Source organism: Saccostrea echinata, unplaced genomic scaffold (genome assembly GCF_033153115.1).
Source record: "Saccostrea echinata isolate AGI-Se365-2 ecotype Australia unplaced genomic scaffold, CSIRO_AGI_Sech_v1 ptg000036l, whole genome shotgun sequence".
In the NCBI taxonomy this organism is placed as follows: domain Eukaryota; kingdom Metazoa; phylum Mollusca; class Bivalvia; order Ostreida; family Ostreidae; genus Saccostrea; species Saccostrea echinata.
The window spans coordinates 853,974-926,062 of NW_026889785.1; the positions used below are offsets into that span (position 1 = coordinate 853,974).

Here is a 72,089-nt window from a genome sequence, read left to right on the forward strand (position 1 = left end):
TAAATACCTTTTAATAGCACAAGAGAACGTATTATCAAAGACTGTTTATATCCCTCAAATTTCTAAAAGAGAGTAAATGAAACCTGCAACTTCTGACCACGCTGATTATCGTACAATATGGCGACTGTATGCAAATTTTTGTGAACATCGAACCCGACTAAATTTCATTTATCGTTAAATTTTAAAGGTTTCACGACAATTGGATTCATAATTGAAAAAAATTTAGAGATACGTAATATTTCAACTTATTATATTTTGTTTACTTATGTTAGAAGTCTTATTCAAATCAGATCAGACCTTTAAGAGAAGTAGCACTTTAAACAAATTTCACACTTATAATAATACTTTTGTTAGTAGGACACCACCATTTATCGAAATAAAAATTGAAAAGTAGCATTAAGTTCATTTCCTTGTGTATAAATTTTTAATAAAATCATATAATTACTGTGGGAGGAGAAGGGTTTTAAAAGTATTTCACATAATTTTTTATTTTTTGTAACCATGGCAACACCATTCATCAAAATCAGAATCAAATGCACTAAATCATGTATCTTAGTGTAGTCTACTTGTGCGCCAAGTTATATTGAAATCAGACCAAAACTGTAGGAGGAGTAGCATTTTAAAGGAATTTCACAGAAAATTCTATTTTTAGTAACCATGGCAACACCGTTCATCAAAATCTAAAACCGATGCACTAAATTATGCATCCTAGTGTAGTCTACTTGTGTGCCAAGTTATAATGAAATCAGACCAAAACTGAAGGAGGAGTAGCATTTTAAAGGAATTACACAGAAAATTCTATTTTTAGTAACCATGGCAACACCGTTCAAAAAAATCAAAAACCGATGCACTAAATTATGTATCCTAGTGCAGTCTACTCGTGTGCCAAGTTATATTGAAATCAGACCAAAACTGTAGGAGGAGTAGCATTTTAAAGGAATTACACAGAAAATTCTATTTTTAGTAACCATGGCAACACCGTTAATCAAAATCAAAAACCGATGCACTAAATTATGTATCCTAGTGCAGTCTACTTGTGTGCCAAGTTATATTGAAATCAGACCAAAACTGTAGGAGGAGTAGCGTTTTAAAGGAATTTCACAGAAAATTTTATTTTTAGTAACCATGGCAACACCGTTCATCAAAATCAAAAACCGATGCACTAATTTATGTATCCTAGTGTAGTCTACTTGTGTGCCAAGTTATATTGAAATCAGACCAAAACTGAAGGAGGAGTAGCGTTTTAAAGGAATTTCACAGAAAATTCTATTTTTAGTAACCATGGCAACACCGTTCATCAAAATCAAAAACCGATGCACTAAATTATGTATCCTAGTGCAGTCTACTTGTGTGCCAAGTTATATCAAAATCAGACCAAAACTGTAGGAGGAGTAGCATTTTGAAAAAATTGTTTACAGACAGACGGACAGACAGACAGACAGACAGAAAGACGGACGGACGACGGACACCTTACTATCGCATAAGCTCTTCTGGTCTCTGACCAGTAGAGCTAAAAATAACTTCTCATTTTCCCATGTACCTTTCCACCACAAATAGACCGGCCGCTGCTGCGAAAAGAATTTCAGCCGTTTGGTAACTGTTGAACTCTTTTATTTAACACATCAATTGGCGAATCGCTTGATTTAACATTAAATTAGCTAATCTTTTAGCTAATCTTGCGAACTTTCTAACAGCAATTCGTCTGAAGATTTGAATACCGAAATATGCACACAGGCCCATAGGAAGCAATTTCACTTGGGGGGGGGGGGGCATTATCAACTTGTAAAACTTCCTTGACAAGCAAAAACAAGAGGCCCAAGGGCCTTAACGGTCACCTGAGTACAACAATTTAGAGGATCTATAAACTGAAAAAATGAAGCTTTTTTTTCAAAAGCAAGAAAAATAGTACGATTAAGATCAACAAAATAATTGGTCTAGTATCTATCTATCTGTCCCCCATTTATCACTATTACCATGCAGACTTTTTTTAACCCCATATTATAACCTCTCAAACTGGCCTCACTTGGCCTTTGAAGAACATTTAAAAAGATAAGTTATTTTTGTTTCATTTTTATTCATCTATTATTTCCAAGTCTACCTGATCATTAAAACTAGGAAAGTATTTTTTGTATTATACAATCAATGTTCTTGCATAATTCTCTTATTCTATCAACCTTTCAAATACATTATCTACAGTGATTAATTATCAAAGGTGAATGGCAAAGGGGAATAACTTCACTCAGTAGAATACAAATTAATAGAGCCCTGACCAGGACCAGAACACTTGACCAAATGGTCCAGATGTTTAAAATTCTGGTAAAAATACCCTTGCTTATTAAAACTTTTACTCTGTTTGCCTCCAATATGCCCAGGAGTAGAGAAGATTTTCAAAGAAATAATGCATTTTTACTATTTAACACAGCCCTAGAACGCATGACCCAGGGTCATGAAATTTACAAATTTAGAAGAGGTACCCTCATCATCATAACTATGCAATTAGTTGAAGATTTTCAAAGAATTCACGCATTTTCACTATATAATCAATAGAGCCCCCCCCCCTCCCTCAGAGAAACAACAGAACCCCTGGGACCACAAGTTTTAAAAATTTTATAAAAGCATCCTTGCTCATCATAATTATACACTTGTTTCTTTGCTTTATAACCAGGAGTAGAAAAAATATTTTGAAAGAAATTATGAATTTTCACTATATAATCAGTAGAGCCCCCCCCCTTTCACAAGAACCCCTGACCCTGGGGCCATCAACCTGACCCTGGGGCCATGAATTTCACAAATTTGGAAGAGGCATTTTTGCTTATCATAACCATGCACCTCCTTTGTTTAAACAATACCCAGGAGCAGAGAAGATTTTCAAAGAATTGATGCATTTTCACTAAATAATCAATAGAGCCCCGCCCTAACACCAGAACCCCTGACCCTGGGGCCATGAAATTCACAATTTTGGAAGAGGCACTCTTGCTCATCATAACTATGTACTTAGTTACTTTATTTGATACCCAAGAGCAAAGAAGATTTTCAAAGAAATAATGCATTTTCACTATATAATCAATAGAGTCCCCCCCCCACCTTTCACCAGAACCCCTAACCCAGGGGCCATGAAATTCACAATTTTGGAAGAGGCATTCTTGCTTATCATAACTATGTACTTAGTTAGTTTATTTCATACACAGGAGCAGAGAAGAAGATTTTCAAAGAAATAATGCACTTTTACTATATGATCTATATAGCCCCACCCTAGCCCCAGAACCCTAACCCTGAGGCCATGAATTTCACAATTTTGGTAGAGGGCTCAATGCTTATTACAATCATGCCAACAGTTTGACTGCTTGATGTCCAGGAGTAAAGAAGAAGATTTTTAAAGATTGCATTAATTTTAGTGGTTTTTGCCCCACCCCTCAGGCCCCGGGGAGGCAGGGACCCTGAAATTCACAAATTTTATCCCCCTTCACCCATAGCACCCATAGATGCTATATGCCAAATTTGGTTGAAATTGGTTGAGCGGTTTCAGAGAAGCTGAAAATGTTCAAAAGTTAACGCACGACGGCGGACAAAAATGGATAGCAATAGGTCACCTGAGTGACTCAGGTGACCTAAAAAAGTCATTAGACGTTATTTTTGAGGGGGCACAATCATATAGTACCTATCCTTTCTATAGTATTCTATATATTGGCAAAATTATTTGGGGGGGGGGGGGGCACGCCATCGTGCCCCCCGGTTCCTACAGCCATGAAATGAAATAATGAAATAAGGGTATTCCGAAATCTCCTTTGAAGTCAACACTTCGCAAATGCCATGGTCAATACTATGACCTTATATTCAAATACAATCTGTCAAGTTGGGTCGAATGTTGACTGACGTCTTTCATGCGAAATTTTCATCTTGAATTGACTATGGATTTTTCCCTTTATACGATCACGACCAACAGCACAAGGCGGGTGTGACCGGTCGATGGGGGGGGGGGGGGGGCTTATCCCTCCATGGCTGCTGATTTCATAGGTTCGTGTTTGCTCTGCTCAAAATTTATATTTTATCAATCGCCTTTTGAGCTTGATTACTGTACTATATCTTCATATTTCATTGAAAATACTTGTTTAAATTTTCAAATTACAAAGTTTTTCTCCTTTTATTTCATTTCTTGTTGCAGAAATAATCTAATTCTTGCATAATTTTAATTAAGATTTCATAGCCTTTTTTCAGTACAGAATGTAGTAAAAATTTCAAGCAATTTAGACAATAAATAAATCGTGCAAAATTTATACCTGTTAAATGTCACTTCTACAAGTAATCCCATGCAAGAAAAAAATTGTCTTTTCCGAATAAGACTAATCGTTTGAACTTCTGGTTTCATCATCAAGAAAAGAAACATTATACTTGGAATTACCTGTAGAAATGACATCTAACAGATTGTTTACGATTTATATAAATCGGTTCCATCAGAATAAAGTATACATGTAATGAGTTTTTTTCACTTGTCACAACGGGCCTCCATACCCGTTACCATGCAGACACAAATCATCCTTTCTTCTGTAAATTGGACAAACCTCTTTCAATGCTGCTTGAAAGTTATTACAAGCATTGATTTGTGCAAATGTGTGAGAGAAATTGAGATTCAGTCTTTCTTGAATACTACTGAATCACTGTTTGCTATGTTAAAAATGTAACTTCCGTTTTAAAAAGTGTGTTCGCATTATTAAACGCATCGGCAGAAAATTAAATAAAATTCATAAAATGTAAGGGTGCCAATTAGTGTCCATTTTTATACCCACTATGACTTGCGCTTTAAACAGCAAGCATGTTATTTGATGAAATCGAGGGTCAATAGGTCTGAAAATATAGCGGAATTTCACTATAATAGTGATATACCACTATTATAGCGGAAATTTACGTTTCCCCCCAACCTGTTTAAGCTGCTTTACAAGCAAGAGTCCATTTCTGAGCCTTCTTTTCTCATTTAATTAATTAATTTTAATGTCAGTCAAAGGGAAGACCAATGTATGTTAACTGATTCATAAAATATTCAGTTTATTGTGAAATCATAAATAGAAATGAAAATCATTGAGCAATGAAATGCCAGTTATAGTAATAACACAAACACACACACACACACACGACCAACGGGATGTACACCCTCGCACACATGCATTCATTAATATGATTAATATACACAAGTACACAAACATTATAATGATCGAGTAACTAAAGGATCTCCCATGATTTGTGGTGGAATATGATTTTTATCCGACGAGTTTTTTTTTTTATTCCTGAGCCTAGGCGAGAGGATCAAAACCCAAAACGAGTTGGATAAAAATCATATCCAACCACAAATCATGGGATATTCTTTTTATCACATGTTTTATACATCACTATCAATGTTTTACACAGTTTTTATAAATGAATTCACATTATTTTACTTTATCACTTTCTTGCCAAAACCATTGTGACATCATAGCAGTGATATATGAAAAAAATATCCAACGACTGATATCCATAGCATATAAAGATGTGATAAAATGCATGTTGTGAATTAGTGATCGATAATCATCTATGTATGATACAATGTACAATTTTATGATAAATATATTGAACATCAGCAAATGTCATTTAAAAACAAACAACAAATATTTAATACAACATACAGATTTAAAAGACAGATGCTTTTGTTGAGGAGTTTCATTATTTATGTACTTACATATTCTCCCATTCAGTGCGGCATTCATACAAAATACCTTATAATTCACCGAGTGCCACTTATGAAGTGACCGAAATCAAGTGGATATTATCACCATAAAATCTTCAAATTCTGTTCAATTATGGAATGTTAGAATCTGATAATACACATCTTGCACACATTGATCCTAAAGAGCGTAAGTATTTACATCACAATGTCTGAAAACTTTACAAGCTCTACAATAAATAAAGTGTATTCAAAAATCATAATCATGACTTCTGGTATCTGTAAGCAATAAATATACACCAACAATATTTTTCATAATTCATGACCATCAATAACTTCAACAATCACACATACAAAATTCCGTTAATCATCCTTGAGAAATAAGACAATAAAACATACAATTAGCTGTCTCGGTAATTATTACAGATAATTAGCTGTCTAAGTAATTCAGAAAATATCAATGTTTCAAACTATATACAGTGAAAACTGTTTAATCCAACACTTGTAGAATCCATTTAACTGTGAATCCGGACCCTTATTTAAATTCCCATTTCTGCGTTCTTTATTCTGTGCAATCCTGTCTATTCCAACAAAAAATTTGTCTCCCAGTGCATGTCGGATTAGACAGGTTTTATTGTAAAATGTGATGATCAAACAGCAACCAAGCTTTTTATAAGTATTTCAAAAATTATGAAAAATGATCAGCTTATGAAAAATTACAGAAAAAAAGCTATACTTTGCAACAGGTTTAATTTACATATGATATGTTGGATTAAGGCTTAGTATATTGCACAAGAAACATTCACAAGAAAAAGAAGGTTGCAAAACTCTCAAATAATTTTCACACATGATAATGACTTACAGTACATGTATATGGAATTCATAGAAAGTTAAATCATGCATGTATATTTAAATAATTTCATGTTTTTTGGATGACTATTAGTTGGACTGACAAAAGAAGTATTTTAATTACGATAAGCAATCTAATACACAAGTATTTCAGTTTTCACCAAATCAAACCACTCTCATTCCCTTTTTCGATGACTTATGATCATAACAAATGTATGAAATATATGGAGATAACGAACAGTTACCGGATGATATGCATAACCCTTAATTACCAATATCTTAATTAACAATATCTTAACTCTCAATACCTTAATTATTGATATCTTCATTGCACTATACCCAAGTCTTGCATCTTTTAGAACTCGCCATTAAAAATTAAACATTATTTTCATCTTTCGTTCTTGAGTACAAACTTCTACATCCATTCTGATACACGTGAATCAGCAGCATTTCCTTAAGACCTTTAAGGAGGGTTTCACACCTCAGACAGTTAGTTCAATATAAATCTTTAAAGAAGATTCACATTCTACACAGTTTACTTCATTAGAGGTTTTAATTTTTATCACAAAATATGATCACCATGGGGTCTTGCATTATCCAGGAAGTATTAGATCCATCACCACTTGACCTTGAAACTGTAGATTTCCATTGGGTCCAAGGTCAGGTCACTGTCCAGTGATGTGGGACCTTTATCATGGAGCAATGTCAAGGACATCCGCCGGATCTCTCTAACTCCCAAAGCATCACTGAACAATTCTCGTAAACGGACCTAAAAGGAAATGTATCAAAGTACTGAGTGTACTCAAAAGGAAAATTATTAGCACTAAGAGTACAAAGAGGAATTCTCTTCTTAGATGAGGATAGAATCTAAAGCAAGCCTTCACATTCAATCTTTTTTTCTGCTTTAATCACTTTAATAATAATATACAAACTAAGTGTTGCATTGTATTGCATTAGAAGGTCTTTAAAACAGATATTATTTTGTCCATCTTCCAAATCATAGGACACTCATTTCACTAATGCAACTAAATGATTGAGTTTACTTTGGAAGAAATTGCTTGATTTCAATAAGGATCAGACAAAGAGTAAAAAAGTCCTAATTTTATCTCACACAGCTAACTGAACCTTGGATCCTAAGCTACCCCAGATATGAAAACATTGTATTCATAAGATACTGCCCCTGGTCAACATATAATAGAATTGAAGACCTGATTTACTTACCCTGCCCTGTGTATAGGAACACTGTAAATCTGTGTTAGGTATCCCACAATCCCCTCCTACTCTGTGTTAGGTATCCCACAATCCCCTCCTACACTGTCTTACTTACCTTGCCCTGTGTATAGAACACTGTAAATCTGTGGTAGGTATCCCACAATCCCCTCCTACTCTGTGTTAGGTATCCCACAATCCCCTCCTACTCTGTGTTAGGTATCCCACAATCCCCTCTACTCTGTGTTAGGTATCCCACAATCCCCTCCAAATCTGTGTTAGGTATCCCACAATCCCCTCTTACTCTGTGTTACTTATCCTGCCCTGTGTATAGGAACACTGTAAATCTGTGTTAGGTATCCCACAATCCACTCCTACTCTGTGTTAGGTATCCCACAATCCCCTCCAAATCTGTGTTAGGTATCCCACAATCCCCTCTTACTCTGTGTTACTTATCCTGCCCTGTGTATAGGAATACTGTAAATCTGTGTTAGGTATCCCACAATCCCCTCCTACTCTCTGTCAGGTATCCCACAATCCCCTCTACTCTGTGTTAGGTATCCCACAATCCCCTCCTACTCTGTGTTAGGTATCCCACAATCCACTCCTACTCTGTGTCAGGTATCCCACAATCCCCTCCTACTCTCTTTTACTTACCCTGCCCTGTGTATAGGACACTATAAATCTGTGTTAGGTATCCCACAATCCCCTCCTACTCTGTTTTAGGTATCCCACAATCCCCTCTACTCTGTGTTAGGTATCCCACAATCCCCTACTACTCTCTGTTACCCTGCCCTGTGTATAGAAACACTGTAAATCTGTGTTAGGTATCCCACAATCCCCTCCTACTCTGTGTTAGGTATCCCACAATCCCCTCCTACTCTGTGTTAGGTATCCCACAATCCCCTCCTACTCTGTGTTAGGTATCCCACAATCCCCTCTACTCTGTGTTAGGTATCCCACAATCCCCTTTACTCTGTGTTAGGTATCCCACAATCCCCTCTACTCTGTGTTAGGTATCCCACAATCCCCTCCTACTCTCTTTTACTTACCCTGCCCTGTGTATAGGTACACTGTAAATCTGTGTTAGGTATCCCACAATCCACTCCTACTCTGTTTTAGGTATCCCACAATCCCCTCCTACTCTGTGTTAATTACCCTGCCCTGTGTATAGGTACACTGTAAATCTGTGTTAGGTATCCCACAATCCCCTCCTACTCTGTTTTAGGTATCCCACAATCCCCTCCTACTCTGTGTTACTTACCCTGCCCTGTGTATAGGACACTGTAAATCTGTGTTAGGTATCCCACAATCCACTCCTACTCTTTGTCAGGTATCCCACAATCCCCTCCTACTCTGTGTTACTTACCCTGCCCTGTGTATAGGTACACTGTAAATCTGTGTTAGGTATCCCACAATCCACTCCTACTCTGTGTAGCAGCAGGGCTGAGTCATCGCCTCGTGTGATTGGTCCATCGTAACTCTTCTGTAGTGAGCGTAGGTTTAGTAAGTGTACGTCACAAGGTAAAGGCACGGATAGGAAGGAATGCTGGGATAGCAATGGCGGCATGCTCACTGAGGACTTCTGGGGAAGTATGTTGATTTTGTGGACTAGTTGTAGATAACTCAGGTGAGCTTCTAAAGATGGAAATCCTGTTAGTTTATCTTTCACCTGTTACAAAACAAAACAGTTCAATATATAGACATCAACAATGCTGGACTGCACCATCACATTTACACACGGAATTGTCAACGGATTTTTCCGTTACATGTATTTCCCGATTATGACAAGGAGCACACGGCAGGTGTGACCGGTCGGCAGGGGATGCTCACTCCTCCATGGCACCTGATCCCACCTCTGATGTTTTGGAGGTCCGTGTTTGCTCTGCTCCTATTTTGTATTGTTTAATGGTCTTTTGAGCTTGAATATTGTTCATTATCTCCACATATTTCATTATCTGTGTATACATGTAGTTCTTACCATAACGTTGTAAAGTAAAGCTTGTAAAATCCAGTTATCACTGGTTACATAAACATTCCAAATTATACAGCATTCAGAACAATTGAAAATACAGAGGAGGACTATAAATAGTCAACATAATAAGCAATATAGCAGATTGTTATATTCAGTACAGAATAGGCTCTTTATTTACTTACAGGAGGGGAGCTTCGTTGCTCAATCAAGATTCTAAATCTGTTGGGGGTTGGTTTATTGTCCCTGACCCCCTGTCCCATACCCCTCATGTCATCCTGGTTCAGCGTCCGGTCCAACATCACCTGGATCTCACCTGCAATAAATAAAGAACTCATGTTTACATTACACAACTGTTTTCTTCTGAGGAAATCCAGGACAAATGTTTGTAGCCTGTCTGTACACAATGATTGTACCATATTCAGTGTAAAAAATCCATGTTAATACAAGCTTTTGGTACAGTCAAACATCCTAATCTCAAACTTGATGGGACGATGAAAAAAACTTCAACACATCCTAAGATTCAAGGTAAATAAATAATAAATAAAGTGTAACTTCATGTAGCATCGACATTCAACATACTTATGTCTGAGATGATAAAGTTCAACTTTATATTTGTTTGAAATTTTTTATAAAGACTGAATGGACACTTATGACAAACAATAATTGTGTATAACATTATTTCTGTCAATTCTGTACCAAGTGACTGACTGTTTTGTGAAGATACTGAAGCAGGTCCTGTAATGTATACAACTGACACCTTGTGACAGAGATAACATGTAGAGATAATGTCACACCTCTCTGTACTGTTATAGAACACTAATCAGAGATGATGACACACCTCTCTGTACTGTTATATAACACTAATTAGAGATGATGTCACACCTCTCTGTACTGTTATATAACACTAATTAGAGATGATGACACACCTCTCTGTACTGTTATATAACACTAATTAGAGATGATGTCACACCTCTCTGTACTGTTATATAACACTAATCAGAGATGATGACACACCTCTCTGTACTGTTATATAACACTAATTAGAGATGATGTCATACCTTTGTGTAGACTGGCGACACCTAGAGACTGTGCTGTGAGGACACTGAAGCGAGTTTTATCATCCTCTATAAAAGCGCTGGCCGGCATCGGGTAGACATTGGCTTGTATTGGAAGTTTATCAAACGTCTTACGTTTGATCATCTATTGGTACACAAAGTAAAATTTATTCATTTTTGACATATTTCATTGACAATTATGATTATACAGGATTGGAGAAAAGTCCCAATAATTGATTTAGTCCTTTCCCCATGTCTTTAATAACACCATAATTTAACATGATAAAATGCTTAATCTCTTTTCTCAATAAGAAAAAGGACAAAAACATACAAAGTCAAAAATAACATGGCCACAGGATGAAGGGAAGGCAAGAGGGGGCTGTAACCCGCCATCCCCCAAATTTTACTGATATTTGGTATTCTATAGAAACAAAGCTACCTTATATAAAAGTCACCTTATTGATCATATTTTTTTTTTACGTTTGTCAAGGATTTTTTGCCTAGTAGTGCCCATCCATACAAAATTTTGGTTGTGGCCCCTCCTCCCTCCCCAAACTGAAATTGCTTCCTAGAGGCCTGAATAATAATAACAGATCTGCATTGACTCATATGGAACACTTTTCCTGATGATAAGACAAAACAATCTTAACACATAGAAAATATTACCCCAATCATTACATTTATATATCTGGTTAAATGCCACTGTTTACCTGGAAGCCGTTGAGGTCCGTGTACACTTCCTGTTTGGAGTTCTGGACGTCGGTGATAATCTTCATAGACAGCTCGTAGTTCACTTCATTTCTAATGTCCACCAGATTAAACACATCCAAACTTCTACCATCAAGGCCTACAGAGTGTTAATTATATGCAAAGTTCAACTCTTCCTTTGGGTTTATGTAACTCTTCAGTTTGGGGAGTTAGTTTTCATTTATATTAAATGGAGGGAACCTCATGGTGTTGTGTATATTAACATAGAAGAATATATTAAACAAGAGGCCCAAGGGCCTTAACGGTCACCTGAGCATAATACAACAATTTGGAAGTTAAATACACTAATAGATGAAGCTTTGTTGCCCTAAAGCAAGAGAAGTAGGAAGATCAGGATCAACAAAATAATTAGTCTAGTATTCAGTATCAACTCATAAATTAAGTTCTATTAGTGCTTCAGTACTATTTTTAAACCCATATTAAGAGCTCTAGCATTGACCTCTCTTACGGTCTTTGAAGAACTTTTAATAAGATAAGTTATTTTTGTCTCATTTTTATTTATCTATTACTTACAGGTCAACCTGATTATTAAAACTAAGAAAATACTTTTTGAATTATATGATAAACATTCTTGCATAATTATCTTATTCTATTAACCTTTCAAATACATTATTTACAGTGATTAATTATCAAAGGTGAATGGAAAAGGGGAATAACTTCTCTCAGTAGAATACAAATTAATTGTGCCCTGCCCAGGACTAGAATGCTTAGACAAATGGTCCAGATGTTCAAAAGTCTGGTAGAAATACGCTTACTTATATCATTTAAACTTTTACTCAGTTTTCTTCCAATATGCCCAGAAGCAGAGAAGAATTTCACAGGTACAATGCATTTTCACTACAGATTCAACAAAGCCTTACCCTAACACCAGAACCCAAGACCAAGGGTCAAGAAATTTACAAATTTGGAAGAGTTACCCTCATCATCATACCTATGGACTTCAAAGAATTAACACTTTTTCACTATATAATCAATAGAGCCCCCCCCCCCCCTCCTTCCTCAAGAACCCCAAAAACTGAGGCCATATATTTGAAAATTTTGGAAGAGGCATCCTTGCCTATCATAATCATGCACTTAGTTTGTTTAAATAATCTCCAGTAGCAGAGAAGAAGATTTTCAAAGAATCAATGCATTTTCACTATATAATCAATAGAGTCCCGTCCTAACACCAGAACCCCTGTCCCTGGGGCCATGAAATTCACAATTTTTGAAAAGGCATCTTTATGCATCATAACCATGCACTTAGTTTGTTTAAATAATCTCCAGTAGCAGAGAAGACGATTTTCAAAGAATCAATGCATTTTCACTATATAATCAATAGAGCCCCGCCCTAACACCAGAATCCCTGACCCTGGGGCCATGAAATTCAAAATTTTCGAAAAGGCACTTTTGCTCATCATAACTCTGTACTTAGTTACTTTATTTAATACCCAGGAGCAGAGAAGAAGATTTTCAAAGAAGTAATGCATTTTCAATAGATAATCAATAGAGCCCCGCCCTAACACTAGAACCCCTGACCCTGGGGCCATGAATTTCACAATTTTTGTAGAAGCACTCTTGCTCATCATAACTATGTACTTAGTTACTTTATTTAATACCCAGGAGCAGAGAAGAAGATTTTCAAAGAAATAATGCATTTTCATTATATAATCAATAGAGCCCTGCCCTTACACCAGAACCCCTGACCCTGGGACCATGAATTTCACAATTTTGGAACAGGCACTCTTGCTCTTCATAACTATATACTTAGGTACTTTATTAAATACCCAGGAGCAGAGAAGAGGATTTTCAAAGAATTAATGCACTTTCACTATATGATCTATATAGCCCCACCCTGGGGCCAGAACCCCTGACCCAGGGGCCATGAATTTCACAATTTCAGAAAAGGCACTCCTGCTCAACATAACTATGTACTTAGTTACTTTATTTAATATCCAGGAGCACAGAAGAAGATTTTCAAAGAATTAATGCATTTTCACTATATAATCAATAGAGCCCCACCCTAACACCAGAACCCCTGACCCTGGGGCCTTGAATTTCACAATTTTAGAAGAGGCACTCTTGCTATTTATAACTATGTACTTAGTTACTTTATTTAATACCCAGGAGCAGAGAAGAAGATTTTCAAAGAAATAATGCACTTTCACTATATGATCTACATAGCCCCACCCTGGGGCCAGAACCCCTGACCCAGGGGCCATGAATTTCACAATTTTTGAAGAGGCACTCTTGCTCATCATAACTATGTACTTAGTTACTTTATTTAATACCCAGGAGCACAGAAGAAGATCTTCAAAGAATTAATGCATTTTCACTATATAATCAATAGAGCCCCACCCTAACACCAGAACCCCTGACCCTGGGGCCGTGAATTTCACAATTTTGGAAGAGGCACTCTTGCTCTTCATAACTATGTACTTAGTTACTTTATTTAATACCCAGGAGCAGAGAAGAAGATTTTCAAAGAAATAATGCACTTTCACTATATGATCTATATAGCCCCACCCTGGGGCCAGAACCCCTGACCCAGGGGCCATGAATTTCACAATTTCGGAAGAGGCACTCTTGCTCATCATAACTATGTACTTAGTTACTTTATTTAATGCCCAGGAGCAGAGAAGAAGATTTTCAAAGAATTAATGCACTTTCACTATATAATCAATAGAGCCCCGCCCTAACACTAGAACCCCTGACCCTGGGGCCATGAATTTCACAATTTTAGAAGAGGCACTCTTGCTATTTATAACTATGTACTTAGTTACTTTATTTAATACCCAGGAGCAGAGAAGAAGATTTTCAAAGAAATAATGCACTTTCACTATATGATCTACATAGCCCCACCCTGGGACCAGAACCCCTGACCCAGGGGCCATGAATTTCACAATTTTTGAAGAGGCACTCTTGCTCATCATAACTATGTACTTAGTTACTTTATTTAATACCCAGGAGCACAGAAGAAGATTTTCAAAGAATTAATGCATTTTCACTATATAATCAATAGAGCCCCACCCTAACACCAGAACCCCTGACCCTGGGGCCGTGAATTTCACAATTTCGGAAGAGGCACTCCTGCTCATCATAACTATGTACTTAGTTACTTTATTTATTACCCAGGAGCAGAGAAGAAGATTTTCAAAGAAATAATGCACTTTCACTATATGATCTATATAGCCCCACCCTGGGGCCAGAACCCCTGACCCAGGGGCCATGAATTTCACAATTTCGGAAGAGGCACTCTTGCTCATCATAACTATGTACTTAGTAACTTTATTTAATGCCCAGGAGCAGAGAAGAAGATTTTCAAAGAATTAATGCATTTTCACTATATAATCAATAGAGCCCGACCCTAACACCAGAACCCCTGACCCTGGGGCCATGAATTTCACAATTTTGGAAGAGGCACTCTTGCTCTTCATAACTATGTACTTAGTTACTTTATTTAATACCCAGGAGCAGAGAAGAAGATTTTCAAAGAAATAATGCACTTTCACTATATGATCTATATAGCCCCACCCTGGGGCCAGAACCCCTGACCCTGGGGCTATGAATTTCACAATTTTGGTAGAGGGCTCACTGCTTATTACAATGATGCCAACAGTTTGACTGCTTGATGTCCTGGAGTAAAGAAGAAGATTTTTAAAGATTGCATTATTTTTGGTGGTTTTAGCCCCACCCCTCAGGCCCCAGGGGGGCAGGGACCATGAATTTCACAATTTTTGTTCCCCTTCACCCATAGATGCTATATGCCAAATTTGGTTGAAATTGGTTAAGCGGTTTCAGAGAAGAAGCTAAAAATGTTCAAATGTTAACACACGACGCACGCCGACGGACGAGAACGGATAGCAATAGGTCACCTGAGTGACTCAGGTGACCTAAAGAGCTAAATTGCAAAGTTCTTGAAATAATTACCTGTGGTGTTGTGGAGTCTGACCACATGTTGTATGAAATAATTACCTGTGGTGTTGTGGAGTCTGACCACATGTTGGACGTGGTTGATGAAGACAGACACCTCTGACACGATCGGACCACGCACAACTCTTATCACTGGATGACTCACTCTGAGAGGCTGAAAAATGGCAGAAGTAAACAATTCATGTTCTACATAAATCATAAGTCTGACTCTGAGAGGCTGAAAAACAGGGGAAGTAAACAACTCATGTTCTACTTAAATCCTATTAAGACATCTGAGAATAGGCTCAATTTCTACATATTTCTGAATCACAGTGAATATGGAAGACTCGCACCAATCAACACAACGGATCTACTGTATATCAACTATTATTCATGACAACTTTTTTTGGTGTTTTTCAGTTTGAAATCTATCCACAGCTATCAATTTTTGTAACTATATAAGGAAAAAATTACATATACACACAATGAAATAATTAGTTTGTGGCAGCAAATATTTGCGAGTAAAATTAACATTTTGAAACTTTAATCTGTGATGTTGTATACTGCTCATACCTTTGCTGGTCCATCAGGTATAAACAAGTAAGCACCACTGCGTTCCTTTCCTGAGCGTGCTCCGTATGTCTGGAAGCTGACCTCTGACCTATGTGTATCACCTGTGGATTTTGTCATAACAGTCTGAAATCACAGGAATTCAACATATTCAAGAACAATGAAGACAGAAATCACAGATTTTCCAAATCAATTGTTGTTCAATTGTCAAACTTGGCCAAAAACAAAACAAAACAAAAAAATTAATGTTTAACTTGCAATTCATTTTCAAAATAGAATGTTTAAAAAATACTTCCATAAGTAACGGAAAATTTAAAAAGACACAGAACATAGTGCTACTGCTTATATCTAAGTTTCATTATAATTGAACCGATCTGTGCTAAATAAAATATAAAGAATGAAAATACCTTCAGTAGTCCATTGGTACCAGAGAATGTGGCCTTGAGATACAAGTTTTCAAGGCTAAACTCCACAGAACTTTTTCTTTCCACAGAAAATGCAGAGCTGTAAGGAAAATGCTGCATAATTTAAAGTAGCTATCACATAGTATCAGGTCAACACAGAAATAAAGATACGAGGCTATACTATAGGTCAATATCACACAGTATCAGGTCAACACAGAAATAAAGATATACGAGATTATACTATAGGTCAATATCACATAGTATCAGGTCAACACTAGTGATGGCAAATCAGGAAAAAATTAGAATCGATTATCGGTAATAATCGGCTGGTTATAATCGATTTTTAATCTATTATAATCGAAATATTTAACTTAAATGAAATAAATATAGAAAAGTTAAACTTATTCAGATTTCAGACAGACTTATACAAAAAAAATCATTTAATTACATATAATATTCAAAAAGGTTTATTAATTGTTCTTTTAATAAAGTGGAAAATAATATTTCTTTAAAAAAAGTTAATATATTGAATCAGAATGGGAATTTATTTTTATTTATTTATTTAAACTTATTCAGATTTCAGACAGACTTATACAAAAAAAATCATTTAATTACATATAATATTCAAAAAGGTTTATTAATTGTTCTTTTAATAAAGTGGAAAATAATATTTCTTTAAAAAAAGTTAATATATTGAATCAGAATGAGAATTAATGAATATACTGATATTATTCCCACCTTTGATTAAATTTATTTATTTTTTTGGAATTACAAATTTTAAAATAGTTATCAAGAAATTGGACTCGTATTCCTGATAATAATTATGTTTACAGATTGTCTGTTCTAAAAATGTTTTCCTGTTTAAAGTAAATCTTCGTAATATTGTCCGTTTTTTGTTATTAGTCTGACCCTACATTCAATCATGGCCGTAAAAATATCAACATGGCATGGATTCCTTCAATATTTTAAACATTCATCACTACTTTTAAACTCTCTGCATTTGGATTTGGAAATAAAATTAAAGTGTGACAATTTTATTTTTTTGTCACCGATGTCGGCGACATTTATTTTTTAATCAATTAGTAGCATCGAAGAGCTCCTAACAATTGATTGTCGGTGACAATCGTTCCATCACTAGTCACCACAGAAATACTGATACAAGGTTATACTATAGGTCAATATCACATAGTATCAGGTCAACACAGAAATAACTAGAAATCTGACCAGTCAGCAAGGGCCCTGCTGAGGGGTAGAAATATAGGGGTACAAATTAGGGGATGAAAATTTTACTTGATTACAAAAATTTAAAAATATATCAAAAAAAAAAATAAGCAACAGCAACTGCTAAATATCCAACAACCTGTAAATAGCATCCTTGTATTTACATAAGGCAGTAACAACATCATATCTATAATAACTCAATTAAATGTATATTTAAAGAGGAATGAAGCATGTTTTCTAAAATGCCAACCTTCAGTGAATGCAAATATCACCCAGGCTTGACCTTAACTTCAAAACAAACATCAGTTGCAGACAAAGGTGTTCATTAATCTTAAAGTGACAGAAACATTACCCTCTAAAATTTTCTGCGGCCAGCAAGATAATCAATCCCAGGGGATTGATTATACTGCTCTCTCAACCTTTTCTTCTAAATTTACAACAAGAACTTTTTCAGCAATGATAGAATGAGGTTATTATCTGATTACCTCTTAAAATAAATAGTATTCTTGAATTTACATAAGGCAGAAAAAAGAAAGAAAAAAGAAGAAAAAAATAATTATAAAAATGATATCTTTATCTATATCTTGTTGTTAGAATTCAATAAAATCATAAATAACTCATTGTGTATTTTACCAAAAAAAAGTATGAACATTATTTAAATCCACATATCAGAGAATGTAAACATCATTCAGAATTGACCTTAACTTCTAAACAAACTTCATTTGCAGACAGAGGTGTTAATTAATCTCAATGTGACAGATAAAGATAAATGCTTTGGATTTTCTTCAAGAGGAAAGTTAATTAATCCTAAGAGACTCATTGCAACCTTTCATAGTTTACAACAGGAATATTCTAAGCAGATATCTCTCTTTGCCCATTCACTTTTATCTAAAGTTAAGGAATCTACCCCACCACCCAAGCTCCAAACCGGATGATATACAGAACCAAACTTAGCATCCAAATATGCCTTACTGCCTATTCAACCAACAAACCAAATTTGAACTTAACTGGTCAACCCTTAACAAAGTTATTAGAAAAAAAACAGAAAATTTGTGGATGGAAGAATGACAAACGGACAGACAGACAGACGGACAGACAGATGGACAGAGTGATTACTATAGGGCACCCGCAAATCCTTGCGGGGTACTAATGATTCGAGGTTATACTATAGGTCAATATCACATAGTATCAGGTCAACACAGAAATAAAGATACAAATTAACACTATAGGTCAATATCACATAGTATTAGGTCGACACAGAAATAACAATACAAGGTTATACTATAGGTCAATATCACTTAGTATCAGGTCAACACAGAAATAATGATACAAGATAATACTATAAGTCAATATCACATAGTATCAGGTCAACACAGAAATAACAATACAAGGTTATACTATAGGTCAATATCACATAGTATCAGGTCAACACAGAAATAATGATACTATATTTTTGTGCACATAGCTTCAGTGGATGCCTTATTAGGCCTAGATTGGTTTGTTAGGTAAAATTTGTATTTAGAGTTAAGTATCCTGATCACTGAAAATCATTTCAAGACATTCCTAAGCCTTAAACAATACAAAAATATTTTTTATTATTTTCTTTTAAGTACAGTCCAATTTCACTATATTATCTAGATAAAACCATTATCATCTGGGCTAAAAAAAAATACCTAAAGGCAGACAAAGGGAAGGTTGTTTCTACACATAGATTAAAACTCAGAACTGTCTGAAGCATTCAGATAAGACTTTCACTGATAATTGTCCCATGTACTCAGATGAGACTTGAAATTGAGAATTGTCTGAATTCTATTCCGAGAAGTCTCAAAATTGAAAAGTGTTTGACTTAATCATACAAAACTTAAAATATAGAATAGTCCTGCTTACTCAGATGTGACTTAAAATTGAGAATAGTCTGGTTTACTTAAATGAGCCTTAAAATTGAGAACTGTCTCAGACGAAACTTAAAATTGAGAATTATTTGACTCACTCAGATGAGGGTTCTCCACTGTTGTAGAATGTCACTTTACTCAGACTGTTGTGAGAGCCCCTCTCCTTCTGTGTGATCTGGTACCGAGTGATGCCTAGAGCTGGAACCTCCGCAACAAAGAACAACTAAAAAGGAAAACTGACATTACATGTACATATAGCATACAGATGTGCATTGTATTTTTGTACATGAAAATTAAATTACAGCATAGTGTATACATTTTATCACAAGTTCACAACATGTTTACTCATATACATGTATGTAGAGAATTTGAAGACTGCGTATGAAATTTTTTACATTTGTCCAACCATGGGTATTTTTTGCAGTTTAATGACTCATGTTCTTTGCAAAATATATTAATTTCTAATCGTTGTGATTGAAACCAATATTGATAGAAACAGTAATGTTAATCTTACACAGTGTTCTATACAGTATTCATCTCAAACAACAGTATTCAACCAAACCACTGGTAATACTACTTGAATGTTTGAAGTTTACCTTGAACCGCCCCTCAGACATTGTGGTTGGTTCTGTCCAGTAGGGGTCAGTCTGGGAGGAGATGACCCTGCCCTGGGAGTCAGTGACCTCTACATTGGGGTCACTAACATGGAGGTTGATCACTTCATGTCTGGGGTGGCCCAGAGAGTTGTATAAAATCACAGAACTGAAAAAACAAGGATATACATTAAAGACTAAAAAACAAGTCTTTAGAATATTCATTAATTAAAAGATATCTGAAATAACTAAACCAAAACAAGGATATATGAGTTAGAGATGTCCGAGATAAGCATGGCTCTTAAATCAAATACAGTATGAAATCTATTTTTTGACAAGAAACTTTAATTTGCACAAAGTAACTACAAATAAAGTATTTCATATATTTACAATTTTTTACTTTCTTTAAGTTTTTTCAGTTATGATATAAATCAAACTTATCTCAGAAAAAAGAAAAATATTTGGTGAATCAAAAAACAAGGATGATTTTGCTTGGCTTTGAAGAACTTGAACATTGGAGATGTAATAATTACCTTGGTCTGGTTGTAACTTGCAGGACATTTCTCTTTATCAAGGAGTCATGACTTTTTCTGATCTCATCCTATAACAGTTCAATCATTAATCAATCATTTACATTTTAATTATCAATTAAATTAATTCCAAGAGCTACATAAACAAACTTTTTTTTTGCATCTGAGGATGTAAAATTGATCAGAAATCTTTTACAACTTTTTTTTCTTATAAAATGTATAATTATGTTATATATTTAAATCAAACCTTATTCTTTTGAGATTAGAAATAAAAATTCACTGAAATAATTTTTTCTTCCTGACACAGAAACAATTTTCATTGCGTCTTACGAGTACTTTCTCTACTTTAACACACATTTCATTAAAAGTAGGAAAATAGTTGTCTTACAAAGTCAAAGAATCGGCTTTGTTTGTAATCACTCTTTGTTGCCATGGAGATAAAGGCCACTGCCTCAGCAATAATGGTTTTACAGTTGTTTTCTGCTGTCAACAGTCTACAAAAAAAACATCAAAATCAGAAACACTTCACAATTCACAGATCAATTCAAAATATCTAAAGACATAAATGTGTGCAACAACTGAAATAATATAAGATTAAACACTGACACATTAATTGAGACCCACTTTATTATATTTGCGCTAAACAAGGATGTCTTCCTTCATACCTGATAAATAGATATATTAACTTAATTACTATCAGATTACATAGGACCCATGGTGTTTTTTAACTAAACATTGGACATCTTCAGGAACATGTGATCCAACCTAACACTTCCCTAGTCCACAACAATAGAGTCCTTTATTATTTAGTGGGACCCAGTCTCGTCCACAACAATAAAGTCCTTGGTAATTCAGTGGGACCCAGTCTCGTCCACAACAATAAAGTCCTTGGTAATTCAGTGGGACCCAGTCTCATCCACAACAATAAAGTCCTTGGTAATTCAGTGGGACCCAGTCTCATCCACAACAATAAAGTCCTTGGTAATTCAGTGGGACCCAGTCTCGTCCACAACAATAAAGTCCTTGGTAATTCAGTGGGACCCAGTCTCGTCCACAACAATAAAGTCCTTGGTAATTCAGTGGGACCCAGTCTCATCCACAACAATAAAGTCCTTGGTAATTCAGTGGGACCCAGTCTCATCCACAACAATAAAGTCCTTGGTAATTCAGTGGGACCCACTGTTATAATCACTGTTTTTGATCCTCACCTTCTTCATTTAAATAAATTGTGGACGTCTTCAGCAGCACACGAGGGGGACTTACCTCTCCCCGTAGTCCACCACCACAAAGTCCTTGGCGGTGCCTGTGATTCCGTCATGGTGCTGGAATAGACCCAGGTTTCTCCTGGCCTCCACCAACAGCTGCATCATCTGGTCCACTGGGAAACCGGTCAACCGGTGCTTCTCCTGGTAAACTGAAGCCAGACTCAGAGCTATCTCTGCTGACCTGGTATAGATAAAAATAAACTGGTATGGAATGATATTTACAGAAATCAAACTGAGGCAGTTGATCTTTCAAGTGTGAAATTTTTTCAAGGATAACATTCCTTTTAGAACTAATTAAGGCTGTGACATAAAATAGCCAGACCAGTAGTAATTACCTTAGATTTGTTTCTATGTGTCGGTCAAGCTGTTTCTGGAACGGCCGTGACGTAAAATAACCAGACCAGTAGTGATCATCCTTGTCAGCGTAAGTGAAGAAATCGCCAGTCAGTACTGGGTAATCAGGGGGTTTACTGCCAGGCTGTGACCCAGATAACTCATGGATTTTATTGAAATACTCAGTCAGGGTACCAAACTTAGCCTGGAACAAAAATCAAAACATTCAAAAGAACAATTACCTGAAGTACAAGTGCTCAGGGTACAAAACTTAGCCTTGAAGAGAAATTAGAAATCAATTTTACCGTCAACAAAGAACAATCACATATGTGCTTCGAAACTTTTGCCTAATTGACAATGAACTGGTATAACAGATACTCAATCATGAATATTCATCAATTCCTCCAGTAACTCCTACTTCAAACTAAGTCCCTCATCAATAACACTTTACCATCCTTGCTATGGGTTCTGGTTAAGGTAAATATTTGTATCTACACTGTATCTTGATACCTAGCTGAGGGTTCATGTTGAAAAAATCAAAGATTTCCATCAACCCCTGGTTAACAGTTTTTATCAAGGTTAAAGTTCCCACCAATCTTACCCTGACCCCTAGCTGTGGGTTCTTATCCAGGTAATCAAAGATTTTCTGATAATTGTCAAACTGCCTCTCACACTCATTTGCTTTATCGTATCTGAAATCATCTCCGAGTGGGATAAAGAGAGCGTTACTACCATATAGCGAGGCCTTCTTCTTGTACTGGTCGATTAACAGGGCTGTCCTGTAATATATAATTACTGGTCAATTAACAAGGCCATTCTGTAATAAATTATTACTGGCCAATTAACAGGGCTGTCCTGTAATTAATAATTGGTCAATTAACAAGGCAGTCCTGTAATAATTACTGGACAATTAACAAAGCTGTCCAGTATTTAATAATTACTGGCCAATTAACAGGGCTGTCCTGTAATTAATATTTACTGGTCAATTAACAGGGCTGTCCTGTAATCAATAATTCCTTGTTAATCAACAAGGCCATCCTGTAATTAATTACTGGTAAATTAATAAGGCTGTCCTGTAGTTAATAATTACTGGTCAATTAACAAAGCTGTCCAGTAATAATTACTGGTCAATTAACAAGGTCATCCTGCAATTAATAATTACTGGTCAATTAACAAGGCTGTCCTGTAATTATTAAGCCATAGGGGAGTAAAGCATTCCTTGTCGACTAACATCAGCAATATGTTCCTTGCATATCAGTAAATTGATAAAATATGTTGCTAAAGACGGTAAAGCATTTGAGACTATCTTCCAAATATTAAATACTAGTACCTGATTCATTTAAAACCAAGTACATTCTTGTTTGTTTTAATCTGCACCTTTTTGATATTTAGAAATACTGTGGAATCATCATTGTTTGTGGGGGACCAATGTTCGTTGATTTCGTGGGTCACCCTTAGCCACGAATTAACATCCCCACAAACGTTTATTTTGTAAACATATTGATTCATTGAATCTATTGTATAAACAAGTGACCCACAAAATAATGTCCCCCTGAATACGTAAAATTTTGCTTGCCCACGAACATTGACCCCCACGAATTAAAATGATTCCACAGTAACTCATTCTCAAATATACTCATCTACACAAATGTGGTATTTGGTGAATTAACAAGATAGTTTTTGTATTTTCTCATTTTTATTCAAACTTTTGTCAATTTTAAAGCACATTTCTATTCAGAAAACACACAGCACAAGCTTGCCTATGTACCAAATTTATATATATCTCCTTTGTCGCTGTCTCGTGGCCTCCATGTTCAATGTGAATCAAAAAATATGTTGATTTTAAAAACAAAGATCATTTTAAGTTCATAACCACAAACTATCACAGTTTTAACTGTGTTCTGATCTTTGGATCAAATAGGGGTCATATTTGGCTTTTACTTTACCTTGCCCTTTACATTCCCATGAAAAATTAAAATTTTGAATCAACGCAAATCAAAATACTTCAACAGTAACCTAAATTGTTCCTGACGTGTGTATAAATTACCTTTCTGCCACGTTAGACTCGGTGATTGCCTGAGGAGGTACCCTCCATGGACAGCTGTATGGCCCCGGGGACATTCGAGCAAAGTCAAACTGACAACAGATTTTAGGGTCAGGTCCACAGGTGTGAGGAATGTCGTACGAATAAAATGGCATGGCGTGACACAAAATGTCGGAACTTCCTTCTGTATCTGTGTAGAGAATATTCAAACATTATACATAAAATTCTCATTAATAACAATTAACAAAGTATCTGTAAAAAAAATAAAAAAGTTGCTGTAAATCACTTTTAATTTCCAGGATTAATTTTCAAATAAGTATGTGAGACAGTTAGAGTCTATTTGTGAAAACATCATTCTCGAATGTTTGTATTCTTAAAGATTATATGGAGCAATAATCAAAATTCATGAAAAATTTTCTTGCTAAAAATGGTAAATAACTATCTTCCAAAAAAAGATGTCGCGAAAGTTTTGAGATCTACAGTTTCATACAAAGACAAATTCTATCTCAACGATAAAAAGGTTTCAATTTAACATCCTATAAAATCCTACCAGAATGAAATAGAAGTTACAAGGCATTCATCAATACAATGGAACAATCAAAATGTTTAATACAATAAAACAAGCTGAAAGGGAACTGCTGGAGACAGCCAGTAATTTGTGACATCCAGTGGATATTTTATTAAAAAGAACTTTTAGTGACCAAATATAACTGTTTTATGTGCAAGTAAAATGCAATACTATGGTAACTGCCTCCATATGCCCCATCATAAATTACAATCCTATTAAAATAATAATCTGTATCAGATTAAAAGAATTATCACAATAAAAGGATAGTAATAATTACTGTCTTCCTTGGAAGACGGTATACAGAGTTGAAGTATTTTACAGTCTTCGGACTATGCACTTCCTCTCTTTTGTTATTGGTAGAAATTGCATGATGAGAAAATTTTCAATCATTTCATTGGTTGAAATGCTGTTCAAGGCAAGGGAGATAATTTTCTGATGGTCTAATTTTCGTACGACTTAACAATTTTTCAAGATTTTCAATCGTAAAAAAATATGACAAAACGAACAGTGGAAATTGGCAGCAATTAATTCGAAATAACATGCTACTTTTTTTTTATAGCAATTACCAAAAAGCGTTTCTTTATTTTCATTGTTAATAGAATTGATCTTTATTGCATTCAAGCTTTACAACTTGTACATTCTTTTTCCCTTTGTGTTGCACTGTCTTTCTAATCTCGGAAGGACTCGGCAACACCTCGGCCGAGGATTGCCGAATGATTTCAGCAGCAGTGTCAAAGTTTACGGAGACAGCCGAGCATCTGTTAATGTTTCACTTGGTTAGAGCTTATGTCAGAAAAAACTAATGAAGAAATACAAAGCAAAGAAGTTTTCAAGAATTATACTGCCTAATAGGTTTAGGTCAATTTACTGTTAAAGGTTGTTGCTGAAGACGGTAAGCTTTTTTAAAAAGCTCTACTTGTTATAATAATACTCTATATCGGATAAAAAGAATTATCACTATAAAAGGAACTTCACCCCAGAGAATGACAGATGGACAGACAGACAGACAGAGTGATTACTATAGGGCACCCGCAAATCCTTGCGGGGCCCTAATTATAATCTGTAACTACGGTTACTGCCTCCATATGGACCTATCATAAATTACAATCTTATTAAAATTATAATCTGTATCAGATTAAAAAATTATTTCAATAAAAGGATATTAATTATTTTAATAATACTCTGTATCATATTAAAAGAATTATCACAATAAAAGGAACTTCACCCCAGAGTTGCCTCCACATAAACTCCAGGTTCTTATTCTTAGCCAGGTGTTTTTTGAGGACATAGTGAACTCTCTGCATCAGCATCCCACTGACCCCTGACCTCTTCAGAAGGTATGCCATGGTGGGAGAGTATCCAAAGGGGTCAACTGCCCAGCCAGATTTGGGAGAGAAACCTGTTAACAAAAAACTCAGTCTTCCATAATTCAGTCCACATACAAGAACACACAACAGCATGCACATAATGATTCAGGCAAAGATCAGATAAAATACTTGAGGGAAAACACTTCTACCTACGTATGCTAGATCATCTATAACTTTTTATATGTACAGTAAAACTCGTTTAGTACGAACACGGATATAGCGAATTCATGGATAAAGTGAATTTTTCTTGGATACCCAGCTAAATGAATTTAATGAATTTCTTATACGGATATAGTGATATATAGTGAATTACGGATATAGTGAAGTAATTTCACAGGTCCCAGTGACTTCATTATAACCAAGTTTTTACTGTAGTATGTACTTAGAGGTCTTTATCCAGTTCTGCAGTTTTTAGTTTTTGTAATTATTGGTTTTTGTCCATAATTTGAGTTTTTTCTCAGGAATTCCATGTTGCCAATACCCTGGCTTAATATTCTTTTGTACATTTTATAACTTTTAGATTTAGCTTATATTATTAAGTTATCTTTTGTTTTGTCAACATATTTTATACAAACTTGATTTCAAGTAATATCTACAGTCTTCCTATGGAAGTCGGGTAAAATCAAGCCTGCAAAACTGATTGATTGACTCAGTTCTATTGATTGCCAATTTCTTATTCTCTTGGCAGAAATCAAACGTTCAATTCATCAGTTAAACTGAGAATTTACTACTTACTGGCAATCGAACAACCATTAATGTCTATCCCTGTTTACTGTTCATTTCCTACTATATACACATACACTACCTCTCAGTCTTTGTCCACTACGCTATGTAGCTACACTACAATAACTCTGCCGACTATGCTTCCAGCTACACTTCACTATTTCAATTTCTGTACAGCTTTAATGCAACTACATTAAACTTTTTCTCTATCCCTAAACAGCTGTGCTATTTAGCCACACTGCACAATTACTTAATCTTTGTACAGCTATGTAACTAATTTACACTATTTCTCAATCTCTGCTACAGCTATGTAGCTACACAACACTACCCTTCAACTTCTGTACAGTTATTTAGCTACACTACTCTATTACTCAATCTCTGTACAGCTATGTAGCTACACTACACTATTTCTCAATCTCTGCTATGCTGTGTAGCTACACTTTTCTATTTATCAATCTCTGTACAGCTATTTAGCTACACTACTCTATTTCTCAATCCCTGTACAGCTATTTAGCTACATTACACTACTCTTCAATCTCTATACAGCTATCTAGCTAGACTACACTTCACCTCAATCTCTGTACAGCTATTTAGCTACACTACACTTCACCTTAATTTCTCTGCAGCTATTTAGCTACACTACTCTATTTCTCAATCCCTGTACAGCTATTTAGCTACACTACTCTACCCCCCATCTCTGTACAGCTATTAAGCTACACTACACTACCTCTCAATCTCTGACAGCTGTTTAGCTACACTACACTTCACCTCAATCTCTATACAGCTATTTAGCTACACTACACTACACCTTAATCTCTGCTACAGCTATTTAGCTACACTACACTTCACCTTAATCTCTCTGCAGCTATTTAGCTACACTACACTTCACCTTAATCTCTCTGCAGCTATTTAGCTACGCTACACTACCCCTCAATCTCTATACAGCTATTTAGCTACACAACCCCCCTAATCTCTGTACAGTTATTTAGCTACACTATACTATTTCTCAACCTCTGCTATGCTGTGTAGCTACACTTTTCTATTTCTCAATCTCTGTACAGCTATTTAGCTACACTAAACTTCACTTCAATCTCTGTACAGCTATTTAGCTACACTGCATCTGAATCTCTGCTACAGCTATTTAGATACACTACACTACCTCTCAATCTCTACAGCTAGGTAGCTACACTACCCCTTGATCTTTGTACAGCTATGCTGTGTTACCTGTCACTCCATGCAGATACTGGTTCCCCTCTATTAACTGGTCCACCATTGCTGCGAAGTGAGCGTTAGCTTCGTCATTCATCACCCATCCCCCTGTGGCTATCTCCAGCTGTCCATTATTGATCAGCCTGAAATATAGACAAGAACTCAAGAAATTAAACTTCCCACATAAAGTCTTTAATTTCTACTTGAAACACATAAATTAATGTTTGAATGTTACGCTCAGAATTTGAAAATAAACTCTGTAATGGGTTCATGCTCATTCACAAGCAGCAAAACAGTTATCAGTTTGAAATCATTTCATTTTCAATTATATAGGTTCACTTAGGTATGACAACAGGTCAACATAACCTTAACCCATCACTGGGTCGTATTTTGGCTGACTTGTTTCATACACATTGTTAGGCCCTTGTTTTTACACTAAATTTGACTATGGAATGTTCCATCTCTTTGATCAATGCATAGGGCTCACTGCAAGTGTGACCGGTCGACAGGGGATGCTTACTCCTCCTAGGCACCTGATCCCAGCTCTGGAATTTCGAGGGGATCGTGTTTTATGCCCTGTTCACAGAATTGTATTGTTTTTAGGAGATCGACCACTGTCCATTATCTTTACCTTTCTCATATGTTGACATGATACTGTTAACCATCAATTATTCACAACATTTATTGATGATTCGTCAGTTTGAAATCTATCCATGATGACTAATTTTCACGACTGAGGAAATATTCTACATGATACATAATGAAATAAATAGTTTTGGCATGAAATATTCACAAGTAAATCAATTTGGCGAAACTTTCGGATATTTCTCTCACACGAATAAAAGTTGGTTTACAGTATGTCCTGGAGGTAAATCTTAAAATTAATTAATTTATAAAACTTACATTATTGTACAAAGTATACAGACGTCACTTTACAGTGAATACAAACTGAAGACAAAATTTATAATGGTATGCATTTAAGCACCAGCTATTAGGTGCCAAAGGAAAAATTAGCAGAATTATACATCCACAAAATTAAACCCCCATACAGTACCCAAGCCTTTCAGTTAAGCATAATCACACAAGATGTTAAATCATTTTTAACAGGTTTCTATTACACACTTTCACACCACAAGGTTACCGTTTTGTGGTGTCCCTTTTATCTGCACTCAACGACTCCCACCACAAAGAGAAGAAGGAGAGCTCTGCGTAGATAAACCGCCGCCGCGAGTCTGCTGCCAGGAAGTTAAGGACATTGTCTAAGATAGGTTTGGTCTGCTGTGTGTAGTAATCCATAAACTTCTTAACCCAACCTGTCAAAAAACATTATATTACAATTATTGTATATAACCCTGCCTGTCAATGTTAAAACATACTATTGTTGTATATAACCCAACCTGTCAGTGTCAAAACATTATACAATTATTCTACCAGAAGGAAAATTTAAGAGATGTCAACTTAAAGTACAAGGTACATGTAAATTGTAATTAATGTATTTTTTCACCCAACCTGTCAACTTTCAAATATTTACAAACACATGTTTGTGATATTGTCTCTAAAATGCCCCATTCAGACTTGTACATTAATTTCCTATATATAGGTCTGTATAAAAATCAATTACCTATATTACATACCTGGGTCCGTGTGACTATGGGGTACATCTTAATTACCTATATTACATACCTGGGTCAGTGTGACTAATTACCTATATTACATACCTGGGTCTGTGTGACTGTGGGGTATAGTTTAATTACCTATATTACATACCTGGGTCTGTGTGACTATGGGGCACAGTTTAATTACCTATATTACATACCTGGATCTGTGTGACTATTGGGTACATCTTAATTACCTATATTACATACCTGGGTCAGTGTCACTAATTACCTATATTACATACCTGGGTCTGTGTAACTATGGGGTACAGTTAAATTACCTATATTACAACATACCTGGGTCAGTGTGACTATGGGGTACATCTTAATTACTTATATTACATACCTGGGTCTGCATGACTGTGGGGTACATCTTAATTACCTATATTACATATCTGGGTCAGTGTGACTGTGGGGTACATCTTAATTACCTATATTACATACCTGGGTCAGTGCGACTATGGAGTACAGTTTAATTACCTATATTACATACCTGGGTCAGTGTGACTAATTACCTATATTACATACCTGGGTCTGTGTGACTGTGGGGTATAGTTTAATTACCTATATTACATACCTGGGTCTGTGTGACTATGGGGCACAGTTTAATTACCTATATTACATACCTGGATCTGTGTGACTATTGGGTACATCTTAATTACCTATATTACATACCTGGGTCAGTGTCACTAATTACCTATATTACATACCTGGGTCTGTGTAACTATGGGGTACAGTTAAATTACCTATATTACAACATACCTGGGTCAGTGTGACTATGGGGTACATCTTAATTACTTATATTACATACCTGGGTCTGCATGACTGTGGGGTACATCTTAATTACCTATATTACATACCTGGGTCAGTGTGACTGTGGGGTACATCTTAATTACCTATATTACATACCTGGGTCAGTGTGACTGTGGGGTATAGTTTAATTACCTATATTACATACCTGGGTCCATGTGATTATGGGGTACAGTTTAATTACCTATATTACATACCTGGGTCAGTGTGACTATGTGGTACAGTTTAATTACCTACAGGGTTCAACACTCGTCAAAATTTTCTCGCCATTTGGGCAACCTTGGTTCTGATTTCAGGTTGCCCAAATGAATTTCAGGTCGCCTGAACAAAATATCAAATGAAACAAAAAGGTGCAATTGTTTAAAATTTGTTAAGATAACAGAATTTAATTAAGTTGTGCTTTTGTATTATAAAATGTAAACCAGACATTTTTGGAATGTCAAAAGCTGTCTTCCAGTATTTTATCAAACAAAGAAAACAAGCAACAAATATTAATAAGCAAAATCAGAATGCTAATTAGGCTTTAAAAAATTATGTTTGTTTCATGTAATATTCCCAATAAATCAAGGGTTGGTAGAATCTAGGTCGGGATTTTTTTAAATTTTTTTTTTTTTTTTTTTTTTTTTTTTTTGCTTATGTACAATCTCACCTCACATATTGACACAAAATAAAGTTTCTAGATTAAAACATTCATTTTCACTTACCATACAGGCCTAAGTAAATGGGAACAAACATCCCTGGACTGAATTAACCAGGTGTGATGTTTACAGTGGACACCCAACATGGCTGTCTAGCAGCAGAAAACGAACATCAGAAAGTTGTGGGGGAAATGCTAGATGTTACAATAATGACCATTACTCTTTATATTTATGGTGATTGTTGACTAGGTTTACATATTTTATATCTCAAATAAAAAATAATTTAACACTTTTGGTAAAAATTACATCAGCTGATTGATCAAACACAGATTTCATGATTTGGCAGAAAAAAAAAATGCACCCGGCTGCAATTTGAATGGGTAGGTCAGGTTACAGGAAACAATGTTTTCAACGCCTTATAGAGTTTATTTTAAAATATTAAACATCATTATTGAATATTCCCAACTCATCCCAGGTCGTCATTTGGGCGAGCCAGACTGAAAATCAGGTTGTCCAAAATCATTCTGGGATGGAAATGATGAGGTGACGAGCGTGAATGTCGAACCCTGTACCTATACCTGAGTCAGTGAGACTATGGGGTACAGTTTAATTACCTATATTACATACCTGGATCTGTGTGACTGTGTGGTAACACAAACACGTGTAACATGTTGTCAGCGTTCCACTTCCCTTCAGGGTAGGTAACTCTCCATCCCTGCTTCCATGCTCCCCCATCAGGATTCTCAAACTTCAGATTCTCATAAACTCTTAACATCTGTAAAGTATGAACACAGAGTCTTATAATCATGCTTCTCAAAATTCTCAAACTTCAAATTCTCATAAACCCTTAACATCTGTAAAGATAAAATGTACAATCTGTTCATCACTGTTAAAATTGTGTTCCTTAATTCAAATACCAGATCAATAGATAAAATGTCTACAAAATTTTAAAGCTGCATGTATAAACAGACAAATAACACTTCATAAATATATTAAAATTTACAAAGGAGTTTAACAGCCTACGAAACTAACTCAAAATTTTCTAACCCTAACATAAATAAATCTTTGGTATAGACTGAAAAAATTATCTTAAGTTGTTTCTGCCCTACTGAAAAGCTGCAAGTGTTGGAGCCAGAAATGAGAATTTTCAATACTGAATTTTATAGCTTAAATCTGATCATTTCTAGTCTATACATCACATTCTTCCCTCACCTGTATATCACTCTTTGGATTCGGACCCTCTGCCAGGCTACAAGTATCCCCACTCAGCTTGACTCCTCCCTTTGGGTGAAACACCAGGGCGGTGTTGTCTGTATCCTTGACCTTGTCCTTGTTGACATTCAAAAGGTCATCAAGCTTGACCTCCGGTTCCTGTTGGTCGAGAACACTCTGAAGTTTGTTTAACACTGACTTGTCCCCTTGACTCATTGATCGTACGTAGTCTTTTATTTCTCGGATTGTTTGCTGGTTTTTAGAAATGTCAGATCGGATCCTCGCTATCTTATCTTCAACCAACCTCTGAAAAAAGTGTTATATAAATGTTAGGCTGATTACAATCATTATTCTAACAATCATCAGGTGAACAACATCATTGTAATTATACATGTATAAAAGATATTCTCAAGATTTTAAAATTGAGAGACATACATGTATTCAAGAAAGTTCATGTGTGCCCAGGAAATTCTGTCATCCTTTCAGCTTAGGTTTGTATCATGTTCTCTGTCAACAGAGTTTTATAAGTGATATGCTTCTGTTATAACAGAGACATGAATATGATCCAGATCACCATCGACTCAAGCCTCCAATCTGCGAATGCTTTCATGAAGAAGGCCTGGGACTCAGATCCATATTGATAACATTAAAATTCTAGTGAGGTACTGTACAAAGAACTATATATGGTTTCCTTCATATTTTGCCCCCGTTATTGTTAAAATTTAAATGCCACTGAACCTAAATGAAATTGATATTGTTTGAAAGAATAGAATTTATATTTTTCTTTTATCCCTATATTTATATATTAACTCAAGTAATATGCAGGGAATTAAAGGTTCAAAGTACCTTAGTTTACAAGAAAACGTCAAAAAGTGGCATTTTTGACACCGTTAGTGGCGATTTTATATATGATATATGTGCGATGCCTTGAACAAGAAAAATATTTGTACATGTAAAAGATATTTTCAAAGAAAGTCTACATGCAAAAAATTAATCTTATTCAAAAAGTCGCACATACTCAACCACTAAAAAAAACATAGATTTAAATTTGCCTTTCTGACTATCGTGTGACATCACAACCAAGCACAGAGAGACGACGTTGTTGGCATATAACGTTAACTTAGGCCTATTGAATATTTATTCGAAGTAACGTCGTCTATATTTGCTCCATCTATGTATACCAACAAAAATCAATAATTTAGTTTTAATGCATAATTTATTATTTTTACAAAAATGAAATATAATCATTATGTTCTTAGTTTGGTTTTCTCGACCATTTAACCAGGATAACATTCAGTAGCCCAAAGTCTATTTCTCTGAAAAATCGTCCACTCCTAAATTATACCGGTGCTCAAGAAGTGTCACACATGCCTGAGGGACACGCCAGTTGTTGTTATCCAGCTCTGTTAGCCTCTGAGTTCTAACCAATTCACTCTTACTGGTATAACCAAAGAACAATTTAAAGATTAAATGAATTCTTTGCTACCCATCATTCGAAAGTGAGATCCATAAGAACTCTAAATGAAAATGTGCACAAGCCTTTAAAAAGTGTTTTATGTACTACATAAAATAGAAAGAGGCAAAATACATATTACAAAAAATATATGTATTTAAAATGACTTTTTGTTGATCATACTATGCACAATATTAATAATGTTCATTTTGCAATATAATGCTGAATGATAGTCTTATTGAATTCCTCTTTTAAATGATAACATATATAAACCAATAAATTGCATTTCTCATTTTTTTTTCTGCCAGTGACTTGAATTTTCTTAGATGACCATGGGTTATGTTCAGGAGCCACCTCCACCTTTATTGAAGCATGGGAATCCATCGAATTTTGTAATTATAATGTTATGAATTCAACACAAATTAGTCCATGTTTTTGCCAGTGACATTGAATTTGACCTTGAATCAAATATTAAATTTAAAAATGTTTTTCATTAAATTACTAAAAAAATGTAAAGTTTAACAAAAAATCGGAACGAAGAGAATAGAGACTGTATCAAAATTAACGATTGTTTTTATGACAGTAAAAGTTTGGTTAAATGACAAAATTGCTAGATTTTCAGGTCTGAAGGTATCATTTTTTAAAGATGGTTTCCATGGCAATGGAATGTCTGATCAATTTCAAATATGTTTCTCAGCAGTACACTTATGTTAACATATCCCAGAGTATAAATATAGACATTTACTGAAGAAATTATAGATGCAACCACAATTAAAGGTTTGTTAAATGACAATAGAAGCTAGATTTTCAGGTCTGAAGGTATACGTTTTCAAAGATGGTGTCCATGGCAACGGAATGGCTTTTCAATCTAAAAAATAGATCTATTTCCTTAGAAATACAGTCACCTGACGCCATTTTCACAGTATTTGTGTTTTTTCATTCTCACTTATGTTATAATGCACTCTGCATCAAAATATATGATTAAACCCTTAACAATTATGACCAAATTATGACAAAATGGTACCCCAAACAAGTTAAATGATATATAACACTCCCATGTTCTAGACTATAAAAATATTAAAGATTTACTACCTAAAATATGGGGTATATTTTGCGTTATGCTGTTGCAGCTGAAAAATGGCTTTGTTTTCCAGTTTTTGTTTCAGGAGATTTACAATAGAAACTCTTAGTTATAGATGTCAAATCATTGTGAAATTATCCCTCTTTTATATGCAATTTACTGTATGTAAATCAACAAAATATTAGCGAAATAATGTTTAAATATGTGAAAATACAGATACGTTATGAAATTTAATAAAATTCTACTGTTTGAACTTGCAGTTTAAAAAAATATATGTTAATGCATTACTCTTACTTTAGGTTCATTTTAAAATTAGAGTTAAATGATAAATGAAACAATAAAGAAAAGTTTGAGTGGATTCTTGGAAACTTTAGAAAATGACACCTTTTCTTCTTACTGGCATAAAAATGTCCCAAAATTCTGTAGTATTCGCAACATGTGCTTATTCTGGAATGCATTATGAATTATATTTCTTTTATTTTACATGTAAGAGGCCAGTACAGCTACTAATCTATCTACCAAAAAATATCAGACTTTAGCTCAGTGTTGCTTGGAATTCTGGCAAATATATTGTGTCTTGTAGAGTCCGCAACGCTGTAGAGTCCGCAACAGCTTTTTAAATTCACAGTTTCTTCAAAGAAATGTAACATGATTTCAATTGATCATCACTATAATTGTCCAAATATTCAATACAAATATGTAAGGTTACAAAACTTAGTGGAACTATAACTTCATACTTTGAATAACACCCATAACGACTTGTTTATGCATAATACACTGTATTCAAAATCTTTCAATTGTCAGTCTTATGTTATATATTGAAAGTTAATTTTCATGTGGTATTTAAAACTGAATAAGTGGAAACTAAATAATATATCAAGATGTTAATTGTTAATTAATAAGTCTAGTTCTAATTAATACAGTTGTGTTGCGGACACTACAGTAATAACTATATACCACATTCATTTATTATTTTCACTTTTTATTTCATTAAATATTTTTGAAATGTAAAACACTTCTCTGATATTTTGCTCCTTTGATAATACAATTAGTTAACTGGATTAAGATAACAAATGGTGATTTTTGTACAAGATAACACTTCAAAATTACTGGTATATATATGGGTTTTATTTTCCAGGCCGGATAGCCATTTTTGACAAGCCTTTTTTATTTCCCTATAATATAACACCATTTACAGTAATACTGTACATATAGAACTAGTTAGAGATTAAGATTTTCACTTTACTCCATTAAAACCAAATATGGTGTCATATAGCAATATTTCAATATATTGTAGTGTCCGCAACAATTTCAATACTGAAAAAAAATTATGGATGCCTCAGTAAATTCTTTAATTCATTGAATTTATCTATAAAACTATTTGTTATAACTTCTTTAATTGTTTTAAAATAAGTAAAATCATAGACATTTTTTAAAACTGCAAAACAATTATACATCAAGAAATAATTAATGGTCCTTGTTATGTGGTTATTTTCATCTCAATAAACCACATTCTGCATCTTTTTATTTGATACATTTTCAAGAGTTGATCCGGTGGTGTATAATTCAGCCTAGAAATGAACATTTATCAACAATTATTTTTATAAAAATGACAAAAGATTATTCTTATGGTTACTTGTAGTGTCCGCAACAAAAATGCTATGCATTTTCAAAGCTAGACAAGATACAAACGAAGATATCCAGGGTGTTATGACAAATGTATTTGAAATTTAGAAGTATTCAATTTAATTTTCACATGATAATTATATAGGTCTTATGTGTGATTGTAAAGGTAGATAAACTTAAGGATGGGAGATAAATTAGGAAAAAAAATTAGCAAGTCATTAATGTGAATAAAATTTTTGTTTTCAAAGAGAACCATAAGATTTTTCACTGCAATTAGGTACATAATCAAAACCCGCAAGAAGTTTGGAATAAATAAATATCTTTAATATTTTATTCTAGACATACATGTAACAGGTGTAATGTACAGTGTAGTGTCCACAAGGTCAAAATTTGACTACGCATAACTTTTTTAGTAAGAATGCTTATATAAAAAAAATTTGGGACTCATTTGGATAGGTATTGTACTTTCTAGAAAACATGTCAATAATGTGCTGTTTGACTTTTTATTTTTTGGTCCAAGTGCAACACAATTAGCACAAATACTGTGAAAATGGCGTTAGCATATCCCAGAGTATAAATATAGACATTCACTGAAAATATTATAGATGCTACCAAAATTAAAGTTTTGTTAAATGTCAATTAAAGCCAGATTTTAAGGTATGAAGAAATACGTTTTTGAAGATGGTTACCAGGGCAACAGAATGCCTGATCAATTTAAAATATATTTCCTTGGTAAAACAGTCACTTTGACATACATGTATCCAAAGTATAAATATAGACATTTACTGAAGACATTATAGTTGGTATAAATGACGATAGATGCCAGATTTTTAGGTCTGAAGGTATGTTTTTTTTTGACGATGGTTTCCATGGCAACGAAATGCCTGAACAAATTGAAATATATTTTTTAAGCAACACACTTACCTTATCACTCCCCATAGTAAATATAAACATTTTCTGAATGGGGGGTCTAAAATGGCGCAAACCATATATAGTTCTTTAATTATACAAATCCTTTTACTCCATACAGAAACAAAAATGTCTTAAAAACTACCTGACGTGAGGGACTGTGTCACAAATAGTTCTGAGTGGAGTGTTGGTACCTAATTTTTTGGGGAAAAGAGGCAATATAAATTATTTAAATTATTTAATTGAGACAGATTCCTTAAACTGAATCTGGATGCAATGGATATTAAGCAATGTGAAGTGAGGGATTATGAAACATACTTCGTAGTAGAGTGTTGGACAAAGCTTCACCCATTTGACAACAGTGTTTTTTTTCAGTACTTTGGGACTGGGGGCTGGGGCCCTCATAATTGGGAATTTCCGCGTCAATTAGGCTAAATTGGGAAAACCCAGTCACTTAAAAAGCATTGTCAAAAAAGCTTTGTTTTTGTCTTTGTATTACTTTAACAAACAATTGTTATAACAAATCAAGACTATTCTTGGTATGAATTATTTAATTACTTGCATCAAGAACAATAGTGGTATGAATTATCTAATCATGAAGAACTCCAACATGGCTGAACAACAAAACCTGCTTGAACTTCACTGAAAAACATGCAATAAACAAACTGAATTTGATCACATATTTTGTAAGTTTTTCTTTGGGAAAACTTCCACTACATTTTGGGAAAATACAGGCATATTTTCAATTGGGACTGGGGCCGAATTTCGGCCCCAAATCGGCCCTTAAAAAAATCACTGGACAATGATTTGCTTTATTCAAGTGCTGACATTCACCAAAAGTACGGGATAACAGTCTTTCCCAAAAGCACCGGTCCATCGGACAAATCCGATGAAAATCTATTTGGTCCGATGATGAAGTTACAATATTCGGTCTGAATGTCCGAGGACCTCTTAATTGATTTTTTTTTCTTTTTACCTAATTTGGTCGTCTATAAAATACAAAATACAGGTGACTCTTGTAAACCATTTATCTCAAGTTCAAAAATTGGCATTTTCTCCCAATGGTTATAAAGATACATAAATCGAACAATTTTCCTTTTAATCGAATGTTTTGAAGAAATAATTGCACCAAATTTACAGTACTACTAAACAACATATTTTTGTTTATCTTAGAGTTTCATTTCAGATTTATTTCATCTATTATTAATAAATTATATTAAAAATTTAATACAGTCGTACAAAAACGAAAGTAGAAACGGCAGCGTAAATAATGTAGATGAAAAAAAAAAAACTAAACACCATTCAAAAAAGTTTCTCAGGTAATACCACTGAATAAATAATGTATATTTAACATAATACATTGCCATTTTATTTGTTTCTTTTTTATATATTATTGTTTGCCTTGTTTACGAAAATAAACACAGCAATAGGTCGCCAATCCATAACGCACATGAAGCTAAATTTTTGAACATTTTGGAAAACACCTAATAAAAATAAATGCCCTTGTTGATAAAAAGTTTTGGTCTGGCAAAAATTCATTTGGTCCTGTGAAATGCATCACACTGTCAGTCCGAATGTCCGGTGTTAAAATATTTTTTTTGCGAACACTGGGATAAAGAGAAATACCACACTGTTGTTCCAAATGGAATTTTTATGTCTTAAGCATGGTATTGTAAAATCTATGCAACTGTCCCATGGTATGACTTACTGTCGATATTATGTCAGACACTGGAAAAGTCACAGGGGCATCTTCTACATGTGGATGCTAGCACACATGCTCTAAGGAGTTGGCCTGTGGCCAGAACCCACAGATTTGTGTTTGTTGAAGAATCTGAAAGACTTGAGTATGGTGAAAACTTGTAATCTGGTCACTTCGAGAGGTGACAACAACACGACAAACACAATACTGTCTCTTACAACTGCTCACACATCACCTGTTTTTTATGACAAACTAACTACCATCATATCAGTAATTATTGTGTTTTATTTTTATACTCCACAATGCGCCAAAATTTACTAGATTTCTGACCTGTTGATCATAACTCGTTTTAACAACCACACTTTACCCTGATACACTTTACCTTAGATAAAACGTTCTATCGTTAAAGTGAGGGCTCGTCCCGAGACACAGTTAGATTATTCTAACTAACTTTACCTGCGATCTATGACCTCTGTGTGTACTTACAGCATCCAGATCCTGGGATTTCCCCATGTTCGTGGACACCGTCTCCATCATTAGATACAGCGACACACACACCACGACAAAAAATGTTGCCCCCCAGACCACCACGTATTTCTTCATGGCGCTCACGTGCAAGTGGGGCGTTCGTGCTCTATGGCTCCTAACTATGTATCTATAAAACTCTTACTTCCAGAGCTTTATAAAGCGTCAATCAGAAATCACAACACTTAACACTTGCAACTACAAAACCATGTTAGCCTGTAACCAAACTCGGTGACGTATTAATACAGGAAGGTGTTTATTGCATCCCGATCCCGATCCTTTTTTTGTGAACACGGAATAGGAAACTGACCATTCCACGTGTGATCAAAATTGAAATACTTTATCTACAATGCCAGTGTATTGAAGGTAAATAATGAATGACAAACAGGTGACAAATGTAAACTACTGAAAATCGAAATAGGGATTTTTTTTAAAGGTTTAAACTGGCTGGCCTACTTTCGTTTTGTGTGGATTGTAATAGTAATGCGTTAAAAAAATATTGCAGATTAAAACCATATTTAAAGAGTGCTGTCAAAGAGTTCTCCTGGGTTTTTATTTATTTATTGAAAAAAAAATGAATTTGTAATGTGTAAGGAGGACGGGGTTAATGCCAAACCGGTCTCCCCACTTCACTCAGGGATTGGGTCTGATTATAACCATGTAACAGGGGTCAGGTAAAGATGATAAATATAACCAAGACACCTGCGGGTTCGTTGATGGTGATTTTATTTGTTAATGTAGATGATAATATCTGTGGATAATACCATGGATAATAATACCCTGTAAATATACATATAAATAGTGTTAGTACAATTTAATATAATCAGGATGACAATTCTTTATACATGCAATATACTCATAAAATCATAATACATTCTTACTATGCATAGTTTGAAAGAGTTATTCCCCTTTTCACAGCATTTTATAAAAACTTGTACAATTTATAATATATATATATTCCTTTGAAACATATATTGAATTGTTTTACATTATTTATTATAATCATTAAGTGAATTCTAAGTCCACTTATTAATTAAGAAAATATAAAAATAATAAGTACATTTGTAAAAATATGAAATGTACTTGTTTATGGAACAGAGTGCCTCATCAGGTACTTTTTTGTTTTAACAACAATTACTGGCACTTTATCATTGTATGTACTGTAATAAAATAATATCATTCACTCTCAACTCTTGCACACTCAATATTTTCATTAGTTTATTAATTTCAGATAATTCAGATAAATCAGATTTTGAAATATATTTTGTTAATAAGTAGAAGTAAATAAGTTACTTACATATTAGGATCTGGTTGCCAGTTCACAGTAAAAGTTATAATTTATATATGAGAATCATGTCTTCTCAGTCTGAAAGCAATCTGAATAATGTCTTTGTCTCATGTCCAGAATTTGGAGGTAAAAGTTTTGACCAATAGAATTAAAGAAAGTTGAATACTACTCAGGTAGTTTATTACAGGTATAGGGATAAAACAAGGGGTGGATCTTAAGTTTTAGCTGATTGTTTATTTTAATTCAATTAGTTTGTTTTATTCAATTTATTTAATTATTTTATTTGATAAATTATTTTATTGAATATTATTAATATTTGATTTTAAATTATTTGTCTTTGTCAATAATGATTGACACACAGATTAATACATGCACTTCAGAGTTTAGAATCAGTTGTGGCATATTCATAAATGTATAATTAATCAATTATACATTTGAATATCATAATAATTAAAACAACATAAAACTATCACTATTACAACCAGACCTGAGGGATTACAAGAACTACACTAATGTGAGCTGCCAGAATATACAGATATGCGCAACGTTTTTACAGAATAATATAGTATTTACAGAACATGTCGTGAAAACATACTAAATCAAGGTGCAGGCAAAGTCCAAACCAGTGCTACTCATCAAGCACCCTCAGAGGTCACGAATCACCAATAATCAAGACAAAACAGTTCAACAACTCTAGTGTCTAGGGCGATTCCAAATTTTTTCGGGTCGGGTCGGTTCTGTAAATTTTCGGTTCAGTTTCGGGTTTTTCGTTTCGGTTCTTTACTTCTATTTTAAACCTTTATTTCATGAATTTAACATAAAAAATCTTTTTTATTACGTTACATTCACCTTTAAAACAAATCTTATCCATGTTAACTTCTTGACATCGGTGTTTAGGACTATTAGGCCGACTATTAGCTACAATCTTGCTTGTTTTGATAACTATCTAATCCTTTCGATACAAGAGTTTTGTTAAGGAATCAAGTGTAATTCAGTTGTGATGTTTATTTTTCACTGTTATCGTCATCATTCTTTTGATTTTGACGCCATATTTTGTATAAAACAGATTCTAATATATAAACCAGACCCGAACCGGAACCGAACAACCTGGACCGCAGTTTTCGGTTATTTCGGGGAACCTTGACAGCCCTACTAGTGTCTATTTATACTTCACTACTAAAGGAATATATTGGCTTAACTTCCCCCAGTTTTCCCATTCAAGCACCGATCAATATACAGGCACGTCTACAACCTCCTTTTGTCCTCACTTAACCGCGTGCTCAGCATACCCCTATCTAATTAGACCCCAGGTGTAAAATAGATAAAAAATCTACTTGTTTCGTAGTACAACTAGGTAGCAACAGACCTGTTTACTCTTACGATTTCGCCGTATTTTGTACGGATTTTGAGCCCTAAATACGTCTCACGAGTCACGTTTTGCTTTAAGGAAATCCGGAATCCGTTCGTTTGGATTTTAGTAATTAGTTTTCGTTATGATTTGTCTCAGTTTGGCGCTTTTCAATCACTAAAATAGAAAAGTTTCACGCGGGTATGTTAAGGCTGAACTCAGATATCCTACTTACCTATACAGTATAACGTCATAGTAAGCTGTATGACGTGATCTTTAGAGATAATGATTTCCTAATATTTATATTTTAAGTTTAATTTCAGGTCTAAGAAGTGGATGGAATCATTCAAAACATAATGTAAACTAAATCTTTTTGGTGGTATAAATAGCTCAGTATTTATCACGGGGGAGGGGGGGTTAAATACCAAACCCATGACGTCATAACTACTGATCAAATATTTGCCGAGTGAAAACGTGACGAGAATTCATGTAAACAAATATATGAAATGGAGTTTCAAAGCATATACCGTGAATGTCATGTGTGATTCCTGGGGAATTGAAGATTAAGAATCAGGTACGCTGATGTATACTTATCATTTTTCTGAAAATTAACAGTGTTTTGAAATCCCGATCAGCCTTTCCTCGGTCGTTCTAACAGCAAAGATGCAAAAGTTCAACACTACGCCGCATACTTTGAAACATAAATTTTGTTTGTATCGAAATCTTGTATTCTATAGTACTTGGAAAGTACTGCTAGAATCGTTTGGTTAACATGAATTGATGACAATTCCTTGACCGTATGTACAAAATGTGAAAATTTTGGTAAGGTGTCATGCGAAATTTTGGAATATTTTTTTTTTGTTTCAGGAGAGTAGGATTCTAGCAGCACTTTTCATGGTCCAGTGATGATTTTACATAATTATTTTCAAAGAGAAATAAATTATCCCCGGGGTAGTGTTGACATTTTCACTTTTTCGTGAAGGCAATTTTTCTATTAATAGAGGTCACGTGATGACGTCGTAGTGGAGTGCTTCTTTTGGCCTAAGACTCGATGACGTCTGCACAATGGATAAAAATATTAAATGTTTTATCTACAGCTTTTCCGATTTATCAATGATACATTTTACGAAAAAAGTCTAAATTCGCCGAAAAATAATCTGGGTACTGCCTTATTAATATACATGCGCAAACACTTAAGTGATGTCGGGTTGCCAAAACGCGGGGGTTTCTCTAGTAATATATATATAAAATCGATGGAAAGTAAAATCTTACGGGAATATGTCAAATCTCACTGACAAATCTAATAAAAAATACTGAGAGACAACAATATGGGTAAACAGGTCTGTAGCAAATGCTACAAAATTCACCAATACATGTAACGCAATTACAGTAACTTTGGCATTGGAAATAAAGGCTGAACAAGTCTGTTCTCTAATGTCAAAGTGAGCTTGAGACGCCAGTTGGTTAGAGACCTCTCGTCAATAACCAGGACCCTTGGTTAGGCCAGTTGTCGGGGGACATTGGTTAAAGGTAAGGACAGGTGATTCAGTGTCACTTGTCCCTTGATTTTATTCTGATTAGTTGTGCGAATCATAGTTAATATATTGATTAAGTAAATTGTTAAAATAATCACCGTAAATATATTGATTAGGTTTGTTTCCTAGTGGACAAGATACAGATTATTTTTTCGATTATTTGCTTTGCAGAAATCCTGGGTTTAACCGGGTACCTGTCCATATAAATATGTAGACCACTCGGCTGGACATACGTTACACTTCAACAAAACGCATAGGATTGAGTGCTTAGGGTTAGAGTATATAATTTTGAGATTGGAACTTAAATCTTCCTGTCTTTGGGGGTAATTCATGTAATTTTTGCTTTCAAAAGGCACTACCAAACACTGGACGTATGAATCAGCCTAATGTCAAACTGTGCCGATATATTATCTTACAGGAGTAAAGCGTAAAGCATGTTAAACTTAAGCAAACCATTAATTAAATATGGGTTTCTTGTATGTGATTGATGAATTAGAGTTAGAATATATAGAGCTCAAAGATTGTTACTTTAATATTTATTCATGCTTGCATCTTTGGGCTAATTCGTGCATTTTAATTTGCTTACAAGGAACAGGAAAGTTTTTTTTGTCCGAAAGTTAGTTGAATTAGTCTTGCTGTAATGTTCAAACATGGGCGATATTATGCACTACGTTTAGGCAAGTTATTTGTAAGATCGACTTTTCGTTTACTTCAGCTTGATATCCTGACCTTTCAAGATCAGCAAAGTAATGGATTTATGATATTTATATGGAAGCGGGTGATATATTAGGACCTCAATGGAAGTTCAAACTTCTAGGGGAAAAAATCTTTAAAACTTCTAAAGCCATGATTAGTCATTTTTCATAGCCAGTGTGTTCTGGGGAGCGATGTGGCCCATGGGCCTCTTGTCACTTTATAAGATTATATACCAATTACAATGTGTCATGTTCACATTAAATATGTAGGAGTTGTTTTAGATGAATAATAGTTGTGTCAAATAGCAATTAATCTTTTTTGACATATGCATACACTGAATACATTTTGAAGATAAGGCCAGCATTTTTTTTTTTTATTTTTAGACCGGACACCCAATTTTTTAAAAAAATTTCAGAAATAAAATGAAACAGAGTTATTAAAAATTTGATTTCTTTTTCAAATTTTTTTAAATTTGCTCAACCAGGAGTTGAAAATATGATTGTGATGATAAGGAAAGAATAATGCATAAAGGAGCTAGGACTGTTTTGGAAATATGACATCATTTGTCTGTATATTACATTTCTATTTTTTTACATGTTAATTCAGAAAAAAAACCTCAAAATGACTTATACGAGGGGTTATCAAAAAGTTCATGGACTGAGGTGATAAAATTAGTACTAAGTAGTCTGTGCTTTCAAAATTTGTAAGGAACATAAAACAACTAAAAATAATTACGTGTTGAAAATTTTAGCTTGATACGTTCATTATTTGCCAAATTATTATAAAATAAAAACGACATTGTATGATCACCCGGCGCTGTCGCCGTTTAGTTTCATGACGTCCGACAACGTCATTGTTTTTCAATGTCCGATTCTTCTACCTCATACACTTATTTTGATGAGATTCCCTGGAGTTGAGTAAGGACTTAAACTCGTCTTGTTTATATAACTTTACAATGTCATAAACAGCTGCTTTCAATACATATAATATTGCAAATGGATTTATAGATTGGGAGAGATCCTCGCTTCATTATGCCAGCATATTTTGCTTTTTGGAGTTCAATATTTACCACACATGATCAACGTAACGTCATTTTTTGACGAGATTGCCTTTTTCCACCTTGACTACAAATCGACATTAACTGTGCATCCCTTTTCTCTCTGAATCTATTTTGGCATTAAAAAACAAGTACTCTGGATGCATTTTATTTCTCTGTAGCCAGTTTAAACATTTCCTAGGTCTATACCAGTTTTTTCAGGGGCAAAACTTTATAGAATGTTGGAAAAAGAAACCCCTCCTCCTTTTTGACGTCATTATAAAGCCCTTAATTATTTGGACACTCCATATAAAATTTACGATAAAATTTCATAGAACTTACAGAATGAGGTAAAAATTGCAAATTTTACGGAATAATAGTGTCCCATCACATACCTGAATTTACGGGATTTTTGGATGTCAAATGTTCATAACAAAAGAGTTTTTCTCAGGAACACCGAGGTCGAAAAAACGTCATGTTCAAGGTTGCGCCACCTGGACATACCATTGCTTACAAAAACATTACTAATTTATATAGAAATAAAATTTATGATTTGTGGCTTATTCTATAGGTAGAAAAGATGATGCTAACTAAATATTTAAAGAAAAACCATTGATGTACCTAAAGCAGTTTTAATTTTATGGCGCTAGTCCACGAACTTTTTGATACCCCCTCGTATATAGGGTTTGTCAAAAATAGTATGCACAGTCATTGCCATTGTCAATGTTTGGATATGAAAATTCCCACGCTTCATTGTACAAAAGAGAAGTTCTCTTCCCCATCAATCTGGAAATCTCAAATTAAGAAAATGTCAGATAAGAAGTTATATTTAATATTTGTACATTTATTTAATATTTAAAAGAAGTTCACATACTAGAAAGAAAAGCACTATAATGTTATGTATGCACATTGAGTCACAAGATCTTTTAGCTTTATCATGTTTAAGTGAATTTAATGTCCTCTTAACATTTTTGTACTTAATTGTGCAATCCAGTAAATGGCGATGCATCTGAAATAATGCTGCATGAAGGTGTATGTATATATGATTAGAAGTATATTAGGCCTCCTTAAAAAAGAGCATTATACGAAAAAACTCATAACTTTAAAAAAAACTTCAGTTAAAAAATTCTAATTCTCTTAAATATAACAATTTAATTCCTTTGTTACCTGTTAAAATTCAGTTGATTTTGAAATTTTCAGGGAAACATTTCATTAATGCTATGGCAACCTCTCGTTACTCGTCTACCGAGGAGACAACAAATGCCAACAGAGCGAATCGACTTATCCTCGGTCCATGTACTGATCAACTACGTGATGTTTTACGGCACCATGTACCACCGGCAACATTTACATACATCAGTAAACAAAAGAGAAGTAACCTTCCTCGTCTGACAGCACCACAAATGAACCTTATTTTACCTAGAGGCAGCTATTATACTGGAAACTATGATGACATGGACATTTCTTTATTGTACATACTGCTTAGACACATTTGTAGTATACCACCACACAGAAGAGGCTGGGGATATGATCCAAACCCCACTGACAGATCTCTCTCTGCCAACATTGAGAGGATCCGTATTGCCAGAAATCAGTGTGTCTTTTCTTCCAGTCCTACCCTCTCTAATGCTGATTTCAACATAATCTGGTCCACTGTCAGAGCAGCAGTCGTGGACATTGATTCTATCCTTAACAATGGGAATCAGTACGTAAGAGAGGTGGACTTTTTGAGACATGAGACAGTGGACCCTGTCCCTAGCCGTCACTACATAGAAGAACTACGAAAACAGTGTGAAGAAGATGCAGCAAAAGAAATATTAAATCAAGGTCTGTACCAGATTGTCTTAAATAAATTTAAAATGGTGTATCATTTATAGTTCTTTAATCATACATAAAATTGGTTGATTAATAAATGACAAATAAAAATAGGATATCTATTTTGTGAGATTTGATATTTGCTTTATCCAACGAGTTGAAATGGAGTATATTCGAGAAGCTATTTTGTGTGATTTATATTTGCTTTATCCAACGAGTTGAAATGGAGTATATTCGCGAGGCTTGCCGAGCAAATATACACCATTTCACGAGTTGGATAAAGCAAATATTAAATCACACAATTATAGACGTTCTATTAATCTCATACAATTTTCGTTTTTGAAAAAAACTTTGAGATATCCCCTGTGAGACTATGAATGATTTTCTATCCAAATTGATGATGCATAAATTTATTGATGATGTCGCACTGTTGATGTTGACATGCTGAAAGAAAGTAGATCGTGTACAAAATATAAAATTTTTGATGTCTGCGTCTTTTAAAACATACATGACAATCTGTTGGGGTTTATTACAAACCAACTAGGCCCTTTTCACTGAAAGTTTTAAGGACCGAAGGATCATATGATTTCTAACTTTATTCTCAAGTCATTGTATCTATGGCGATGGGCTCAGCCAATCAGGGTTCTAGGCTACTAGCTAGATCCATGGTAAGTTATAATGTCTGCAATATAATGTAAGAAAGCATTGTTGAAAGTAGCTATAAGACTTCTCTGCATGGCCAAACAACTGTCAAAGGTTTCTCATCAAAACGATTTATAAATCGTAAGGGGGGGGGGGGTGTAACATTTGTCTTCACAGTAGGCTATTCAGTACAGATACATTGATAAAATTTGACACTTCACTGATGTATACCAGTCTTTTTCTTGCTTTAAACGAAATTTTTGTTCATTATCATTCATTTTTTAAGGAAAGAATTTTCACAATTCGAAATTTTAATAAATTTAAATCTTTAAGTAAGGGGTTGTGTCAAAACCGGAAGTGCTATTGATAAAGCACATACCCGTGGATAAAGCATAGGTTTATCTTATTGGTAGAATCCACCACACGTAGGAGATAAATGAGTTATAATTCATTATAATACACATGCACTGACAAACGATGGATTAGATATTTCTGTGGGGAGGGGTTCAATCTAAATTCATTTTATCAATTTCTGTAGGAAGCAAGTTCACATACTAGAAAGAAAAGCACTATAATGTTATGTATGCACATTGAGTCACAAGATCTTTTAGCTTTATCATGTGTAAGTTAATTTAATGTCCTCTTAACATTTTTGTACTTAATTGTGCAATCCAGTAAATGGCGATGCATCTGAAATAATGCTGCATGAAGGTGTATGTGTATTTGATTAGAAGTATATTAGGCCTCCTTAAAAAAGAGCATTATACGAAAATACTCATAACTTAAAAAAAAAACTTCAGTTAAAAAATTCTAATTCTCTTAAATTTAACAATTATTTCTCTTGTTACCTGTTAAAATTCAGTTGATTTTGAAATTTTCAGGGAAACATTTCATTAATGCTATGGCAACCTCTCGTTACTCGTCTACCGAGGAGACAACAAATGCTTTTAGAGCGAATCGACTTATCCTCGGTCCATGTATTGATCAACTACGTGATGTTTTACGGCACCATGTACCACCGGCAACATTTACATACATCATTAAACAAAAGAGAAGTAACCTTCTTCGTCTGACAGCACCACAAATGAACCTTATTTTACCTAGAGGCAGCGATTATACTGGAAACTATGATGACATGGATATTTCTTTATTGTACAAACTACTTAGACACATTTGTAGTATACCACCGCACAGAAGAGGCTGGGGATATGATCCAAACCCCACTGACAGATCTCTCTCTGCCAACATTGAGAGGATCCGTATTGCCAGAAATCAGTGTGTCTTTTCTTCCAGTCCTACCCTCTCTAATGCTGATTTCAACATAATCTGGTCCACTGTCAGAGCAGCAGTCGTGGACATTGATTCTATCCTTAACAATGGGGAAAAGTATGAAAGAGAGGTTGATTTTTTGAGACATGAGACAATGGACCCTGCCAATAATTATCATTACATAGAAGAAATGAGAAAACAGTCGGAAGAAGATGCTGCAACAGGAAAAACGAAACAAGGTTTGTGGCATAAATTTGATAATTAAATTTAAAAAAGGAAGTATGTTTTCACGATTTCAAAAGAATTGACCTATAGGAGAGAACAATTTCCTAGAAAAAGTTACATTTAGAAAGTCAATGTTTATTAGTTGTTTTCTACTGTTGATATGTCTGATTTTTTTTTTAGATTTGTGTTTTGCACTTAAAATATATTGTAAACAACTTTATAATAAACCTTTAAAGTTGAGCAAAACAACATTTTGTCCGATGAAGCACCGATTTTTGTATGAATTTAGGCCTAGAAGTCTTTCAGTTTAATCCTGCCCCTAAATAAAACTGTGATATTGTGATAGGTTGGGATGTGAGGAATAGTGTAAGATAGGATTTTGGGGAGGGCACCACTGCCCTAGGGTCGAAAATCACCAAAAAATACCTACAAAAAATGAGGAAACCTGATTTTGACAATTTGGTTCATATTTATAAATTTTATTCTTCTAGTCACAATATAGCTCAATTGGAGAAACCGCTGATTTTTCACACCATGGGTACTGTTTTAAAGATGGTTCGAATCAATCTGGTGCCACACTTTTATAGTTTAAAATTCTCGCCTTTTTAAAGAGCATTTTATTAATTTTTTAATAAGGTTGTGTATTTCCTTCAATTATCTATCTTTTATGCATGTCCATTCTTGATAGAAGAGAGCAAATCGTAACATTCCAATGAAACTATAGCACAGTCAAGCGAGACTATATCTCAGTAACGCACACTTTCCTCAAGGACAAAAATAAATAACTCATTGTACTCAATACAGATATTCTCGGCTGCAATGAGCCGCGATGGATTTCAATCATATACATTCCTTAGAATTTAATCACATCGCTTTTATTCCGTCTTTAATACTAGTGCATGTCTGGGGCATATATGTTACGAATAGCTTGTATAATTGAGCTCATTACATTTAGAGTAACATATATGTTCTTGAACTTGGTTGGTCACATGATCAAATCCTGTGAAGCCCAAAGGGCTTTTCAGTGGATTTGATCACATACAAACCAAATTCATTTCCCAGTGAACTTTTTAACATTGCTATTTATTACTTATATTTACATTTGAGACGAATATTACGAATAGAACCGCATGTATTGCTATGTGCGACACGCAAAGACCCTGAAGTTGTTTGGTCTTGAAAGTTCACCTCGCTCCAACATTTCAATATTTACATTGATGATCAGTATTCCAGTTCAGGAAATCTCTGTTTATAATGAATTTAAAGAACAACTGATCGCTACTGAGAATAATCTTACTATTTTATGAGTTCTTTATATATGTGAAGTCAGAAGCGGTGGTATCGAATGTTTCATTTTAAATAATTTCAAAGGAATTTCGAGTTAGAAAGGGCAGCCCGATTGTAGGCTCATTGTATTATTCAAAACATTCTTCACACCTGAAGATCTAATAAACATCTGCTGATCGAAAAAAAAAAATCGTATGTTTCAACTATTTTATCTTTTTCATCGCTATCAACTTGGAAGTTCCAAAACCAGTTTCACAGTGACAGAAAGTAGGCAGGATATCATCTTGCCGTGTGATTTGGTCATCCTATGACCTCTGACCCCCTAGCACGTTCATACAGAATTGAACATATCTTCTCCTCAATAAGTTCATATAAGAAAAATATTTGCAAAAGTAAATATTGAGAAGTAAAGAAAAATATCAATTATTACATTTCGAGAAAACAAACTCAGAATGCGTTGACAATATCATGCTACAAAGTCAGTGTCTATGTAAGGGTTCCTTCTACCCCTACTTCCTGAAAAAAAGATTTATGAAAAACAAATTATTACATGCATTTAGCCTAATGTTATTGACCGGACATATATAGCCAGTCTTGATTCTCCAGTACTGTTCATTTTTGAGTCTGCTCGCGGAGCGAGCGAATCCTTGCTATCATAGCTGTAAAAATTAACACTCATTCTTCAAGGAGATTCATACGCCAAATATAATAGTTCTAGCAATAAATGTTTTTTTTAAGTGATTGCACAAACTTAGGGTGTATAAGCAGTGTAAAATTTCGTATTATAATATTATTTATGTCTTTATACTTTCAAAGAAAAATTCAAGTAAATATTCATATATAAATGTACAATTACTGTGTATGAATATATGTGTAAGCATGTTAGGCGGATCTAGTCTTCCCAATTGAAGATTTTTTTTCATTGACCTAGATTACTCTGTACCACAAAGCTGCTGCTCTGTTCACTGCAGCTTGTGGGCTTACAAAATCTATTTTAGAATCCAGGTTTGCAGTGTAAACCATTGACCTAATTACTTCATAATACAGACCACTGTAGCTAGTGTGCTTGAATTTTTAGGTTTGCAGTGCTGCTTTTCACAATAATATGGGATAAATAGGCCAGCAATGTAAAATTATCTAATGTAATCATGGTGACGTTATTCACAGGCATTTGGGTCTTGGTTTATAAATATGTATATACCTTAGTGATATGTTAGAAAAAGGACGATAGCTTTTTGTGTTTTCTTCAAATATTAGATTATAAGTGACATAAACATAATCATAATGCTTAACATACTATTTCTGCCTGTGAATATATAGTTAGGCGGATCTTGAAAGATTTTCCCATAGATCTCTAACGTTTTCCTTTACTGCATGAAGATTGTTTCTTAGTGATTGTATCTTCAATTTATGTTGTTGTTTTTTTTTTCACTCTCATTTTTCCCCCTTTTTAAGATGATTTTCGCTTTTACTTTTTTTTTTTACCAGATTTTTGAAATTCTCAGCAACATTGCTTCTTCTATCGGTTAATTTTCTTTCATACTTCTATGGACCCTTTACAGTGTTGTATTAATACTCAGGTTACCATTAAGACCCTTGGGCCTCTTGTTTATATTGAAGTTGATATTGAGGTGTTAATGATTCATCTGTCTACCTGCAACTTTAACGTTGGCCTTGTTGATTATTTTTTTCATGACATTGAGCTTTAGCTTGGTGAGCATCTAGTATTTATGCAGAAATAGTTCTTTTCACCTTGGAACTCAGATATTTGGGCATTTTTCTCTGCTAGACGAAAAAGTTCATTTACTTTTAAATTTTTTCTAGGATAAAATTTTGTAATATGTAATATTTAACACGATTTTCAAAAAAAAAATTATTTTGAAACTTGCAACTTAAAATTAATTGTTATAAAAAGTTTACTACACTTAAGTCCTACAGATGGATCTCAAAGAAACTGATGACTTGCTAATTGATCAGTATATTTATATTTTACCGTGAAGAAACGATATTTATATATTGATTAATAAAAGCATTATAACTGAAAAATACTGAAGTGAAGGCTTTTTGAGTATTGAGTTGACTTAAAAAGGTGTGAGATAATCCTTTAAACATTTTTTTTTTAATTTTGGACTTGTCGGGTAAATTGAGACCCTTTCAAATTTGGACAGATGTATTTGGATCCACATTTTGTCACATTATATAATCTTATTTATTTATTTACAAACACAGCAAAAACTTTAAAAAAAGAGATGGCATTAAACCCCTCAATTTTTTTTACTGAACATGGAGACCTGAAATTCAATCTGTAAAGGAGAAAGGCCGAAAACTGTCCATTCTGTGAGAGAAAGAACTAATCGAGGGCCGTAGGCCCGAGATTAGTTCTTTCTCTCACAGAATGGACAGTTTGAGGCTTTTCTCCTACTTAAAACATGATTTCCTTTGTTCTGAAAATTAAATAAAAATGTACAAATTGACAGCACACATACAATGACAAGTTCATTGTTTACGGAATGGACAGTCACAGGTAAGCTAGGGATGCAGAGCAATTTGTTCAATAGCCATTGTGTTTCCAGATGCAAATAAGAAAAGGTCTTTGTCTTAATAATGGACAGTTACAGGTGGATTTTGTGGGATACTAGTATTAATACAAGTGTGCGGTGCTTCAAAATCAGTTTACAGTTTGCATTGTAAAGGCATACGTTTTCCTGTGATGGAGAGAGTATAGGAGAGAATCAAAATCTAATAAACCAAAATATGTGCAAAATTAGTGATATTTGGATCTGGAAATAGAAAAGTAAGAGTAAAGAAATACTACCCAAATTTTGACCCCAAAATGAACTTCGGCGACAGATACAGATGATCAAATTCGAATTAAACTTGGAAATGTTTTATTTGAATTCTATTTTTGAGGATATATTAACTATACCAGTGTAATAGTGAGATGCAAATTGTGTTCTGAGTGTTGGATTAGCCATTATGAGCCAATCTTCTACCTGAAATGTTTTTCAAATCAAATTTGGAAATGTTTCATTTTTATTTATTTTTTACCGAAAGTGTAGTGTTCATGGTGCAAATAGTTTTCTGGATGAAGGATTTAATATTAGACATACTTCTATCTGAAGATGAATTCTCGAGGGAATGATTTTTACGAAATTTAAATCAAAAGTGATATTAAGTCATTTGAATTCAAGTTTTGTTAAAATTAAGTTTTGAGTATTGAAATAATGTGCATTACTCATGGATTTAAAGGAGTAAAATCGAATGGATGCTGTGCAGACATTGTGTTCTGGATTAACTTTGATCTCCGCGTTCTTTTTGTTATTCACATGTAAATTAAAAAGTATTTAATGTATTTATTTTTGTTTCCCTCTTGAACACATTCCAAGGTTTACCTGTAACTCTCCATTCTGTTTGTTTTAACTGTCCATTCTTTTTGAAAAAACTGTCCATTCTCAAAAGAATGGACAGTTTTCCAAAAAGAATGGACACTTACAGGTAACTTAATGGATTGTTTGTGGAGTTAGCTCAACATTAAGCTATAGAATGGACAACACAAACAAAAGGTTTACGTCACAATTATGTTTTAACTTTAGATGCAATACAAACTGAATATAAGATATGGTGTTCAGTTGCAACCTGCCTTTACCGAAGCCACTCTGGTCTTATTAAACATATCGTCTATTACTACAATCAAATTCTTTTTTAACAAAATAACTTTGCAAATGAACAATTACAAGGTAAGTAAATAATTTACTTAGTAAACTAGTTCTATTTGTAGGTCACCAGAGTCACTCATGTGACCTTTTGCTATCTGTTTTCGTCTGCCCTTGTTCCTCTTAAATCGGTCGTAAACTTTTAAAATTTTTAGCTTCTTCTCTGGAAGCACTGAATAATTTTCAACCAATATTGGCATATAGCATATATGGGTGAAGGAGAATAAATATTGTGCAATTCATGTCCCCTCCCCCCTGGGGCCTGAGGGGTGAGGCTAAAACTGTCAAAATTAATAAAATCTTCTTCTTTACTCCTGGATATCAAGCAGTCAAACTGTTGGCATGATTGTAATAAGCATTGAACCCTCTACCTAAATTGTGGAATTCATGGCCCCAGGGTCAGGGATTCTGGCGTTAGGGCGGGGCTCAAATGATTATATAGTAAAATGCATGAATTGTTTGAAAATCTTCTCTTCTGCTCCTGGGTATTAAACCAATGAACTATGTACAAAGTTAGGATGAGGAAGGATGCCTCTTCCAATTTGTGAATTTCATGGCCCCTGGGTCAGGGATTCTGGTGTAAGGCGGGGCTCAAATGATTATATAGTAAAATGCATGAATTGTTTGAAAATCTTCTCCTCTGCTTCTGTGTATTTAACCTAAGAACTATGTACATATTTATGATGAGGAAGGATCCCAAAATTGTGAATTTCATTGCCCCTAGGTCAGGGGTTCTGATGTGAGGGCTGGGTTCAATGATTATATAGTGAAAATACATGAATTCTTTGAAAATCTTTTCCTCTGCTCCTGGGTATTAAACAAATGAACTTTGCACATAGTTATGATGAGGAAGGTTGCTTCTTCCAAAATTGTGAATTTCATTGCCCCTAGGTCAGGTGTTTTGGTGTTAGGGCAGGGCTCTAATGATTATATAGTGAAAATGCATGCATTGTTTGAAAGTTTTCTTGAATTACTAGTATGTTCATAGTTCTGATGAGGAAGGATGCCTCTCCCAAAATTGTGAATTTCATGGCCCCTGGAAAAAGGGGCTCTGGTTTATGCGGAGCTCTAATGATTATATAGTGAAAATGCAGAAATTCTTTGAAAATTTTTTCCTCTGCTCCTGGGTATCAAAAACATTAATTTTGTACATAGTTATGATGAAGAAGAGTGCTTCTTTCAAAATTGTGAATTTCAATGCCCCTGGATCAGGGGTTCTGGTTTTAGGGCGGGGCTGTAATGATTATATACTGCATGAATTCTTTGAAAGTCTTCTCCTCTGCTCCTGGGTATCATACTGATGATCTAGTTATGATGAACAAGGATCCTTCTTCAAGAATTGTGAATTTCAAGGCCCCTAGGTCAGGGATACTTGGGGTGGGGCGGGGGCTATAATGATTATATACTGAAAATGAATTAATGCTTTGAAATCTGCTCCTTGGTATTAATCAAACATTTATGATGAGCAAGGGTGCCTTTTACAAAATTGTGAAATGTATGGCCCTGGGCTCAGGGGTTCCTGTGTGGTGGGGCACTACTAATTATTGCTTATTATTACTGATTAATAGAAATGCATTTTTTCATTTTTCTCCTACTCTGCCTCTGCAAACTTGAAGCATACATTCTGTATAAATGAGCAATGGTGCCTCTTTCAAAATTGTGAATTTCATGGCCTCTGGTTTCAAACACCAACCACATTTAATTGTTGGAAAGTTGTAACATGATACTCAGGTGACCTATAAGGCCCGTGGGCCATTTGTTATTGAAAAAGCAGCTCTCTAAGATGTCATAAAACCTGGACTTTAGCATGTTGTGGGGAATAGTTGTATAAAGTGTTGAAAAGTCATACATTTAGATATTGATTTTGGTAAAATTTTGTGATTTCAAATTTTCTAAACGTTCCTTGGAGTTTTTAAGTATCCACATCTGATTTACACCACTTCTCGAATATATTGTTGCACAGTACTCCTGAAGTTTCTCCTTCACTGCTGTAAATATTTTAGTGAGGAGTAAAGAAAGAGGCTTAGTAGAACATTTAATGGAACCCGCTATGTATCTTTGTTTATAAGGATTTTTATGAAGTTTCGGAATCCTATATAGATATGGTAGTTCGAATTCATTTTGGTTGTTGAGAATATTAAAAATATTATAAACTGACGTATGCTTTTGAAGAATTTCTTCCTTAAAAGGGGAGCTATGGGTATAAGTTCCATCGCTACTTGTAGAATTTTATTCCAGTTCCTCTAAAATACAATTAAAATAATGGGCAAAGGGCCATGTACCTTTGTAAGGATTTTATGTAGTTTATGAATATAATATAAATTAATAATGAAAAAAGTGAAGATAACGAACAGCAACCTATCTCCTAAAATCGACAAACAATACAAATCTTTGATCAGAGTTTAAAACAGAGACCCAATCTCAGAGGTGGGATTAGGTGCCTAAGAAAAGTAAGGCCTCTTTGTTAAATTATTTCTAAAAATCTATCATATTTTTTTTAATATGCTTTATATGAAAGAAAAGATTACAATTTCAAAGTCCAATTAATTATTAATTTCTTGATAAAGGTTTTTAAACGGATAGGATAAGTTGTTCACTTTTTCAGATACTGTAAATATTCCACCTGAGAGATTTATGGCATACATGAAAAATGGGATGACCACAGTTCGTCATGCAAGGGGGATCGTGGTTGGATGTGCTGAAGCAGGGAAGACGACACTTCTATACCGACTAATTGGGAAAAGTCTTGATAAAATTAAGGAAATAAAATCAACTAGAGGACTTCATGTCTACGAACACATATTTTTTGTGAGAAATGGAGATTTATCAGGTACAATTTTGTTTCTTTTACCAGCCATGAATGCAATAAGTAGTTAATACATTAGCAATAATCCTAAATAGGTTTCTCAACATCTGAAAATTTAAATAAAAAATAAAAAAAAAACCTCACCCTAAAAATCTTTATAAACTGAAAACAAAACAAAACCAAAAAAAAGATTGATTGTTTGCAGTTTACCATCCCATTTGAGAATTTTTCACTCATTGAGACGTCACCGTATGCCGGCACTTACTTGGCACTTAGGGCCATTGAGAAGTGAGGTTTTTTTATCGTGCCAACACCCACCGTGAAACGGTACCTAAGTCTAATCCGAAAGACCCGTTCCTTTCAGTTTTGGTGCCGAGCGCTTGGAGAAGGAACAGCCACTACATATGTTTACGTCTTAGGTTTGACGCGGCGCGGCGAACGAGAATCGAACCCTGGCCTCCCGACCACAAAGAGAGCGCCCTACCTCTAGGCTACTGTGACCGTCTTAGCGTAGCATACAAATGTACCAAGTTTCATAAAAATCAGACCAAAACTTAGCAACGTTTTCAAAGATTTCCACAGATTTCATTTTCAGTTTTGTAACAATGGTAATAGAGAGAAGAAGGCTTTAATCCTCAAAAAAAATATTTTAAGAAAACGGAATATGGTTGAATAGAAATCACTGTTGTTAACTTAAGTAGGGAAAATACATGCAAATCAAACGTTTAATTGATTTATCTTGGCTTTTTAGGTCACCTGAGTCACTCAGGTGACCTATTGCTATCCGTTTTGTCCGTCGGCGTGCGTCGTGCGATGTGCGTTAACATGTGAACATTTTTAGCTTCTTCTCTGAAACCACTCAACCAATTTCAGCCAAATTTGGCATATAGCATCTATGGGTGAAGGGGAACAAAAGTTTTGAATTTCATGGTCCCTGCCCCCCTGGGGCCTGAGGGGTGGGGCTAAAACCACCAAAATTAATGCAATCCTTAAAAATCTTCTTCACTCCTGGACATCAAGCAGTCAAACTGTTGGCATGATTGTAATAAGCATTGAACCCTCTACCAAAATTGTGAAATTCATGGCCCCAGGCAGGGTCAGGGGTTCTGGTGCTAGGGTTGGGCTATATAGATCATATAGTTAAAGTGCATTATTTCTTTGAAAATATTCTTCTCTGCTCCTGGGTATTAACTACAGTAACTAAGTACATAGCTATGATGAGCAAGAGTGCCTCTTCCAAAATTGTGAATTTCATGGCCCCAGGGGCAGAGGTTCTGGTGTTTGGGCGAGGCTCTATTGATTATATAGTGAAAATGCATTAATTCATTGAAAGTCTTTTTCTCTGCTCCTGGGTATTAAATAAAGTAACTAAGTACATAGTTAGGATGAGCAAGAGTGCCTCTTTCAAAATTGTGAATTTCATGGCCCCTGGGTCAGGGGTTCTTATGTTAGGGCGGGGCTCTATTGATTATATACTGAAAATGCATTATATCTTTGAAAATCTTCTTCTCTGCTCCTGGTTATTAAATAAAGTAACTAAGTACATAGTTATCATAATCAAGGATGCCTCTTCCAAAATTTTGAATTTCATGGCCCCAGGGTCAGGGGTTCTGGTGTTAGGGCGGGGCTCTATTGATTATATAGTGAAAATGCCTTAATTCTTTGAAAATCTACTTCTCTGTTCCTGGGTATTAGTGAAAGAAATTAAAACCTAGTTATGATAAGCAAGGATGCCTCTTCCAAAATTGTGAAATTCATGGCCCCTGGATCAAGGGTTCTGGTGTTAGGGCGGGGCTGTATGGATTATAAAGTGAAAATATTTTAATTCTTTAAAAATCTTTTTTCTCTGCACCTGGGTATTATTTAAACAAACTATGTACATTGTTATGATAAGCAATGATGCCTCTTCCAAAATTGTGAGATTCATGGCCCCGGGGACAGGAGTTCTGGAGCTAGGACGGGGCTGTAGGATCCTATAGTGAAGGTGAATTATTTCTTTGAAAATCTTCTTCTCTGCCCCTGGGTATTGTTTAAACAAACTAAGTACATTGTTACGATATGCAAGGATGTCTCTTCCAAAATTGTGAATTTTATGACCCCAGGTTTAAGGGTTCTGGTGGGAGGGGGGGGGGGGGGCTTCTATTGATTATAAAGTGAAAAAGCAAAATTTCTTTGAAAATATTCTTTTCTGCTTCTGGTTTAAAAAGCAAAGAAGCTAAGTGTATAGTTATGATGCGCAAGAGTTCTTCTTCCAGAGTAGTGAATTTCATGACCCCTGGGTCAGATGTGCTGGTGTGAGGGTGGGGCTCTTGATAATATAGTAAAAATTCATTAATTCTATTAAATAATCCTGTTTCCTTCTAAGTGTTAAGCAGATATGCAGAGTGTTTAGTTATGATGAGAAAACTTATGGTCCCAGGGTCAGAAGCTCTGGTGGGGGGGGGGGGGGCTCTATTGATAATATAGTGAATCTGTAGTAAAATGTATAATTTCTTTAAAAATTTTCTCTGCACCTGGGCATATCAGAGCCAAAAAGAGTAAAAGTTTTAATAAGGAAGGGAACTTTTACCTGGACCATTTGGTCCAGCGTTCTGGTCCTGGCCAGGGCTCTATTATTTTGTATTCTACTGAGAGGAGTTATTCCCCTTTGCCATTACTTTTGATAATTTATCACTGTAAATAATGTACTTGAAAGGTAAATAGAATAAAACAATTATGCAGAAACTTTTATTGTATAATACAAAAAGTACTTTCAAAGTTTTAATGATCAGATAAACTTGTAAGTAGTAGATAAATAAAAATGAGACAAAAATAACTTGTCTTATGAAATTTTCATCAAGCAGCAAGAGAAGCCAATGTAAGAGATTTCAACAAGGGATTAAAATAGTACAGAAGCATTGATAATTTGTTAATATACTGTATGGTGATAGTGATAAATGGGGAACAGATTTATAGAACCTAATTTATGAACTGTTAATGAATATTAAGACCAATTATTTTGTTGATCATGATCACCCTATTTTTCTTGCTTTTTCGGCCACAAAGCTTCACCTTTCAGTTCATTTTATATTCTATGCATCCTTTAAATTGTTGTATCATACTCAGGAGACCGTTAAGGCCCTTGGGCCTCTTGTTAAAAGGTTAAGAATGTTTACATTGATTACAAATTGAGTAATATACTTACGATTTCAATTTATTTTAAGGTATAGTATATATTTTAGTAATATAGTATTGATATAGCAAATGCCAGAATTCTTGAAATTTTTATCCCTTTATCTGGCAAAAATAAGGTCGTGAAAAAATATGGTGATCTAGAGTAGTCTTCGCATGCAAGCCGAAAGACTGAAGTGTTTTTGTGTTAGGATATTAATAAAAAAAACTGCACAATGATAGACTCTTCCGACCCGCATTTTTGTAAGATGTTTATGATGAAATGGCGTCACATGTATTTGGTGGCACTTCAGCTCTCAAACTAAGCTATTTTCAATGTTTTTTTTTCAGAATTTAAACCAAAATACATGTATTTATTGAATTTTTAAGAGAACAAGGTTTAAAAATTCGGTCAAAAACGATGTTGTTCACAAAATAATTGATTGTTTCGATTTAGGCTTAACAGGGCCAAAAACATCAACACAAAATAGTCTCTAAACAGAAAAAAGATTTCCCCCTGACTCCTCTTTTGTGCAATATTGCAGCTACCGAAAATGAGTCCTTTAAGAAACCATTGATCAGAATTCCAGCGTCTGAGCTTGAACAGAAGGAACAAAATAGCAATGATGACTCAACACATAACAAAATTGAGAGAGAAACTGGAAACAGTGCTAGTATGGAAAGCATTCAGGCTGATATGAATGCTGGAAAAGAATTTAGTGCACTGGCTCCACAGAAAAATATAATAGATGAATCACGGGATGAAACAATTGATCAAGATCTAACAGAGGATGCAAAAAGTGAAATATTATATACCGGAGAAAATGAAAGAAATGATCAAAAATTGGCAAGGGATGTAATGGAAAAGATATTGGATGCCAGGGAAAATGAAACAAGTGTCAGTATGTTTGATTTTGCTGGACAATTTGCTTATTATGCTTGTCATCAGATCTACATGAGGTCTGAAGCATTCTACGTTCTGGTGATGGATATGAGTAAAGCGTTCCAGGACGTCGTTAGTGGTGAAACAACTGAATGCGAGGGTTCTATCTTCTCTACGTGGACATACAAAGGTATGGATACAATAAAAAAAGATTACAAAATACTTCAACTGTAGACATTTTATTCTCTTGAATAAAAGAAGGTCATACATGAAATTTATAAAACCGATCAGCATTTTTTAACAATTAAAAAAAATACATATGATGGAGAACCGTGATATGATACTTCGAAGATGGCATACCGGAATATTTATCCGAAGGTGGTGGCGGGAAAACCCTGGAGTTTTATGTCACTGATGCCAAAGGAAGTGGTTGACATAACACTCAATGGCTTTCCTGGCAAACATTTTGGTAAAATCCTCCTAGAAGTCATGTAAATTTTATCAAAATAAATTATTAAAAATTTCAAAAATAATCCACAGATATTTTATGGCGTTTTCCCATATGCTCCGTTGTTTACCTTTGCCCAGCAACCAACTTCATTAAACCTCTAACCCGAGCTATTTGAAGCATAAAAGCATGCGAGAATGATCGAGAGGGTGTTATAAATGTTTCCGTTGTTCATTATAACTATTTCTATCGTGTGTTATTGCAGTTTCTGGTGTGATCCACCATTCTTCAGGGTATGTTGTTAAACGATGTAATAGAAAAAAAAGTTTAAAATGTTGTAAAAATTGGCATTTCATCGAATGCAATTCCCAATTAAAGTTGGTAATTATCTATTATCATGATTCAAAAGCTTGACAGGGCTTAAATAAAAACTTCTATCAACAAACAGCAGGCTACAAACCAGTTAAAAATATTCCGTCTAACTTATCAACACTTACGGTTTACGGCAGAAGTGACCGGTCGACAAGGACGCTTACTCCTCATAGGCACCTAATCCAACCTCTGAAATTTCAAGGGTTCAGTTTTAAGCCCTTTTCGCAGATTTGTATTTTTTGGAAATCGATCACTGTTCGTTACCTCCACTCTTTTCATTAGGTCACCTGAGTCACTCAGGTAACCTATTGCTATCCTTTTTTGTCCGTCGTCGTGCGTCGTCCGTTAACTTTTGAACATTTTTAACTTCTTCTCTAGAACCGCTTAACCAATTTCAACCAAATTTGGTATATAGCATCTACGAGTGAAGGGGAACAAAAATTGTGAATTTCATGGTCCCTGCCCCCCCCCCCCCCCCCGGGGCTTGAGGGGTGGGGCTAAAACCACCAAAAATAATGCAATCTTTAAAAATCTTCTTCTTTACTCCTGGACATCATGCAGTCAAACTGTTGGCATCATTGTAATAAGCATTGAGCCCTCTACCAAAATTGTGAAATTCATGGCCCCAGGGTCAGGGGTTCTGGCCCCACGGTTGGGCTATATAGATCATATAGTGAAAGTGCATTATTTCTTTGAAAATCTTCTCCTCTGCTCCTGGGTATTAAATAAAGTTACTAAGTACATAGTTATGATGAGCAAGAGTGCCTCTTCCAAAATTGTGAAATTCATGGCCCGAGAGTCAGGGGTTCTGGTTTTAAGGCGGGGCTCTATTGATTATATAGTGAAAATGCATTAATTCTTTGAAAATCTTCTTCTCTGCTCCTGGGTATTAAATAAAGTAACTAAGTACATAGTTATGATGCATAAGGATGCCTTTTCAAAAATTGTGAAGTTCATGGCCCCAGGGTCAGGGGTTCTGGTGTTAGGGCGGGGCTCTATAGATTATATAGTGAAAATGCATTAATTCTTTGAAAATCTTCTTCTTTGCTCCTGGGTATTAAATAAAGTAACTAAGTACATAGTTATGATGAGCAAGAGTACCTATTCCAAAATTGTGAATTTCATGGCCCCAGGATCAGGGGTTCTGGTGTTAGGGCGGGGCTCTATCAACTATATAGTGAAAATGTATTAATTCTTTGAAAATCTTCTCCTCTGCTCCTGGGCATTAAGGTGATAAACTAAGTACATAGTTATGATGAGGAGGTGGGCCTCTTCAAGAATTGTGAAAGCCATGACCCCTGGGTCAGGGGTTCTGGTGTTAGGACGGGGCTCCATTGATTATATAGTGAAAATGCTTTAATTCTTTGAAAGTCTTCTTCTCTGCTCCTGGGTATTATTTAAACAAACTAAGTGCATGGTTATGATGCATAAGGATGCCTTTTCAAAAATTGTGAATTTCATGGCCCCTGGGTCAGGGGTTCTGGTGTTAGGGCGGGGCTCTATTGATTATATAGTGAAAATGCATTAATTCTTTGAAAATCTTCTTCTCTGCTACTGGAGATTATTTAAACAAACTAAGTGCTTGATTATGATAGACAAGGATGCCTCTTCCAAAATTTTTAAATATATGGCCTCAGTTTTTGGGTTTCTGGAGGAGGGTTGGGGCTCTATTGATTATATAGTGGAAAAGCATTAATTCTATTGATTAATCATTAATTAATCCTGTCTGCTCCTTAGTGTTGAGCTGATAAATAAATTGCTTAGCTATGATGAAAATGGGAACTTCGAACAGAATTTGTAAATCTTGTGGTCCTAGGGTCAGGGCTTCTAGCATAATGGGGGGGGGGGGATTTTGATAATATAGTGGAAAAGTGTTAATTCTTTGAAGTCCATAGTTATGATGATGAGGGTAACTCTTCCAAATTTGTAAATTTCTTGACCGTTGGTCTTGGGTTCTGGTGTTAGGTAAGGCTTTGTTGAATCTGTAGTGAAAATGCATTGTGCCTGTGAAATTCTTCTCTGCTTCTGGGCATATCGGAAACAAACTGAGTAAAAGTTTAAATGATATGAGTAAGCGTATTTCTACCAGATTTTTAAACATCTGGACCATTCGTCTAAGCATTCTGGTCCTGGGCAGGGCTCTATTAACTTGTATTCTACTGAGAGAAGTTATTCTCCTTTTTTCATTCACCTTTGATAATTAATCACTGTAAATAATGTATTTGAAAGGTTAATAGAATAAGATAATTATGCAAGAATGTTTATCGTATAATTCAAAAAGTACTTTCTTAGTTTTAATTATCAGGTAGACCTGTAAATAATAGATAAATAAAAATGAGACAAAAATAACTTATTAAAAGTTCTTCAAAGACCATAAGAGACGTCAATGCTAGAGGTCTTAATATGGGTTTAAAAATAGTACAGAAGCACTAATAGTTTGTTAATAGTCTGCATGGTGATAGTGTTAAGTGGGGGACAGATTAGAACTTAATTTATGAGTTGATACTGAATACTAGACTAATTATTTTGATGATCCTGATCTTCCTACTTCTCTTGCTTAAGGGCAACAATGCTTCAGTGTATTTAACTTCTAAATTGTTGTATTATAATCAGGTGACCGTTAAGGCCCTTGGGCCTCTTGTTTAATTTGCAAGCATGACATGCTTGTCAAGATTCAAGTTCCTTCGAAGCATAACACTGCTGCGCTCGGCTAGATAGGATTCAAAGATTTTATGGAAAGATTAACTTTCTTAAAGAACAATGAAGGCACCGCAAAGCGGGCACCACCGCGAAAAAAGAGCACAATTTCTGTAATGTACATCTCAGCAAATACAAGTTACAGTTTCTCTTACATACTTACGCACAAGCGGGATAATACATATCCATATTTAAGAGACTTGAATTGAAAATTATCACAAAGTCTTTCTAATCTGTTTCTTATTTAGATGTTTTACTGAAAATACACTATATGTTCAACTCACAAATAAATTGCATGATAAACGATATGACTTCAAGTTTAACATGGTCAACTTTACAACTCTGTCTACCTGATCTACACATAGTGCTCACGGCGGGTGTGACCGCACAACAGGGATTCCCCTAGGCATCTTAAGGTTCCAGTTCCGTGCCCAATGCCCTGTTAACAAAGTTGTATTTACCTAAAGAATTCTAAGATCGATCTCTGTTTGTTATCTCCACCTTTTTAGGTGACCTATTGCTATCCGTTTTGTCCGTCGGCGTGCGTCGTGCGATGTGCGTTAACATTTGAACATTTTTAGCTTCTTCTCTGAAACCGCTCAACCAATCTCAACCAAATTTGGCATATAGCATCTATGGGTAAAGGGGATCAAAAATTTCTTGGTCCCTGCCCCCCTGGGGCCTGAGGGGTGGGGCTAAAACCACCAAAATTAATGCAATCTTTAAAAATCTTCTTCTTTACTCCTGGACATCAAGCAGTCAAACTGTTGGCATCATTGTAATAGCATTGAGTCCTCTACCAAAATTATGAAATTCATGGCCCCAGGGTCTGGGATTCTTGTGTTAGGGCGGGTCTCTATGGATTATATAGTGAAAATGCATTATATCTTTGAAAATCTTCTTCTCTGCACCTGGGTAATAAATAAACAAACTATGTACATTGTTATGATATGCAAGGATGCCTCTTCCAAAATTGTGAGTTTCATGGCCCCAGGGGCAGGGGTTCTGATGTTAGGGTGGGGCTCTATTTATTATGTAGTGAAAATGCATTAATTCATTGAAAATCTTCTCCTCTGCTCCTGGGTATTAGATAAACTAACTAAGTACATATTTATGATGAGCAAGAGTGCCTCTTCCAAAATTGTGAATTTCATGGCCCCTGGGTCAGGGGTTCTGGTGTTAGGGTGGGGCTCTATTGATTATATAGTGAAAATGCATTAATTCTTTGAAAATCTTCTTCTCTACTCCTGGGTATTATTGAAACACATTAAATACATAGTTATGATAATCAAGGATGCCTCTTCCAAAATCACAGGACGAAAGACCATCTTTAAGCAATCGCTTAATGGTGGCTTAATGGTAGCTTAATGGTGGCTTATAGAAGTTAATTCCTTTAAGCCACCATTAAGCCACCATTAAGCTGCAGCTTCTAGGTGCTTAATGTCCAAACTTCATTAAGCTACCATTAAGCCACCTTTAAGCTGCAACTTAATGGTTACTTAATGCCCAAACTTAATTAAACCACCTTAACGCATCCAGTATCAAGTCTTTAAACTAACTTGTTAAGTTTGAAGTTGTTTCAGTATCATTTACGCAAATACTTATTCAATTCATAATTTTTCTTGCTATTTCTAACATCTTTGACAATGCGTATAAACTCGGGAACTGAGAACAGCTTCACCAAATGCCTTAAAATTTTCGCTCCCTAAAATCAGTTTGTTTGAATACTTGTTTTAAAATTATTTTTATCCATAAATACATAATATATATTAATTTAAAAAAATCACATATTTTTCTTTCGTGTTTGGAGAGCCACGTTCCACTGCCGAATTGATAGGAAATGTGATTAGAGTCATTTTCTTCTGGAATATCTCTAAGTCTCTTAATTGTTCTTTGGGTAGAGAAATGTTTAAGATATAAAAAAATATATAGGTATAGATTATATTGCCAATCTTTGAATTAATTCATGAATAATTTGAATTAATTCGTGGTTAAGTGCCATTATTTTTTCCTTTCTTTTAAAATACTGCAGAAGTAAGAATTTATTAAAAATAATGCAGAAGTAAGAATTTATTAAAAATAATGCAGAAGTAAGAACTAATCAAAATATAGTCAATCTTCAATGTTTGTTATTTCAAAATCAATTTTCAAAAGAACAGCCGATCAGATTAAACAGGGTATCTGACCAGATTTATACACATTGAGAAGCGGGGTAAAATAATCAGTGTACAGTATATCGATTAGTTAGACAATAGACCTTAATTAGGTGTCCCCACCAGTCCCCCCCCGGTCAATTAACAGGAAACTATACACGGGAATGTACAGTGACAGATTTTGATGATCTATTTTTTTTTTTTTTTACAAAACTTAAAATTTACACAAGCATATAACAAATTAGAAATTATAATTGTACACAAAAAGACAATTATTTTGATACTCATAATGATATAAAAAGAATTAAAACTGAAGATGATATGTTACAAAAATATTTTATAACTTATTTAATTGTTATGCAAAGATTGTCAAAAACAGTAAATATCCGCAGCATATTTATAAGAACTATAATCTGTTTTTTTCCCAATCGTTCTCTTTCGATGATATATTCCTTTTTAATAAAAAAATTTGTTATATCTGTTGAATTTCAGTCTTTTCATGCTTATAAATCTGCGAATAACAGAACGAGGAATTCAGTTACTTAAAATCAAAAAGTTGTTTCACACGATCACACCGAACTCCGGTCCACGGTTAAGAAATATTAACGTAATATAAAACTTTATCAAAATTTCTTTTTTAAAATATATACATATAAATAAATATAATTATTCGTATTATTGATTAATAAATATAGACATCAGAAAAAAAAAACATATACAGGTACCTGTAACCATTCCAAACAAGTTTTGTTAAAAATAAAGGTTTTATATTTCATTTCAATTTCGACAGCCTTGATAGCTCAGTTGTTAAAGCGTTCGCCCTCCAATCTTAAGGTCATGGGATCGAATCCTGTTGGGAACGCTTTTTTTTTCATTTATTTATTATTTTTTAATTTTCTTTCCTTTACATTATTTTCGCTGAATTAACAAATGTATAAACTCGATATTTGTAATTTTTGTGAAGAAATCATTATAAAAATAATATTTAACCCATAAAAGCAGTTTTATCGACTGCGTAATGGTGACTTAATGGTGGCTTAAAGGTGGTTTAATGGTAGCTTAATGGAGTTTGGACATTAAGTACCTATAAGTCTGGCTTAATGGTGGCTTAATGGTGACTTAATGATTGTCTAGAAGCTACCATTAAGCACCTATAAGCCACCATTAAGCCACCATTAAGCTACCTTTAAGCATCCATTAAGGACTTTGAGATGGCTTAATGGTAACTTAATGGTGGTGTATTTATTACTTAAATGTAGCTTAAAGGTGCTTAATGGTGACTTAAAGACAACAATTAAACCATCATTAAGGACCTATAAGCCACCATTAAGCCAAACTTAAAGGAAGTGTTTCATCTTGTGAATTGTGAAATTCGTGGCCCCTGGATCAGGGGTTCTGGTGTTAGGGCGGGGCTCTATTGATTATAAAGTGAAAATGTTTTAATTCTTTAAAAATCTTTTTCTCTGCACCTGGGTATTTTTTAAACAAACTATGTACATTATTATGATAAGCAAGGATGCCTCTTCCAAAATTATGAAATTCATGGCCCCGGGGACAGGAGTTCTGGTGCTAGGGCGGGGCTATATAGATCCTATAGTGAAGGTGAATAATTTCTTTGAAAATCTTCTTCTCTGCCCCTGGGTATTGTTTAAACAGACTATGTACATTATTATGATACGCTAGGATGCCTCTTCCAAAATTGTGAATTTTATGACCGCAGATTTAAGGGTTCTGGTGAAGGGGGGGGGGGGTTTCTATTGATTATAAAGTGAAAAAGCAAAATTTCTTTGCAAATATTCTTTTCTGCTTCTGGTTAAAAAAGCAAAGAAGCTAAGTGTATAGTTATGATGCGCAAGAGTGCTTCTTCCAGAGTAGTGAATTTCATGACCCCTGGGTCAGATGCGCTGGTGTGAGAGTGGGGCTCTTGATAATATAGTGAAAATGCATTAATTCTATTAAATAATCCTGTTTGCTCCTTAGTGTTAAGCAGGTAAACAAAGTAATTAGTTATGACGGGCAAACATATGGTCCCAGGGTCAGAAGCTCTGGTGTTTCGGGGGGGGGGGGGGGGGGCTCTATTGATAATATAGTGAATCTGTAGTAAAAATGCATTATTTCTTTAAAAATCTTCTCTGCACCTGGGCATATATGAGGCAAATAGAGTAAAAATTTTCATAAGAAAAGGGAAATTTTTACCAGATTTTTGAACATCTGAACCATTTGGTCAAGTGTTCTGGTTCTGGCCTGGGCTCTATTAGTTTGTATTCTACTGAGAGGAGTTATTCCCCTTTGCCATTTACTTTTGATAATTTATCACTGTAAATAATGTACTTGAAAGGTAAATAGAATAAAACAATTATGCAAAAACTTTTATTGTATAATACAAAAAGTACTTTCATTGTTTTAATGATCAGATAGACTTGTAAGTAGTAGATAAATAAAAATGAGACAAAAATAACTTGTCTTATTAAATGTTCATCAAAGACCAAGAGAAGCCAATGTAAGAGGTTTCAACAAGGGATTAAAATAGTACAGAAGCATTGATAATTTGTTAATATACTGTATGGTGATAGTGATAAATGGGGAACAGATTAGAACCTAATTTATGAACTGTTAATGAATATTAAGACCAATTATTTTGTTGATCATGATCACCCTATTTTTCTTGCTTTTGGGCAACAAAGCTTCACCTTTCAGTTTATTTTATACTCTATGCATCCTTTAAATTATTGTATCATACTCAGGTGACCGTTAAGGCCCTTGGACCTCTTGTATATTTATGTCATCTGCTTTACATTCGTCACAATTTTACTAAAAACGGTTCCATCCACTTGAAGTTACTCATACATGAAAAATTCGCACCATATCCAAGTCATTTTAAAGAGAAGAATGTTTTATTTATTTATGCTATATAACTTATTGAAAACGAGAAGGCATGAATTCAATGAGTACTTAAGTTATACTTGTATTAGCTTGATCGAAATTGGTTAGCCGTTTTTTTTAAAATAAACAATATTAAGAAAAAAAATCATTACCCAACGTTATACAGTATAACTTGGGTAGCAATCATCATTCTTTAATTATACTTTGCATTCCAAGAATTAAAATGAAGGTTCACAAAAGGGATTTAGTTTTGATTCAGGTGCTTTTAATTTAGGTGATTACTATTGTCCATTGATCTCTTGTATGCCCTATTAATGTGTATGTGTTTGTTAATACTTGATTTATGTGAATTATTGATATTACTTACTATACTTTGTTCCTAGATTATCTTTACTTCTGGCTTGACTCCATAAAATCGTTTAGTGGAACTTCTGCACAAGTTCTTACTGTGGCTACGCATACAGAAGGCAAGACAGGAGAGGTATTGATAGAATTTGTTGAAAAGATTCCTAATCAGTAGACTATAATAAAGCTTCAATATATTGCACTAATAATTACTCGATTAATGGCCTCTTTTTTATGCTATTATTTTTCAATGTTGAAGTGGGAGATTAATAATTTGCTTAATTCTATTCCTTAAACCGTTTAAATCACAATAATGCAATTTAATGGTGAACACATTTGTGACTCCTTTTATTTAACTTTTTTGTACACTTAATAATTATAATAATATTTTCAAAATAGGAAAAGGACTCTTTTTGGGAGAGTCTTTGGGCGTTAGTACCAGAGGAAGATAAGACCAGGCTTTACGACAGGGATTTTGCATTAGGACTAATTGAGATGAATGAAGAAGGGGTACATACTCTGCAAAGTCTAAAAAAATCAATAGCTGAAGTAGTGTCGCAAGGCATGGACACAAAGATAGAAGTTCCCTCAGCTTGGGCTCTTCTTGAACATCTCTTACAAAAAGCAGAAAAGCCAATTTTGTCAATCAGTGACATCAACGAAGAGAATAAGAAACTTCCCGAAGAATACCAATTGAAGAGTCAAGAAGAAATATATGATTTTCTGTCCTTTTTCCATTCTAATGGAATGTTATTATTTTTCATGGAGGAAGGACTGAGAACACATGCAATTTTCGGCATACAATGGTTTTCCAATGCATTCAGTAAACTTATTGCCGACAAGACCCACATCAACAGAGAATGTCAACGAAGATACATAAAAGATTGGAACCATTTTAATGCCACGGGAAAACTGAGCGATTCTCTTATAGATGCTCTATGGAAAGAAGAATCGTCATACCTAGAACACAAGGCAGCACTGATGTCATATATGGAGAGACTACGGATGTTAGTCAGCATAGAAGGCGAATTCTCCTGGTATGTCCCCTGCATGAACAATAAGCCTTTTACACACGACATCTTTGAACAGACCCTAGATAAGTCGTCCATTTTGGGTTTTCGATTCACATCCTTTGCCATGTTCGTGTATTATAGGCTTATTGCATATTGCATGAGTTCCCTCAAGTGGAAAGTGCAGTTGGATAAAGACAAAAGTCAATGTCTGTATCACACAGCAGCAATTTTTGAAACCCAAAATCACACAGTTATCGTTGGTATCATCGATAACGACATACAGATTCAAGTCTTACGAATCAAGAATCTGAATCCCAAAGTTTCCTGTGAAATTGGAAAAACAATTGAAATTGCCTTAACAGAATTGACGAAGACATTTGATGAAAGGAAAACCTTCCTAAAAGGCTACAAATGTCTAAATCGTTTCTGTAGTATAGAAGATCTAACATTTATTCCAGAAAAGGAACTGTCTGGAGTTCAATGCAACTGTCCAATTGTGGATAAACATGAAATAGATGCACATTGGACACTCAGTTTCTGGAAAGAGGTGTGTACATTTTTGTTGTTGTTTCTAAACCGAATTATTTCAAATAGATAATTTGTGTCAGTCTCTCGTTTGGACTTGGTAATATGTCTTCGCAACGTTTTCATTTGATATCTGTAGTCCTTTTTATAAAAATTCTAACTTTTTACGTAAGATTTTAACTTTAGTATCTCTT

General features: G+C 34.6%; 2 protein-coding genes across 2 annotated transcripts in view; one reads left to right on the top strand and one right to left on the bottom strand.

The window, feature by feature from the left end:
* Nucleotides 1-5,011: 5,011 nt before the first annotated feature.
* Nucleotides 5,012-39,927, bottom strand: LOC133199867 (alpha-mannosidase 2x-like). The gene is made up of 22 exons (XM_061335685.1): nt 39,728-39,927; nt 32,474-32,779; nt 31,889-32,036; nt 29,300-29,471; nt 28,174-28,301; nt 26,085-26,258; nt 24,295-24,481; nt 22,849-23,026; nt 22,250-22,452; nt 21,913-22,095; nt 21,038-21,143; nt 20,653-20,720; nt 20,123-20,288; nt 19,625-19,749; nt 16,417-16,513; nt 16,013-16,135; nt 15,503-15,614; nt 11,491-11,627; nt 10,784-10,925; nt 9,908-10,038; nt 9,120-9,422; nt 5,012-7,310 (listed from the first exon to the last, which is right to left on the bottom strand). Exons 1-22 carry the CDS (start codon nt 39,842-39,844, stop codon nt 7,158-7,160), a joined length of 3,459 nt encoding a protein of 1,152 aa, XP_061191669.1. The 5' UTR covers nt 39,845-39,927; the 3' UTR covers nt 5,012-7,157.
* A 9,094-nt stretch (nt 39,928-49,021) lies between these two features.
* The window catches only part of LOC133199866 (uncharacterized), a 33,032-nt gene continuing 9,964 nt past the window's right edge, over nt 49,022-72,089 (top strand). Inside the window, exons 1-5 of the mRNA XM_061335684.1 lie at nt 49,022-49,634; nt 57,226-57,450; nt 61,122-61,649; nt 70,396-70,493; nt 70,757-71,917. Of these exons, the coding sequence (XP_061191668.1) occupies nt 49,028-49,634; nt 57,226-57,450; nt 61,122-61,649; nt 70,396-70,493; nt 70,757-71,917 (2,619 nt within the window). The 5' untranslated portion in view covers nt 49,022-49,027. The remainder of the gene's footprint in view (nt 49,635-57,225; nt 57,451-61,121; nt 61,650-70,395; nt 70,494-70,756; nt 71,918-72,089) is intronic.

Bases quoted from the DNA above. Each gene is read 5' to 3' on its own strand.
- LOC133199867 (XM_061335685.1), bottom strand. From the start codon at position 39,844: ATGAAGAAATACGTGGTGGTCTGGGGGGCAACATTTTTTGTCGTGGTG. The intron at 20,289-20,652 runs GTAATTATTACA...TTGTTTTTTCAG, and splicing joins CAAGTTACAACCAGACCAAG to TTCTGTGATTTTATACAACT. The intron at 10,926-11,490 runs GTAAACAGTGGC...GTGTACCAATAG, and splicing joins CGGACCTCAACGGCTTCCAG to ATGATCAAACGTAAGACGTT.